General features: G+C 29.9%; 7 protein-coding genes across 9 annotated transcripts in view; 2 read left to right on the top strand and 5 right to left on the bottom strand.

The window, feature by feature from the left end:
• The window catches only part of LOC101505369 (30-kDa cleavage and polyadenylation specificity factor 30), a 9,026-nt gene extending 8,675 nt beyond the window's left edge, over positions 1–351 (bottom strand). The window contains exon 1 of the mRNA XM_027336313.2: positions 1–351. This exon is cut by the window's left edge and continues 2 nt beyond it. Within this exon, the coding sequence (XP_027192114.1) occupies positions 1–157 (157 nt within the window). The 5' untranslated portion in view covers positions 158–351.
• Positions 352–3,062: 2,711 nt separating this feature from the next.
• Positions 3,063–7,401, bottom strand: LOC101493123 (accelerated cell death 11). Its single transcript, XM_004486389.4, has 4 exons — positions 7,055–7,401; positions 6,274–6,446; positions 3,706–3,851; positions 3,063–3,358 (listed from the first exon to the last, which is right to left on the bottom strand). The coding sequence occupies exons 1-4, from the start codon at positions 7,247–7,249 to the stop codon at positions 3,252–3,254; spliced, it is 621 nt and encodes a 206-aa protein (XP_004486446.1). The 5' UTR covers positions 7,250–7,401; the 3' UTR covers positions 3,063–3,251.
• A 2,173-nt stretch (positions 7,402–9,574) lies between these two features.
• On the bottom strand, positions 9,575–11,969 carry LOC101492793 (patatin-like protein 7). Its single transcript, XM_004486388.4, has 2 exons — positions 10,899–11,969; positions 9,575–10,360 (listed from the first exon to the last, which is right to left on the bottom strand). Exons 1-2 carry the CDS (start codon positions 11,844–11,846, stop codon positions 10,001–10,003), a joined length of 1,308 nt encoding a protein of 435 aa, XP_004486445.1. The 5' UTR covers positions 11,847–11,969; the 3' UTR covers positions 9,575–10,000.
• A 23,037-nt stretch (positions 11,970–35,006) lies between these two features.
• Positions 35,007–35,570, top strand: LOC101505049 (uncharacterized). The gene has a single exon (XM_004486505.1). It carries the CDS (start codon positions 35,007–35,009, stop codon positions 35,568–35,570), a length of 564 nt encoding a protein of 187 aa, XP_004486562.1.
• Positions 35,571–38,272: 2,702 nt separating this feature from the next.
• On the top strand, positions 38,273–44,123 carry LOC101492459 (CBBY-like protein). Of its 2 annotated transcripts, none has more exons than XM_004486387.4 (12): positions 38,273–38,662; positions 38,796–38,845; positions 38,980–39,043; positions 39,484–39,532; positions 39,668–39,736; positions 40,288–40,349; positions 41,913–41,993; positions 42,428–42,582; positions 42,687–42,771; positions 43,289–43,432; positions 43,588–43,708; positions 43,787–44,123. In XM_004486387.4, the coding sequence occupies exons 1-11, from the start codon at positions 38,388–38,390 to the stop codon at positions 43,703–43,705; spliced, it is 1,152 nt and encodes a 383-aa protein (XP_004486444.1). In that variant the 5' UTR covers positions 38,273–38,387; the 3' UTR covers positions 43,706–43,708; positions 43,787–44,123. The 2 variants fall into 2 exon arrangements, with proteins under 2 accessions (XP_004486444.1, XP_012569441.1); XM_012713987.3 differs by having other exon boundaries at positions 38,275–38,662; positions 43,806–44,123.
• A 571-nt stretch (positions 44,124–44,694) lies between these two features.
• LOC101492118 (protein ROOT HAIR DEFECTIVE 3 homolog 2) lies at positions 44,695–55,782 on the bottom strand. Its single transcript, XM_004486386.4, has 22 exons — positions 55,490–55,782; positions 55,074–55,140; positions 54,831–54,933; positions 54,381–54,451; positions 53,570–53,633; positions 53,424–53,489; positions 53,287–53,334; positions 53,134–53,196; positions 52,985–53,041; positions 52,624–52,782; positions 52,446–52,514; positions 52,270–52,361; positions 51,804–51,882; positions 50,578–50,743; positions 49,428–49,552; positions 48,041–48,303; positions 47,173–47,269; positions 46,888–47,058; positions 46,704–46,808; positions 45,745–45,839; positions 45,534–45,630; positions 44,695–45,173 (listed from the first exon to the last, which is right to left on the bottom strand). The coding sequence occupies exons 1-22, from the start codon at positions 55,641–55,643 to the stop codon at positions 44,886–44,888; spliced, it is 2,499 nt and encodes an 832-aa protein (XP_004486443.1). The 5' UTR covers positions 55,644–55,782; the 3' UTR covers positions 44,695–44,885.
• A 7,635-nt stretch (positions 55,783–63,417) lies between these two features.
• The window catches only part of LOC101491602 (exocyst complex component SEC8), a 42,255-nt gene continuing 33,583 nt past the window's right edge, over positions 63,418–72,089 (bottom strand). For both annotated transcript variants that reach the window (XM_004486384.4, XM_004486385.4), the window contains exons 18-27: positions 71,964–72,071; positions 70,201–70,398; positions 69,928–70,013; positions 67,711–67,888; positions 67,533–67,610; positions 65,807–65,908; positions 65,613–65,687; positions 64,045–64,140; positions 63,912–63,961; positions 63,418–63,841 (exon numbers count right to left, since the gene is read on the bottom strand). In XM_004486384.4, the coding sequence (XP_004486441.1) occupies positions 63,754–63,841; positions 63,912–63,961; positions 64,045–64,140; positions 65,613–65,687; positions 65,807–65,908; positions 67,533–67,610; positions 67,711–67,888; positions 69,928–70,013; positions 70,201–70,398; positions 71,964–72,071 (1,059 nt within the window). In that variant the 3' untranslated portion in view covers positions 63,418–63,753. The remainder of the gene's footprint in view (positions 63,842–63,911; positions 63,962–64,044; positions 64,141–65,612; positions 65,688–65,806; positions 65,909–67,532; positions 67,611–67,710; positions 67,889–69,927; positions 70,014–70,200; positions 70,399–71,963; positions 72,072–72,089) is intronic.

The following is a 72,089-nucleotide window of genomic DNA, read 5'->3' as shown; positions in this document are numbered from 1 at the left end:
CGGCACCATTGGAAGAAATAGAAGGTGGTAAGGAGGAATCGGGGTGGACGATGGGTCCGGAAGGTGGGGCGGGAACGGAGACGGTGGCGGCGGAGGGAGGAGCAGCGTCGAGGCCGCCCTCGAAATCGAAACTGAGGACTCCCTCGGAATCCTCCATTTGGATGGAAGAAGAAACGGTAGAAGTGAATTAGGGATTTGAATTTTGAAGGGAAAATATTGAGAATTGAGAATATTGTTGTGAATGTATTCAAAGAGGAACAAAGAGAAAGAGGGTAACGGCGGGACTCGCACACAGTAACTGGGTGAGTTTGGCACAAACCAAAACAGAACCAGGAAGGAAACACTTGTGTTTTTTGTTTTTTGTTTTTTATTTTTTATGTTCTTTTTTATTTCGGAAAAAGAAATTCTTTTTCAATTGTGTTTTTCTAAGAGATTCAATTCCTTTATTTATTATTGTGTTAAATAAGTTATAATTCAGATAAAATTCCAATATTTTGTATCATAAAAAAATTTAACATTGAATTTTTAATCTCTACAAATAAAATCTCAATTTTTTAATTCTCATATATTTTATTTTTAATTTCTATAAATAAAATCTTAATTTTTTTTATTTTTAATCTCTTGTTTTAAGTCAATTTATATGTATCGTTTGAATTTTTAAATAAAATTTTTCAATTACTTTTAATAGTATAAACATTTTTCTTAAAAAAAAAATTAATTCTTTAACAAGACATAAATTAAATATTAATTTTTAAATTTTTAACACTTAAGAATTTATATTTAATTTAAATTTTATTAAAAAAAATTATAGATTTTGTGAAATATATGCTTAGAAATAAATATTCAAAATAATTAAGAGTACACATGAGTTAACTTGAAAATGAAAACCAAAAATAATTAGCGTAACTTAAAACCATGTAAATATTATAGAGATGGAGAGTGTAGAAGAATATTTGGTGTAGGTATTCTGCATATTAGATTTGGTACTCTAGACCAAACTCATATATCTAAAGAAGTAAACTTTTAAGATTTTTCTTTTGAAAATGCTTGTTGAGACCGATTTTTTGGACTTGCAATTCTCCCCCTTTATTCATACATCTCATCTATTTAAACACTTAAAAAAATTATTTCCCCATTTTTAATATATATATATATATATAAAGCTGAAAAAAAAATTCCTTCTCGCTTTTCACTAATATATTCGAAATTTTAATAAATTGTCTAGCATTTTTGAAACTTTTAAAACATAAGTAAGTTTTTTTTTCTCAAACTTTTTGATTAATTTGAATCATTTGAAATATAACTTTCAATTTAAAAAAAATATTAAAAATTTCAAATAATACAAAATTTTTGGAATAGAAAATTTTAAAAATTTAATTAATTAATATTTTCGAAATAGGAAATTTCAAAATTTTTAAAATATAAATAGAAAATTTTCAAAATATAAATTCCATAATAGAAAATTTAATTAATATTTATATTATAAATACAATATTTAAATAAAAATAATGTAACTATTTTAAACAAAATTCATATTTCAAAAATTTGAATAAAATTTCAAATTTTCGAAACTTTCATCTTCTTCAGAAGTTTCAAAATATAGAATTACGTTTCAAAATTTTAGTTTTTGAAACTTTCGAAAAATCTATGTTTCGAAATTTTAAAAATTCTTAAAATTTGCATTTTGAAACTTTTATTAAAGATGAAAGCTTCGAAAATATTTTACAAATACAATAAATTATATTTTAAAAATTTCAGATTAATTTTGACTTTCAAAAATAAACTAACTTTGTATTTTGAAAATTTTATAATCAATTAAAGTTTCAAAAATTTAAAAAAATTCTAATATTTTTTGCTAAAGTTTTGAAAATTTAAAAATTTCTAATATTTTTTATTAAAGTTTCGAATATAAGTGAAAAAGAAAAAAAAAAGAAATATAATAAAAAAGATAAAATAATTTTTTTAAAATATATTAGAAGTAGGAGGTATAGGTGAGGGGGTGGGAAATTGAAAATTCGGATCCCAAATTCAGCCTAAAATACTAGTAATCGGTCTACGTTAGAGTGCCTTGAAAATGAAAATGTTACAAAAGTAAAACATGAATTAATAACTAGAATGATATGGTGATGCTCCCCCACCAAAAACACGGAAATATATTGGAGACTTTCTTTCATAAGTATTTTCTTAAATTTTGTTTTGATCGATTACATCTGAATTAACTAATTTAATATTTTTGTCTATCTAAGAATATCGAAAGATTTTATAAGTGTGAATTAACTAATCTAATATTTGTTGTATACATGGATTCTGATCAACCCAATCGGATTATCTAAACTCAATCCAACATAATCTAATTAAACTCACACGTGTTTGTCACTTGTTATTAATTTAACTTTTTATATATGTTTTCAATGTTATAATTTGTGCTTCATATTTGTTCTATTTTGTTCTTCAGATTTATACTTTGGAATTTTATACTGTTTGGAATATTCAAGTATTAAAAGTGTTTTCATTTAATTACAATATTTTTTACAATAAAATTAAACTTTTACCTCTATACTTTGGTTTAGTTCGGCTTTATCACAAAAACTAATTGCATTGGAGGTAAAGTATGACTGAGGTTATTGAAAATTAACTCAAACTGGTCCAAATGAAAGAGTAATTATAAACGAATAAAAGAACTACATTGATTCAATAGGATTTTAATTAATTTATAGGAAGTCCTCCTATTGCAATAATTTTTCTTTTTCATTTTTTAAATTGTATTAACCATGAACACAAAAACAAAAGTTTTTTTTCGTCTTTTATCAAAATGTATTTTGTCATGACTGAAAGTACTTGCATGAAATAATTTGATTTGAACTATTCAAATCATTATGATCAAAAGATTGTACGATCTAGATTCATAACGGCATGAATACACTCAATTCATTTTCCTCATCTATTTACATGCTGCTGAATGCTGATCGTGATGCAATGTTATTTGAGGAGAGTCTTCATAGCTATCAGACTCAGGTAAATTAAACCTTCAATGGATTCAATGTAAAAAACAAAAATTGAAGTGAAGAGGAAAATGACAAACAAGTAATGCAGTCCTCCAAAGACTGCAGGAGAAGTTTATTCTTAAACATCTATTGCATTATAGACAAATTCTATAATAAATTGATTCTGATAAATACATTAATACTTTCAGACAACTCCCTAATAGAAAATCACATTGTACACAATCTGAATACAATCCAATCCAAGGTTCACCAATCTATTCCCAAGTTTCTGGAAACAAAGAGTTTATCGATGTACTGAATTACGGCTTCGGATGCTGAAACATAAATTTGCATTTGGACTTTTGCTGACGCCACTGAACCAAAAGTTGCAACAAACAAAAGGAAAAGGAAAAAATGAGCATATCATGAATGCATAATTTACCATACAAGTTTTGAACATTGTAGCCAATGCTTGTCAAATAGCAGCTCTAGTGGCATTATAGCGCTATACTATAGGCGAATTTGAACAATACACATTTAATACAAAGTGTTATCAAATAGCAGCTATAACGGCACTACAACACTGTAGCGTAATAAAAGTTTGAACAAACTGCTATTTTATGCAATACGTAATTGATAACTTTGATAGTAGCAATGACTCAAGTAAATTTTCAAGAATAAATTTGAGTAAATGTGCAAGCAAACATAATTCTACACTTACCGTCATCGTTGAGTTTATTCATAAGCTGTTCCTGTGTAGGAATAACATACATCCCAGCAGAAACAGCTTTCCTGATAGCCCAACCATGATAAGGTGCAAGCGTTTGTTCATAAGCTTTTGAAGCTGGATCTCTAAGAGAATTCCCCCTGCCATAAGATTATACATGAACTCATTAATATCAGGGTTACCATCACGTGTTTCTTATACATAAGATGAGTTCATTACTATGAAACACTAACACAGACACGACATGACATTGACATGTCGACGTCGATAATAGTTTTTGAAAATGAAATATTTAAATGAAACTATCGGTGTTTATGTCAAACCCCAGACACGCCTTTGATGTGAAGTGTTGGTCTCAGAAAACTAGCTCATGGGGTGACAATTGGTTCAAGTGCTATAAGGACTACTCTAGTCAATCCCCCTCACATCCAAGACTACGCGTCTGGAGCACAAACAAATCTAATATAAACTCTGACACCATCTTAGAATCTACGAGTATGTTTGGTTGGAGGTAGATGGAGGGGAGGGGAGTAAATATTTTAAATGAAATGTGTTTGGTTAAGTTTTTAAGAGAGGAAGGGAGATAGTCAATATAACTTAAAATCAAATTAAAATCCCTCCCCTCCCCTCTACTTTGTTGAACCAAACATATATCTACTTCCCCTCCTCTTCCTCCTCTATGTTGAACAACACATACCCTAAAACTCAATCCCAGATGCTAGTTTAAAAGGTGAGGATTGCCAAATCGTTTATAACAACTACTTTAACTGTCTCTAATCGAGGTGGGATCTCAACAAACAAAAAGGATATGGGATTGGAGATAATCACTTTTTGCAATAAGGCAAGTAAGCTTTTTGAAGAAAGTACTTCTGGACAAGCTAAGCCAAGGGTGTGTTTAGTCAGGAATTTTTTCTAAGAAGTTGTAGAAAACTTTCCAGAAAATTACTGAAAGCAAAAATTCACAACTTCATTGTTACATTACAAAAGTAACACATGTACCGAAACCACTGATTTTCCTTTTATTGTTAATGGGGAAAATCATGCTAACCTCTACGGCAGTTTAATGAAATTATACTAACCCTATTAAGACATGTATACTTTCTTGTTCCTGTCATATAAACTAATGAGTATCATGTACCGAAACCACATTTTTATACACTGCCGCAAATGCAAGTTCTTCAAAAGCACAAAATTTAAGGCAATGGTAGTCATCGTCATTGAGGAACATTTCACGAAATTATTAAGACGTGTATACTTTCTTGTTCCTGTCATAAATTAATGATGTGTTGTACCGATACCACATATTTTTATACACTGCCGCAAATGCAAGTTCTTCAAAAGCACAAAATTTAAGGCAATGGAATGTCATTAAGGAACATTTCACAAAATTATTAACTAATTTGAGTTATTTCATCTGTTTCCTGCATATTAGGCCAGCTAGTGAACATTTAACCGTTAGTGCAGACAGAACTTCAAACAACTTTCATTTTCAAATTGATATCAAACAGCACAACAGGAACCGCAAAAAGTGATAGAAAATGATGAACTGTGAATTGGTACTAATAACGAATATTTTGAGAACTAAACCTAGTTGTGATACAGAATTTGAAACATTCACTTCCTTGATATTATAATGTGCAACTTAACATGGCATGAACCTGTTCAACAAAAACACTATAATAGAAGAAAAAACAAAATATCAGACAAAAATGCCAAAAGTGAATCGTTTCGACAGATTTTTGACAATACCAATCCCATCCTGTCCATTTCATTGAAAAAATTACTTTTTTTTTCAAAAACCATAATAATCAATACACACTATAAAAAATAAAATAAACTACAAAATGTCTACTAATTTTACTAGGTCATACTGGTTTTCCAATGAAAGTGATAGGAAGATTGAATCTGAACCAATGTGGAAGGAGTGAAATCTACTTCCAACTAATTGCAAGTTAAAAATGAAACAACAAACGGAAGCTAATTGGAATAGGTCACCAACCCTAAAATATTTTTCTTGTTAATGAAATGAAAATTGAAAACATGACATAGTACAATTAACAACCTCACACAAACACAGTTCAACTAATTTTTGAATAAAAAAAGACAAAGCCAACGAACGAGCGTGTAGTTCAATTGTTACTAACCTTGGTATTATTATGATTGAAGTTTAATAATGTTAAAACTTAAAATTCTACTCACCATTTGGCTACCTATTTTCCTCCCTTATCCCAATGATAATAAAAAAATAAAAAAATAAATAAAAATGATGTGGTAAACACATCAAACATTTTTATCGCTCATGGTTTTCTTTAAGCCATAAGCGAAGGGGGAAGAAATCAATTTTCAGCCTTCTTTTTCCACTAATGGATGAAGTGGAAGCTATCTCTTCGATCCAATTTCGCACTCCCACTTGAGTTTCATTGTACTCTATTTCCCACTCTTCCATGCCTAATATAACTAGTATAGTCTTAAGATTGTTCAAAGTAAAACATACACATAGAAATTTAAAGATAGAAGAAACTAGCAAGAATCAAATTGCAAAGCAGTAACCAACGCACATACTCGGTAACTATCATTTGCTGGAAGAGTACTCTGACCATGTCAAGTCCGCGTCTTACTCTCAACAGATTTCTAGTATGGCTGCCAGCATTCCTGACAGAATTGGCTTGTACATCATGATCAATCAAAGAATTTAACGTCTGAATGGACTTTGATGCCTCGGCTAGATCATTAACCTAAAACCATTAAACAATCAATTAATATCCTTGACATGAAGTATATACACTAAGCACTAAGGAGAAAGTGTTCAAAGTATTCATATACCGATATACATATAACCACTTGATTTCTTGAGATCATTCAAGATGAAAGCAAATCATGGATAAAAATTATAGCATCAACACATCGTATTGAAGGTGTGTCCGGTCTCCAATATTGACACGACATGGATGCACATCAGATTGAAACGTGTTCAAAGTCCGATAATGACTAAACATGTTACATTCGATCACTTTTATTTTCTCAAATTATTATACTAATGTCCACATATTTGTGTATGTGATTCATAGCACAAAAGAACTACACAGCCACTAATTCATTTTTTTTCATTCCTTTCTATTCATAATAACTGCAAATTAAAAAAAAACAATAATAATATGATTTAAATCAAGGGTTCTGACTTCAAAGCCACACACAGAAAAAAGTTAAATTACTAAATTCCTCACCTAATGGCAACGTAATGAAAGGGACAAAGAAATAAATAAAAAATAAAACTTTGGATTACCCTTTTAAGCATTGCGAAAAAATTGAAAAATTAAACAATGGACCAAAGCCATAAACATACCTTGGCAACGTAATCCTTCTCGGCGAACTTGAATGCGAAACCTAAGAAACCGAAGAGAGGTGAAATGAAAGAACAGGCACGAGAGAATGGAGCAACGTCGAGTTCTGCGGAATTGGAATTGGAGAGAGTGTTAGCGAGGTCTTTAAATGCGTATGCAATTTGATGGAGTGTTTTGTCGCTCCCTGATTCAGCCATTGAAACAAAAGAAGGGGATCTTATGCAGTTGTGTTTGTGTTGAACAATGGTGTCAAATTGTTCAGTGCTGCGTATGATTTGATTTGCAATATGATGATGGTATGGTATGATTCTTCGGCAATATAACTCAATGTATGATTCGTTGCGACGCTACTTTTCAGAATAAATATCTCATCTTTTATTTATTTATTTATTATTAAAAGGTAAATTACTTTTCAATCTTGCTTTTGATTCCTAAAAAAAATAATACATTTCGATGAATATTAATGTAAACAGTTTTAGTCTTATTTTTAAATTAACTTACAGTTTTGAAGAACTTTTTTAAAAGGTTTTTAAAATATTTAAAAAAAATATAGAAAATAAATTTAAAATTTTATTTTAAAATTTAAATTTTTGTTGTTTTTATTTTAAATTTTTAAATTCATTGTAAGTTAAAATATTTAAATTTTTGTGGAGAATTTTTTTATAATTTTAAAAATTCGTCCAAAATTTTAAAATTAAAGAATAATTAAATATATTTTAATTCAGTAGAGACTAAAATTACTTACAAAAGAATGTTTTAGAGACAAAAAATTATATTTTTTTACAAGACTAAAAATAATATTTTAAAATTCAACAATAACTAAAAACTTATTTAACCTTTTATTTATTTATTTGCCTTAATTGTATCTTTTGATTCTTTATTTTATCACATTCTCAAAAATATAATCTAAATTTAAAATTGAACTTTGAAGTGTCTTAATTATTGCATTTGTTACGATTTTGGTCCCAATTCATAGTTTTTACATCAAAAATTATGATTTTAAGAAAAAAAATATGGTGATTTTTAACTCTAATTAAAGAAAGTGTTTTCTTTTCAAATTTAAAATTGGACTAACTAATGATTCGTCTAGAAAATGCAATTATTACCAGTTGTATGTATAAATATTACAATTTGGTAATTTCAACATATATTGATGAATTGTATATGATGTGGCTTTTTATATTTGATAGTAAGGTTGAGTTTGTTTATCAGATATTGAAGAGGACGGTGGAACATTGTAAAGTAGACTTGCGTAAATATTGAGAGAATATGAAAACGTGCAAAGGTTAAAAAATTTAAAAACTAAATATTGTTTCATAAAAGTGTTTATCAAGTATAACACAAATCCATTAAATATTATTTCATTAATTATTTCATAAAAGTGTTTATCAAATATAACACAATCAAAATGATATATTCTACGAGAGTTTGCATAAATTTGTATAAAGTAAAAAAAATTAATACATTATTGAAGAATACATGAGAGTTGATTAAGTTGGGACATCCAAAAGAGCACGTTGATTCTCATTAAAGACAACACATTGTTTACCTTGTGTTATTAAATCGACATATTAAAAATTGTGTGGATTTGCAGTCTCGTTGGATTCAGTTCATATATACTAAAAAAAATTAACCATGGAAGATCAAGAAGAGTTTGAGATGAATCACATTGGAACATATCATATGAGATGAAAATATTGTGGAAAGGATTTTCGGTCACTTGATGCTATTGAAAAAAAAGACATTAAAGAATAAGGTGCCTACACTTGCATTTTCAAATACAATTTTTTTTTTTTAAATTAGGAAAAATATTATTATTAATAGCAGCAACACTAATGATCATTTTAAAATCGTCTCTTATACGTGATTTAAACATTGTTACTTTAGATCATAATATCAAACTTTTATCACTAATCAGACACTCAAAAAACAATATAACTTTAATGTTACATCATATGATAAAGTTAAAACTAAAAGAGGAGTGAAGAAGAATAAATCAAAGGAAGTATGTGTTCTTAAAATTTATGAAATTCCAAAAAGTCAAATTAATTTTTTTTTTTGAAAAGTTAAAAATTGAAATTTATGGAACATTAGAAATTTTCAATCCATTAAACTTTCTCACGTGTAAAATTTGTACTAGAAATTTCAAAATCAAGTTTTTTGGTTGAAATTCTGATATATAAAATGTTTTAGAAATTTCCAGATCAAAATTTTGAAAAATGCAATTTTGAAGTTTTAGAAATTTATTTTCTGTTTTGAAAATTTACGTTAAAAAATTTGCTGGAAGAAGTGGAATTTTCGCTCCCATAATACTTTCCAAATTATTTTGATTATTTTGTGTTAATTGGCTATTGATTATATGGTTAATTTTTTCTGTTTACATATTTCAAATGTGAGAATTACTCTTGGGTTCCTTTTGCTTGCAATTTACTTAATTTCAAAAAACAAAGGCTACACAAAATCTTTTTTTCCTTCTTGTTGATATGATAACTATACAATCATCTTTGATAGTATAATACTAGTATGCATCAAATCCAGAATCAATGTTTCCACATTTAGTCACAATACCAATCAGATCAGACATTTTGAGCGAACATTACAATCTAATTCTCACAAATCAAACACAACTCTAACCTTGTACAAAATTCATCCTTTGACAATATCCATATGCACAAATCACTATCACTAAAATACAAGTAATATATACCAAAAACTAAATAAAGATAACAAAAAAATTTAGGTAGCAGTAGTGTTGAGGATTCAGCACTGCACAGCTCAGACCCAATTTTCTTAATCGATCTCAAGCGGCAGCTAGTCCAAAACCACAAGACTTTTAAGTTTTAAATTTTAAATTTTAAATAACTCACATATATGAAAATTAATTAACCCCACAATAAAATCTAATTTTTAGATTATCTTCCCTCTAATTGTTTCCTCTCTTGAATGATCTAAGAGCTTGAAGATGAAGTTGACAAAGTAGTAGCAGATGAAGTTCTAGGAGAAGGAGAAGCATTCTTCAACACCACAGTTGGCAAAATGCTTGTTTTTCTCCTCTCTTGTTCCTTTATCAATTCTCCCCCAAACAACTCTAACTTATCCAAATTTGTATTCTCCACAATCTTCCTTCCTTTAAACAATACAGATTCCACATTCTTTTGTGCCAACATTTCCTCTGAAACAGCCAACAAATCTGATCCTGTTTTTGCTTTCTTCCCTTGATTTGCCTTAGACATTACCCCATTTGATTGAATCCGTACATAATTGCTTACCCTATACTCTCCAAATGCCATTGATACAGCTTGATCAACCTACATTATCATATTCACATTCATTCAGTCACTTTATTTATTAGAAACATATCATCTATGTCACAAATAAGTGTAGCTCGGATGGTTAAAAACTAACAAGTGCAGTTCACATAGTAAAAATAAGTGACCAGACATTTTATATGTTAAAGTACCAGTTTGAACTTATAATTTATCACTTAGTGTGTGTATTCACCACTAAATTATTTATTAAAGTTATCATCTATGCCAATAATTAAACCTACTTAATGTCATATCACTTTTTTAATAAGAAATATAAATAAATAAATAAACTTTTTTATAAGAAATATATAATATATAAAAGGTGTGTTTGTTAGGTGACACATTCATTACTTTTAGCCTAACTAGTAACCACCAATCAATTCCAATTATTTTTAATTTATTTAATTAACAAATAAATCACAATTCCAACTTTTTTTTCTTGGACGTTTTCGATTTTATTTAAATAATGAAAAAATAATTGATTTTTTTTTTAATTGTTAAATAATAATAATATGTCATTTTTGTTTATTATTCTTACCATATCGGAAGCTCCTTCACCAGCGATCCTAACGAAACCTGACGGAGATTTAACAGCATTAAAGTCTGAGTCTCCATTACCGAGGGAAAGTACCAACAAGTCAGAGACGCCGTTACAAAACGGAAACTCGTTTTTGTTATTAAGCACGTGTGTGACAGCTGTAGCCGTTGGATTGTTCATAGCGACTCCTCCATCAACGGCCAAAATCTTCGTCTTCCCGTCGATGGACTTCATCTCAATGGGCCCCGCGAAAGCTGGATCAGCTGATGTGGCAGCACACACATCGCGCATCTTGAAATCGTATCCGTCGATTTCGAGCGCGTCGGCGCGGGAGAAAACAAACGGAGAGCGCGTGACAAGGTCGTAGCAGGGGATCAAAACCGGTTTCAGAGTATCCTTCAGCGTGGATTCACCGAACGTCTTTCGGAAAAGCTTCTCTGATTTTGTTTCCGGTCGGAGAACTCTCCGGAGAATCCCCGATCGATGGGAGATTTTGCGGCGGTTGTCGATCAGGAATTTCACCGCCTCATCAGCTGTAAACATAGGTAGTCCGTCCTTTCCGCGGGTGAAAAGCAGCGCGGCCAGTACGCCACCGACACCAGAGCCGGCAACGGCGTCGAAGAAACTAGAAACATGTGCATTAGGGTTTCCTGATTTGCGTTTGAGGCAGGATTCGAGATTTGCAAGTGACTTTGCGGCGAGGATACCGTCGGTGGCGCCGGCGCCGTCAATGCAGAGGATTCTGACCTTTCCTGCGGCGTGTTTAGCAGATTTAATATCTTTAGATTGAAATTGAGCTTGATTTGGAAGCGAATTCTTTGGATTTTCGGTGTCGGTATAGCCGAAGAGGAATTTGTTCTCCAAGATGGAGAATATTTCGTAGGTGAGTTTGTCAACTTGGAAGTCAGTGTCAATTGTGTTCAAGTTCATTGGTGAGAGTGCCGCCATTTCTGTAATTCGTGTGAATGTTTTTATTGTTCTTGTTAAGTGAGAGAGAAAGTTAGAGAGAGAGAGAGATGATTTGTGTGTTGTTGTTGAAAATGGTGAACTGTGATGATGAAGAATGGAGGAGGACGTGTCTTTATATAGTGAGTGAGGAATTAGAATGAGTGAATGTAACGATCCAAGAACATTCCCAATTAATTGCCATGTCATTATTTTGTATTTTTCTCTTTTCTTCTTTACTGCTTTTTAGTTTAAAATATTGGTTTTGGAAGGATGGAGGGAATTATTTCTTTTTTAATAAATGATAAATACTTCATTCGATCTTTAAAGAGGTAGAAATAGAAAGTAGTTTGATATACTGGTCATTTAATTATAAGAGAAAGATAAAGAGAAACTAAAATGGTAAATTAATGTATAAAAATTTGGGGTATCCGAATATAAAAGTTGTAATAAAAATTAATATGTTCAATCCAAATTTAAATTCAAGTTAATAGTTTTTATATCTATTTTTTTTAATATATTTAGGATTTGAATGCATACAAATATAAACTTGTTAATGAATTTGGACTATCATCGTCAAATCCCTTTATATTTATTGTAGTTATGAATATTGATAGTCTTCCGATTTTGATCGAACTGTTCAAAAAAAAAAAATTAATTTTAATTTATAGTTTAGAATATTAAATTTAAATTAGATCATCAAGTTAGATCGGACATTTACTGATATCGATTGTATGATTGTAGGGGATTATCAGCAGCAGCAAACATAAATCCCATGTTTGTGTATCTAAAGAGTTTGACTACAACATAACTGAATAGTTTATAACGATGTGATAGATCAAAGTTCAATTATCAAAATGAGATGATTTATATTTAGGCTCATTTTGATAAATAGAAATAGATAAATTTATAACTAATTAATAATTAAAAGAAGATAATCAAACATATTGAATATAAGAGAAATGTTTTTTAGTTTTTCTTTGTCCTCTTCACATCTTTTTTAATTTGAGAGGATGTTTTAAGGTCATTTTTTTACCTAAAATCACTTATTTAATCTTTTTTTTTCTCTCTTTATGTGTAAATAAGTAATTTCTACATATTTTTAAGGGTTTTTTCTCTCTTTTTGTTGTTGTTGTAATTTTGCCGTTCAAGTGCGACGTTATTTTGTTCGCCGTCTTAGTGAAGTATTTTGATTTCCCATCTCGTTGCAACATTTTACCTTGTTTCAAGTTTGTACTTTATGTGTTTGTTAAAACGCCTGAGAAAAACTCATTTAGTCGGCATTGTTTCAATAAGAGACTAATGGAGGTTATCACCAAATTCAATACTCTTGCAACTTTACATATGACTTGTCAACATGTAGTTGAATTGGTCATGTAAGAGATCACATGTAGTCTATATGAACGAACATTAATAAATATTTTTTTCGAAGATGGACAACATTAAATATTGTGGATATTGCATTATTTTTGATTGGTGTCCATATATTAAAGAAATTAGTTTGGTTGTAAGGATTAAAATTTTGGTTTGATAATTTCTCATTAGCTTATGAATTATTTGTGTATATCGTTATCATGTTCTTTATTTTCTTGGTGATCTTAAAATATGGATGAAGAATGTCTCAATCAATTTGATTATACTATTATCATTTTAACATTTTAATGAAATTTACTTTTTTGTAAAAAAAATATTGAGTATAAAATGTTTGATGAAATTAACGGTTCAACTAACTGATGAGTATAAAACGGCATACAAATTTAATATTTATATTTTCTTTACAATTATGATAGTGAATATAAAAATGAGAGAAAATATAATTTACTATGAAGTTATAATATATAAAAAAATGCTATTAGAGTGTCACATTATAAACCAGTGCAAAATAATCTATTTTGGTGATACAAACTTATAAACCATAATCTAGTGGTTTACACACTTAATGTCTTGACTTTCTTGATGCAAATAACTAAAGATTGAACCTCCAAACAAGTTTATAATGAGAATGTTAAATCTTTAGGCTTAATTGCAGTTTTAGTCTTCCTATTTTAGCTGAATTGCAAAAATAGTCATCCCATTTTATTTCTCCCTAGTTTTAGTCCCTCAAACTGAATTTTGGTTCAAAACTTGATGAAATGACATTTTTTAAAGCCACACCGCACCATTTATGATCATAAATTTCAGTTACAATTGTTGCACAATGAGATTTTTGAGGCATTGTGTGACTTAATAAAATGCCAAAAAAATGAAATTTCATTAAGTTTTGGATCAAAATTTTGTTCGATGGACCAAAACTGGAGAGAAATAAAATGGGGGGACTACTTTCGCGATTCAACTAAAATAGGGGGACCAAAACTGCAATTAAACCAAATCTTTATTAAACAATATGATCACAAACTTTTTTTTTTTTATCTTGATCATCAATGTATGATTATGTAATCAAAATTTAACTGTACCTATCATATATATTATATATATACCTACACAGAAAATGTTTTTTGAAGTTGAATCCAAGACCTTGTATATAAAACTCCTTCAACGTCTTTTTATTTATCAATCGAACACAACTTCGTGGGACTATGTAAAATTTATATGAAACCAAACAATAATGAAAATCTTATTTCTTTGTGTAACTGAGCAAACTAATCTATCAAAATGAGTAAAGGCCAAACGTACGACTTTTAATGTTGTTCAGTTTCAAACTTGAAATTCAAATTAAAGATTCAAGATTTAATTCGAAAGACATGTACTATCTTATTGTAGTACCCCCGATGCCTTGAGGGATGAATTGTTTCTTATGACCGGTATGAAGGATAAAACCAATGGTATTTTTAAAATTAAAGAGAGAAGGAAAGTAGTGTGTTGAAATTAAAGAAAAGAAAAATTAGGAGGCCACAAACAAAAGTTGCAATTCAACAAACTTTATATATGATGAATGATGATGTGAGTTGAAATTTAAATTTGTGTTGGTGGGTATGTAGTCTTTTAACATAATCTCTCTTTCCTTTTTGTGCTGCACCTTTTCTCCCGTGTTGTTACTTTATTCCGGTTACTTTTGTTTCAGCTTATATATTTTAAAACTTGGTGGGGGGAATGGGGAATGCCATGGTTTTTAATCTTATCTAATTATTCTAACAATTTATCAATATCACTGTGTCGTTTTCTTCATGGGATAACATAAAGTAATTGATTTTGCAAAATAATCCTAATTGTTTATTGGTAAGTGACTAAGTACTGCTATTTTAAAAATGAAAACAAAGTAGTTTTCGGTTATTCCATTTACTTCTTTGGCAAAATTACTCCATACACTTCTTGACCGGTGATTAATTTCAAAGCATGCGTAAGTCATTGCTAAAAATCCATGAGTTGGTAAAACGGATATCCTAACTAGCTAACATTCTCTTAACTCAAATATAAAAAAGACATATTTGATAGTTAACACTTTTTTAAATAAAGTGATAGTTATCAAATTTAATATTCTTTTCCTCTAAGTAACAAATACATTTGACAATTTCATCCAAATTAAAAAAAAATATATAATAAATAAATAAATAAAATACTAATTTTATAAATTATTATTATTATTAATTATTAATGTACTTTTTACTAATATGCAAAACAAATGAATAATAATTTGGGCTTGATCATATACATTGTATTTCATAGATGGTACAATTGTAGAAAATAAATTAAAATTGGATTGAGAACTAAATTGACACTCCTTTATACATTTTTTAAAAAAATGTGAGAAGTATTGTAGAACATAGGGAGTACTATTTGGGAGTACTATTTTTTTTCACGAAGTTCACTCAATAAATTGTAAAATAATTTTTAAAAAATTGTAATTTTTTTGGTAGGATCCATTTAAAAAAGTGTTTGATGTTAGGTTTGAAGAGTGTAGGTGTTGATTAAATAGTAGCTTTGAAGAAATTAGAGAACACCATTATCGATGATTTTATAGTATAATGTGATTTGGTGCCACGCATAATGAGGAGTGTAGGTTTTATGCGAGCCTTCACAATTTTATCTTTTGTGAAAACACACATATGTGTTTTGAAAAGTATGCATTTATAAATTATCATTATCATCGATTTTCAAGTAATATAAATATTTTAATGCATCAAAACAATAACCCCTAATCTAGGATAAATGGTCTGCGACTCTATGTATGGTAGAAACCCTTGTGAGTAGAGCTGTCAATTTGACAAGCCCCCTAATTATTGGCCCCAACCCACATTTTGAAGGGGCCAAAAAAATTAATAATTTAAAAGGCCCCCAAAAATAAGGCCCCCTAAACTAAAAGCCCCCTAAAAATTTGTGGGCATAGGAGGCCCATAGGCCCACTTTTTTAAAAAAAGAATCGATTTTCTTTTTTGAGAAATAAAGTTTTTCAATTTTTTCACCGATAATTTTTTATTTATTTTTTTCTATAAAATTTTTCGATTTTTATTCGATAAAAATTTCTGATTTTTTTCGATAAAAAATTTCTAATTTTTTTTCGATAAAAAATGTCCGATTTTTTTCGATAAAAAATGTCCGACTTTTTTTGGATAAAAAATGTTCGATTTTTTTTCGATAAAAAATTTCCCATTTTTTTTCGATAAAAAGTTTCTGATTTCTTTTTTCGATAAATTTTTTTTATTTTTTTTAATAAATTTTTTTTCAAGAGAAAAATCTTAAAATTAACAAAATATTAGGGGCCTATGGGCCCTTAGAGCCCCCTCCCTTAGGCCCCATGAAATAATGGGCCGAAATTAAGGGGCCCTTAAAAAATTATTTTGATAGGGGGCATAATAATAAAACAAAAAAAGTAAGGGGACCTTGTAGTTGGGGGTTTTTTTGATGGCTCTACTTGTGAGTTTAATCTCATAGACAATGTCAACTATGTGAGATTGACCAAAAGGGATGACTAAATTGATAGATTGTTAAGACAACACTCTACCTCCATGGTAGATGTTTAAGGATCAATTGTGTCTACTTTAATTGCACATAGTAATAACTTTTATAATGATATTAAACTTTTACTAATACAATAACATTTACATCATTAAAAGATGTTGTGTCACACTTCACTCTATATTTTAATTCATTAAAATTAGAGTCGATGAAGGAAAACATTATATAAATTATAAATTCAAAAATTAAACCTCCAAATATTATTTCTAACAAGTTAGACTGTAATCCAATTCAAAACATATATGAATTTATCTATTCTGATTAATATAAGACAATCTCTCATCCACAATACTAAATTTGTACATTCTATATATTTTCATTGAATGCCTTATAAGAAAGCAGTCGAATTGTGCAACACCCGTTTGTATAATTTAATTCTCCACTTTAAGAATCCAACGTTTAATGAAGAAAAAAAAATCATAATAGGTTTTTTGTTGGCCTTACATCTCTTTATTATCGCCCTTCAATTCAATTGTTTCCCTATGTATATATAGTCATGGCCATATCTAAGAATTTGGTTTGTGGCATTAAATTTTGCGAGCTAACACCAACAGAAAAGTAGTACTATATGTATGACCCATGTACTCTTTGTGAATTTTGATTGATATTTCGGACATTAATGTTATAGATGAGATTTGATTTGCTATCACACTCCTCATGTCATGTCTTGTTCAATGCCATTATATTGCTCTCTCTTGGTTGCTCTCACTGTGAGGGTCAGAGGGAAAATCTCCCTAGGGCCTACCACAAAGATGTGGTCTCTCTCTCCCTCTCTCTCTATATATATACATATATATATATATACAGCCTGTTATTTACTACTCGTCTAAAAAGTTCGTGCATGCATTGTACGGTAGTACCGACAATTAGCTACTGCCAAATATTTTCTTTTTCATTTTTTTTTTCTAATCTTTGCTTATACTTACTTTTCTTTTTCTTGGATCTTGTCTGATTCTTTTCACTCAATTGTTGATAAATTTTAAATTTAGTGGTTTTTTTCACGGTACTGTTTTTTTCCGTATTTTTTCATTCATGAATTCTCACCATATATTTTTCCCCCTATTAAAAAATCAACTATTATTTTTCTATTCAATGATTTAGATTCCAATCATTCTCATACACCAATGGAGATATTCATTCTAGGGGTTACAATTTTCACTTTTAATCTAACAAAAAAAAACTTTCTTCTTATTTTTGTCTTTCATATTTTAAAATTTTCTACCTTTTATATTTATGTAGCCATCAAAATTGCTATGGAGATGATTAATTGAGAGATGTACTATAAATTAGTTAGCAAGCATATACTTTGTTGAGTTGAAATTTGGATTTTCAATTTATTTTATTGATCTCTATTTTTTATTTATTCTCGGTTTCTTTTATCAATTTTTTTTTAGTATTTCTTGATCTTTTTTATCAATTTCTTTTTTCAATATTTTTCTCTTTCTTTTTAGTTGAAGGAGATTATCGATTTCACATTTATTAAATATTTATAAAATATAATTAAAAATATTCATTTGACTAAATCGACCGCAAGAAAGATGTCATATTTTTAAAAATTATAATTTTTTTCAAATACAAAAAACAAAGTAATCATACTTTAGATATTAGAAATATGTTTAAGACATTTTATATACCCAAAAAAGGTTATTCGATATGCATCACTTAAAATAAGTAATTTAGTTTAAAAAATTTATCTCTAATGGAAACTTGATTATTTGTTTTTAAATAAAATTTAAAATGAGTGGAATATACTTCAGAACTTGATTAATTCTAATTTATACATATAACTTATTAATATGATTTCACTCGTTATACACTAATTGATTAAAATGTCAAAAAAATTGTCATAAAATTATTGACAATTTCATTTTTAAGACTATTTCAACTGTATACAATCTAATTAATAATACATATATCAATCATATTTTAATTAGATATATTTCACTTTATATTTATAGTATGATAAATAATCCAATACTTAATAAATAATTTAATAAAAAAATTATTATTTTTCTTTTATTTGTATATTTTCTAATTTAAATAAAATAATTAAACAAATCGATTATTTCGAAACTGAAGTGAGTATATCTATCTACCTAATACATTACAAATATGTAAAAAAAAGAAATTAATAATTATTCATTAAATGCAAAAACTGAAAATTCTAACAGATTTACCCAATAAAAATAAAGCGATATGCCCAAATGTCACACACAGTGGATGAGTTAACATATACATTCCTTTGGATCAATCGTGATTAATTACCGTACAAGTAATTAAACTTACGTACAGCTCAATCATAAAGATTTTATTATATTCACCTTCCTTTCTTTCATGCTTCTGAATTTTCTGTTGATATATTTTTGTTTTTCCTTTTTTTGTTCGGAAAACGATATATCTACGATGAGTATTAATAGTTGACCCCTCCCATCTATAAATAAATATATTAAATAGCAGTTGTTGTGACAATGCTTCTGGCCAACCGTACCATATGAGTCCATCAACTTGTACCATAGTACTAGCTTCTAATTGTGCTGAGCTGTGGTGAACAGACTCATGCTCTAGCCATGACCCCCAATAAGTCAATAACAAAGAAAAACGCATATACCCTTAATTATAAAATCAATATTATAGTATGGAATTAAAAAATATGGACTGTAAATATAAAATTATTTAAAAATATGGAGTGTAATGAGAATCTATAACTTTGTCCCTTCACTCACTTTCTATAGTTATCTTAAAATTGTTATGCTATAACAACATTTCATTAAATTAAATGTTGCTATAAAATTATTTTATATTAAAAATGTATGTTTATTACACTTTTAAAGTATATCTAATAAAAATATTGAAAAAACATTGTAGGACTAATTAGTAGAAAGAGAAGATGAAAGTTATATGGTAAGTAGAGTCGTGTGATATAAATATAATATAAAATGGTAATTAAGAGTAGGCCGACATAATTATAACAAAAAGATTAAAATTTAATATAATAATTATAATAGTAAAAAAATATTATTTATATTTATTTAAATAGACCGACATAATAGACCTAAAAAACTTAGTATGTGACATGTAGTCTCACTTTTTTAATTAAATATATTTTTTTAGAAGTTTTGACTTTATCTGTTTAAGAAAAAAGTATAATCTAATCTGTGTCTGACGTAGGTTAAGCCATAGGTCCTGTTGATCGATCTGACATATTCTCATCCCTAATTATACTCCACATCCAATCTTAGGTGTTGTATAAAATAGGCGACATAAACAGAGAATTCAATTAACTCTCAATTAGGATTGGACATATATAAACTGTTTAATAATTATTTAAAAAATTAAATTAGCGATGGAAAAAATAAATCCTTCTTTTTAGTCACAAAATTCAATTTAACAACGATGTTTTTACATTATTAATTTAACTTTGTCTAGCAATAATATGAGTAGCCATTTTATAATTAAGGTCTAACAATGATTATTTAATCAAACTTTATCGACTATATTTAGGTCTAGGTTAGATTCTCAATCCGTATATTAATACCTACACACACAAACTCGGATCAAGAATCTCTACATACACGTTTTCTTTAATTTCTTGCATTTAGACAAAAAATTATTAAGGGAGAGAGAAGAAAATGTTTTTGTGTACAAGGTATTCATTATATGTTGTAAAGACAAAAATATCCAATACTTTTGCCTAAATGTAGGGAATGTAGGGATTTATGATTTTTAGGAAATCGAAATCCCACAAGCACTAAAAGTTGTAGAGTTATTAGACCAATGTTTGGCCACTATAGAGAATCCATGCTCAGCTCATTTAGGTCACATATCATCCATCGATACTACATTTGGGATTTTTTTTTCTCTCTAATGTCGCTATCACACATGAATTCGTTGGTACACCGAAAATTATTGTTTTAGTTGGTGACTTGGTGTGGGATAGATATTTGATTGGCATAGATGTATTGTTATAGCGTTGAAATTAAAATTATAAATGTATATGTACTTGTTTGAGAGTGAGAGATATGACAAGTAGTCACAAGTACTTATAGAGATAAAATGCAGACTCATCGAAGAAATTAAAGGTGAGATGTTATTACACTGTCGGCGGCACATGAATTTGTTCATTATTTTTTGGCAATATAAAGTTGAATTAGTACGACTAAATAAAAGTAGAATTGAATTAGTACGATTGAAATTTACAAATTCTGGAATGTTATGGATCGGAATATAGTTCAATTTGTTATTTAATCGTAAGCAACTACTTGGGCATGACCAAAGTTATTGGAATAAATAAATAGGAGTACTAAATAAAGAACATAAGTTCAAGTCACTATATAGAAATTCTCTCATGATGTGTTATATGAAAACAAAATAATATTTTTTTCCCACGTAGATGCTTTGTTTAGTTTTTTATTATAAAGAGATTAATTGTTTAGTTGTAGACAGGGGCATATAGAGCTAGCTATACATATTTAACTAACTAGACACTATACTCAACTGTCATTATTTTAACTGGCCGATTTTCAATTTGTCAAAATTAATGGGAGCTAATGACAAAAATGATGTTGTGGTTGACTTTTTAATAAGTCAAAGAGCCAAAAAAAAGTAAGAGTTGACTCTTGTTCTTAATTCATGAAAAGCTATACCTTCCATTCTATCATTCTCTCCTTAATTTTGAAGTGATTAATGTTTAAGCTCATATTTGCTAATTGCTCATGTCTAGAGTTGCTTCCAAGTTCCCCAAAAATTAACAAACTAAATAGTGCATTTTTTTTTCTTCATATTTTATTTATTTAGAAAAGGTGCATTTTTTCATGTTTTCAAGTGTAATTTGAAATTGAACAACTTATAATTAAAAAAGTTTAACATTCTGGTATACCGAAGTTTAATTTAAATTGAGTATAGTAAAGTCACATTTTAATTATATAAAAAAAAGTAAAGTCACATTATATTTTATATTTAATTATTTAAATTATATATTTATTTTGTATTTTTTTAGAATAATATTTATTTTGTATTATGAATATCAATAATACTCACATATTTTTCTTATGAATACCAACAAAAAAAATTGTCAAATAATTTGATTGTTAAACTAATACACTTTAAATGTAAAAAAATAGAGAATTGTAAATTTAAATTTAAACCCATAAATACTTAAAAATATACAACAATATTGTTCTGGTGTGTTCTTATCTAAATAAATAAAAACCAATTTCTACATTTATGGTGAAATATCCAATTTATCATCTTAATTTACTTGTAGGAATGTACACAGAGATTCCAGGGAGAGATTGAACGAACTCAATGGGTCCTCAAATGTGACAACAGAATCATAATCCAAAAATATCACTATAGTCTACATATTACAACACACTTTAAGAAACAATGAAACTACTTGAGGGTGAAATGTTTCCCCTTTTCATCCTTCCTTAGATAGCGGGTCAAATAAATCATAACATGCACTTTTTTTTAATTGTTTTACAGTGTTATTGTTTAATCAGGGCTTAATCAACACACCTTCAAATTAAAATGGGACCACACCGTCATGTTTGAAACAAAATCCGTACCTTTCCTCACTGTTTCCTCATACAACCGACGGGCCAAATGCATTGCTCTTTGAATAAATAAAACGGAGAATAACGGCGTTAACCAACAACAAAAATCTCTAAAATCTTGGACATGTATGTTGGTAGGGACACCGCCAAATTAATCGTTAGGTAACCATAGAATTTGGAATTGGAAGTCAAACTTGATTAGAAGCAAACATTGTCGCCACTAACTATGGTCGGGTCACTATACACACATAATCCAATTAATTAGTATCACGCTTCTTTTTCACCAGACAAATTGGTTATTTTTAGGCTTGTTAATCATGGGTTTAAACTTTTAATCATTGAGGTTTGTTAGATTAATTAAAAATATGTTAAGCCTGAATAAAGTGTTTGTTGTAGTGTACAAAAAAAAAAGGTGTTTGTTTGTAGTAGGAAAATTGGCTTCGCTCACACGCTTGTATTTCTATGGGGCCATTTAGCTATCCTTTTTCTTGTCCTTTGAAATTTCGAAACCTTTGACTCACTATTTGGTTAATGTAAGGCGTTATGGTAGTTAAAAACAGTTAGTTCTACAATAAATCTTATTTTTAATTAAAAACTTATATGACTATTTAATGATGTATTTTTACATTATTTTCTTACAAAATAAAATTAATACATTTGATTAATAATAAAAGGAGTAGTATTTGAAACAAAAAAGATGTAGTATAATAGTTTTCACTTTTTTTTATCTTTCATATTACACCCAATTTTTTATAGGCTATGAATCTCTTTTGGTAGTTTGCAAGGTACAACAGTTTTGATTTAGTTTTATTTAATTGACTTCTATATTATTACGTATTTTATTGTTTATTTTGGTCATATTATTGGATTTGACTCTAAGAATGTGAATTGGAACACATTTACTATGCAACTAACGAGGCATTTGCCCCAAAAAGAAAATAAAATCCTTTGGATAAAATACTACTATTTTTATTTTAAGCTTTTATAAAATTTTATAGTTTTAGGTCCATTCAAATTCACTCACACATGTTTCTTTGTTAAATAAATATTCATACGCATTAAAATTATATATATATTTTTTTTATCTTTTCACATTACCATTCTCCACCTAAATACTAATTTCTCAAACTTTACTCTTCTCTCATCTTTTTCATCGATTACTTATTCATCATCTCCCATAACACCATCATCAACCATTTTTTTTTTATCTCTTCCTCTTACTATGACTTGATGATCAACATTTAATATTTTGATTTTTTACTTCAACATCAACTAGATTTTGTCTATAGTAAAGTCCATTCTCTTCAAAATCACAACTAATATATAAAGGTTAGACGTTTTACATTAATCAATATGACTTTTGTCCTCTATTTTTTTCTTTGCGATTTTATATGAAAATTCAGTAGTATATTTACTTCTAAAGTTAGTTTTGAATTTGTCTAAGGCAACTATAATTATTGAAAGTAACTTTTTAATTTGCGAAGAATGAAATGTACAATCGTCTAGATGAATAGCTAAATGATTTGTTAGGTTTATATTATAGAGAGTGACACATTTGATAGTGTTGACAATGATAAAATCATTAAATATTTTCATAAAATAAAATTTCGCATAGGAAAATTGTAATTTGTTTAAACTCTTTTTAATTTGAATTCGTTTAGTCATTAATCATTATAGTTATGCATTTTGTAAGAATTAGCAATATTTTTCTTTAATAAAAAACTATATATACTATTTTATTACTCCCATCAAAATAAATTTATGGATCTACTATTGAAATTCCAATGCTACGTTTTCACCCTATTAGTAACCATCTCACTATTATTTTCCATTGAATGATTTATTTTTAAAAAATCTAAATGAAGTTCTATTTTAAAAAAAGACAAAAACAAGAATATGAGGGAACATAGACATTACCTAAGAAAATAAAAAGTACAAAAGCAAAAGAAAAACTACAATAAAAAGTGTTATGAGAACCCGCCATATATTGAGTATTATAAGTATGTCGGTGCTCAATTTTTATTTTTTATTTTTTGATTTTAATTTATAAACAACTTCAATAAAAACCTTGATTATAACAATGATTCTCTTGGTGATGAGTTTAAGTGTGAATGTTAATTTTCACATCAACTATGAATGAGTTAAATGTGCATATTTACCTATTGTATTAAGGTTTTTGGTGAAGATGTAATGTCAAAAGTCTCTTGTGATCTTAGCATATTTGATCCGATGTTGTTCTCGGGTAATGTTGGTCTCTCTACCTAGTGATATAAGAGCTTTGGATCGCTTTGGTGGATGATGAGAATGGATCTTAATGTATTGGATCCTTGTATTAAAAAAATTTCTATCAGTGTAGTCAGGAGGTGTGTTTCGTTGTTAACTTGTAATAGCAGTATAAGTATATGATGCAGGAAACTCTCACTTGAAGGAGAAAAAAAATGTTGAGTTTAAGTGTGAGAGGTTAAGTCTCACATCAACTATGAATGAACTAAATATTAGATATATTAAAAATATGACTCATATATATATTCATTACTTTAAAGTTTTGAATGCATATATAATTTCAAAAGTTTCTTGAAAATCTAAAGCATTTAACTCATTGTTATGTCGCATAACCCTGAAATCCCCAACAAACCTTGTCACCAACGTTGTTCAAAAAACTTTGCAAAATTTGCAAGTCAATAACAATATTTGATTTATTAATTTCCTAACAAGACTTTGCCAAGCTACAAACCTAAAAATTCATTCTAGTCACCGCATCATTTCAAACAACAAGAATACATTTATTAAATATTAAATATGTTGTTTTTCTCTTTATATTCTCTCATCTTTGTTAGCAAGATATTTAATAACAATAACTAATTTTTCGGCGTCTTAATAAATCCTAATTATTGAATGAAGTTATTTATTGTAAAAAATAGTGTAAAATGGAAAATATTTGGTGGTGAAAACACATTTTCATTTTATTATGCACTTTTTTTTCTTCGGATTAGTTTTAGAAAAACTTAATTTTTTTTCTTCTTTATTTTGTATCATAAAAAATTTAAAAATATTAAAATAATATTTCATTTTTCACTTCATTTTCTTTTATCCTTGTTCCATGCATTCCATATTTTAGTGGAGGGTTTTGAATTGACGATCAATCCTTTTCTAGAAGATCTTGTGGCATCCATATTTATCCGAATGGGACTTCCTATCCATATCATCATTGTCAAAGGTTCCTAGACTTGTTTAATGAGAGTGACATTTTAATTATCATATTTTAAAATTTTAGCTTAAAGCCACTCCTCCTGCCTAGTACAATTTAGGTACTATTTATTACCGTTATAAATTTTTTATGTCACTATCGTTGTCTTTTAAGCTCTTTTTGAAGCTTCATTTGTTTCCTTTATTTATTTTATGAAGAAAAAAAGGCTCTGCTTTTCTAATGAATTATATATCATAGACTCTGTTTGGCCATAGTGATTTTCACTTGTTAGATATTCTAAGGAAGCAAAGCGTATATCACTAGTATATATTCCACACAAGATAAGGTGAATTGTGCATTTTCCACTTTTAATATTATACAATTACATATCATTGTATACTTTCATTGGTGGATAAAGTTTGAGTCATGTTAATAAATGTTTTTGTTAATGAAAAAAGAAATTACTTAAAAAATTTACTTTTTTTTAATTTTAAAGTTTAAATTGCATAATTTTTAATTTTTGCTTTGACATTTAGATTTTTAACAAGTGTCTCAAGAACCCTTATTAACAGTTTCCACAATGTTTTAGTTTGCTAGTTCATTACAGGGTTATGAAAAAAAGAAAAGAAAAGAAAATATTTATAAGCATTAAACATTTAAAACTTTGGTAAGAAAACATCTAAAAAAATTTAAATTATTAACAGACATTGGACCTTGAAATCCTTAATATGTTAGAGCACATTACAAATTTATCCTTATTATTTAGGTCGCAATCTATTACTGACCACTTTTCTAACACTAATTAAACATGCATAATTATGAATAGAAAACCACCAAAACTGCACCTTCCTCCGAAGATATCCTCCAATTAAATTAAATCCTATATATATAGAGTACGTACGTTAGCCTTTAACTTTTAAAATTTGTTAATTATTAATTATCAGAGTGCTGTAAAAGGAAGCAAAACCAATTAATTAAAATCAAACATATTTGCTCCAATTTTTTATTTTCTTTCCGGAAGCACCAACCAACACTAATGGAGGTACAAAAGCCAACGAGAAATTTATGTAATGAAACAAATGTGTGTTAAAAAGTTGGTAAACTATATATAATATATGGCTTAAATTAAGTTTAAACTTTAAACAGTCTCACATGTCGGATGGTTCAGCTGCTTCAGCATAAGATGCAAATATGAGAATAATATACTATTCATCATAATCATACACATTGTATTATTGCATCTTATCCTATATATACTTATCTTACACTAAAGTGTGTTTATTTTTAAAAGACAATGTTCGCACACATACACGCACACGGAGTCAAAAATTGTGCTGAAAGACCAAATTTAAAAATATAATTTAATAAAAAAAAGTTTTAAAGCATAATATATATAAAAAAAATTTAAAAATTATAAAATATATTTTCAGTTAACTTTTTCTTTTGAAGTTGTGTTTTTCGTTGTCTTATAGAATTAAAATAATTAATTATTATATATATGATAGATTTTTCATTATTGTATATGAGGTAAATTAAGTTTCTAATATAAGTTTGATTTATATTTTACTTGGTTAAAAGATATTTAAGGTTCAATATATTAAGTCAAAAAAAAAATTCATTATAAAATATTATATAAAATTCAAAAAGTATAAATATAAAAAATTATAATAGTATAGTAAATTATAATTTTTTTTGAACTATAACATTTACTCGTTCATTTTTAGTTTTGTTGCTTCGTGTATATATATATACAAAAAATTATTAGAATTTAATCCAAATGAACATATGTTGTAAATTTTATGGAATGATATAAATTTAAATGTTGAATTAAAATTTCTCACTAAATAGTTTGAATATATAAAATTTTATAAAAATCTAAAATTATTTGATAATTCATCGGATGATCTTATGTTATTGTATAAATATCTTTTTGACTAAAAATAAAAGTAAATAAAAATATAAATAAATGTGTATTATTAAATAGCATGATTAAGATGTTCAACCTTTCCAAAACTTTATATGTATAAATGAACATTATCATATATACACGTGTGAAAGAAGAGAAAAGGCTAAAAAAAGGCATGATTCAAAGAAAAAACAAAATAAGGAAGGTGACAATTTTGGACAAAAGAACTTTCACAATCAGAACACGTATATATTAAAAAAATTAAAGTAAGGTCATTCTTATTTTTTTGTAAATTTTATATTGTTATAGTTGTCATTTTCTAATGTTCTGTTTTTGTTGGCCCAACAAAATAAGGCTGAAATACATGAACCACACGAATAAATAGAGTATATAAGATGCGGTTCACCTAAAAGACAAGGGTATGGTGGGAGATTTCTTACCGACAATGTTGCTTATTGCTTGTTGGTTTGAAGGGTCAAAAAGGACATTTCACTATGGATATGAATGGGGCTGGCATGGAGATGGCAGAAATTGCTACAATGTATGTGGGCTAGTGAATCTTAGTGAAGATTGCATTGCTTTGTAGGGGGAAACTTCAGAAAATCTTATAGTAAATTTTTAAAAAAGGGAAAGACTATAGGGATATGTTCTGTTGCATCTTTTGTTTTTTATTTCCTAATATTGTCTCAATAATTTTTGAGATATTGTGTCCTATGTTTTTCTAACATTATTACACGGTGGCTAGCATTTTTGCGTTAGCATTGACATTGTGAAAAGTATTTTCTAGTATATTAGTATATTGAAAATTCTCTCTTTCAACACAAAGATACAAGTAAAAATAAATATGTAAAGAGATATAAAGTTGATTTGGTGGTTATAGTGAAAGAGTTAGGGAATACTGTGATAAAGAAAGTTTAACGTTCGTTTTTCACCCTAATCATAATACAAACAATATTAACTTTGGTATTCAGGTGGATTAGTGCTTTGCAACAATCCTATTGAGAAAGGTTCGAGATTCGTGCAACAAAGAAGGTGTGGATTAAGACACAAGAATTAGAGGTGGAAAGAAGGGTTGAGGATGAGTTACACACCCAACAAATTAGGGGCTGAAAGAAGGGATCACGCGGGCATGCAACAAAGGAAGAAAACAAGGAAACGTGAAAAATAAAGATTTTATCACTAAATGTTAGAGGGTGGGGTGATATAGCTAAAAAAGGAGAAATTCAAAACTTATTTGGTTAGGTCAATTTGAATTATGTTTTTACAAGAAATAAAAGACAAAGCATTGATAATTTTGAGATTTTAAGTTTGTTGGAAAATAAAAAAGTAAAATGGGTTATAAAGTCGTCACAAGGGCTACTGAGAGGGATAATTACAATTTGGAATGTCGATTTATTTAAAGTTGAAGATAATTTAATTGAAAATATATTATTGGACCTATATATAGAGGAGGAAACTTTGGAAAGAATTACCAAAAATAAAGAATAATTATGAAGAAGGAGAGTGGTATGTTGGAGAAAACTTAAATTGTGTGTTGTCAAATTTGAAAGAAGGGAATTGGATTTTGTGGGCATTAAGTGGAAATAAAAGGGTTTACTTAGTTTGTAGAGAAAATGGAGGTCATAGATGTTTCTTTAATGGATAAAATTTCATATGGTGTCGTAGTTATGAGAGTGAAATGAGTAGAATTGATTGATTCATTTAGTCTGACAATGATTTGAAATATCTTTATCCCATATCCAAAGACCTTCAACAAACCACTCCTTAATAACTCTTGCGCCTAGAAGATTTCCACCAAAATTTCGTGTTACTTAAAATAATGACAACGTCTTTTTTGGCTTTAATTCCAAAACAAGATCACCCACACAAATTAGTTGAATATATCCCTATTTGTTCGATGAACTCTATGTATTAGATACTTGCAATGATGTAGCTAAAATATCACTAAAAGGGGGGTTGAATAGGAATATTGTTGTGTTAAAATTTTCACAAGTGTTTAAATCAATATCCTCTCTAAGAGAACGAGAATCACATGATGGAAATTTAAATATGAGCTGAATAAATAAAAGAGATAAAGTATAGAAGATGACAAGCACAACTTTATATTGGTTCACCCAATGAATGTTACGTCCAGTCATCACACACTTGTGAGTTTTTTACTAAGGATCAAAAGGATTAAACTTTCACAGAGGTTAGTAACACCTTGTGTATTCTTTAGCCTCACCAAGCTTACAACTTTGTTTCTTACAAGATTCAACTATTCGCAAGTGTAACTCACTTGGAAATTACAAAATGATATGACTATTATGATGTTTCTATTTACTTAACTTTCTAAAGGAATATTTCAAAGATATAGTGTGAGACTATAAAAAGTATAAAGAGATGATGAAAATGCTTTTGATAGCTTTAGGATTGCTCTTTTTATGCAGTGTTGTTGTGTATTTTATGATGAAGAGTTTCTTTTCTTTTATACAAATTTTGTGATGCTTTATCCATGTGCCAAAACACTTTATGACTGTTGGGGACTTAATCTAAAGTCCAAGGTCATTAATCTTAATTAAAGAAATGTCATCCAGTTTGTCCTTTGGATTGATTCAGTCCATCCTCGTATAGGAGGCTCAATCCTCCTAGAAATTTGGATATGAGCTGTCCTTTTCCTTTTTCATTCTTCAAGACATGTAAGGATGTATTTTTATCTTGTTAGCTACAACCTTTTTGTACGTTGATGTGTTGAGTCATTGATGACTCTTCATCATATGCATATTTTTCATTGATTTTAATCTTATTTATCTTCAACCATTAGTTAACTTAAGGAGTTATTTGATATATTTTGTTGATTTTAGTTCTTTGATTTAATGAAATATTTATGTTATTATTTCCTTGATTAAGTAGAGATTTTTCGGAGTTTTGCATTGTTACTTTGTTTTGTGCAGTGCTAAATTTTGGTGAGAAATCAACATGACCTATGTGGAGTATTTCAGTCATATCTGGAGTTGTAAATGTCCAATTGGAGTCAAACCAAATACAAATGAAAGCTACGATTCATAGCTACAACTTTCATGAAGAAACCGGAATCAAATTTAGACTCTAAAGAAGAGACAAAAGCAGTATAAGTCAGACAACAGATGTTGTGCGCCAGAAGCGCAACAGCCGCGCCTGAGGCGCATTTCCTGCCTTTCAGCACTGTCAGCGTGTGCCTGAAGCGCGTTTTCTGTGCCTAGGACGCGTGGACGCGACAACATACATTAAAAATGCAATTTTTCACTTTTTAGGGATCTTTTTCACTATTTGGAAGTAGGAAGACTTGTGCCTTAACATAGAAATTCAAAGACAGCCGTTTCTAACACCATTGAAGCAGTTTTATCAAGAATCATTAATGAATCTTTCTTGTAATTCTTTTCTAATCTCTATTTGAATGAGTAACTAAACCCTATTTGTTAGGGATGAGTGTAACAAGATGAATCCCTTATTTTTCTAATTTGATTTTTAGTTATATGAATGAGTTTATTGAATTATTTTTCTCATCTTTGTGCTTAATGCTTTTTATTGTTTGATTAACATTAAAATGTTCTACGATTTGTATTTTGAAACGGAAGTGAACTTTATGAATGCTTGAGATGAGAAATTCATGAATTTGTAGTCTAGGGATAGATACAGGTCATGAAACCAATTAAATTAGTTAGAAAGACAATAGTTTAATAAAAGAATTTATGTACGGTAATGCGTAATTCTAATCTTAAATCTACCAAGGAATTAAGGGTTACTTTGGAATTAAATGTTCTGTCACTAAGACATTATGGCAAGAATAATAAAGAGAATTCGGTAATAATTCAATAAAGGAATTCAATAACTAGAATCAAATTAGATACCAAGGTTGGATTCGAAGTGAAACTCATCCCTGACATTTTTCTCATTATAAATGATCAATTTTATTACTGTTGTTAATTTCAAATATTATTTCAATCAATTCGGAAACTTTTTGTTCAATTTCAGTAATTAAATATAAATCGATAGTAAAACGCAATCCTTGAGTTCGACACTCGGTACTACCGTTTTAATTATTACTTGCAACAATTCAGTACATTTGCGGAAACGTTATCAAGTTTTTGGCGTCGTTGCCGGGGATTGCCGTATCACTATTGAATTTAATTTATTTACTTGATTGAATTTTTTTGCTTTGCATTAAAATTTTTTATTTGATTTTTTATTTGAAAAAAAATTATTTTATTTTCTATTTTTATTCGTTGAGCTTGCTAATGTCATGTCTAGTGGTTTGTCTCTTTTTTGTTTGAGATAACTATTCGCTGTAGAGCATGAAAGATTATAATGATGATATTCTACTACAATTATATGAAGAGTGTGATACTTGTCTTATATGGGGTATATGTCGCATGATTGAGGGGCAAATATTGAGAGATACATTTTTAAAATATCACCCTCAGATCCCTCTGATACAACCTCTTAGGTGTGGTTTTTGCGGAGAAGTACATAAGAATGGACATTGTTCTGATGACCTTGCCGAACTAGTAGAATATGAAGATTTTTTTGTCGAAAATGCAGAAAACGACGAGGGTTACATTAAAAAAGATCAATTGGGAACAAATTCTACCTCCTAAAATTCTATCATAAGAATCAGATGACAAAAACTTTCACATTACGGACGTTCTGGTTGAATTCATGAAGAATAACATGGTTTCAATTGAAAGATTTGGAGACTGACCTTTAAAAATACTATTTTCCATATTTTTTATTATTATTTAGTGTCGGAAACATTCTAGTAAATGGATAGTGAATTAGATGCGAGTAAAAACTTTAAGTGATGCTAAAACTCTTATGGTTTAATTATGGTTTTAGTATTTGCAATTATATCATTTTTTGATTTTAATCTCTAGAAATTTTTTGTTTGGATTCAATTTCTGCAAATTTAAAAAGTGTTGTTTTTAATCCTTCACGTCATACGTGGCTCAATAAAACCATGTTAGAGACTAAAAACAACAATATTTAAATTTATAGGGACTGAATCAAAACAAAAACTTACATGAACTAAAATTAAAAAAACATATAGTTGCAAGGACTAAAATCATATTTAAGCTAACTTTTATTGTCAAAGAACTTAAAGCCTGCAATTGAAAGTACCACACCTAAGTCTTGTGAAACTCTTTTTATATAGACAGATTCAAATATATATATAAATATTTTGTGCATATATTTTTTTAAAAAAATGACATAAACGTTCATTCAGCAACAAATAGATAGGAGAGGGTTGAAACTTTGCAACATGTATCTTTGACAAAGTTGACTTTTGTACTCCCCAATTAACTTTATACCTTCCAAATTATTAAAAATCCAAAATTATCTTTAAAAATTTCATTGACTGAAATTTCGGTAGTACAATTATGTTAAGGAAATTTCGCCACCAAATTTCCGGTAAAATATTTATAATACTGGAAATTTGTGTCATGAAATTTCCAGTAGTTACATTTTCAAATTTCCTTACCGGAAAATTTCCTTACTTTAAAAACAAATTTCCAGTAGTTACATTTTTTTTACTAGAAAATTCAAATTTTGAAAATATCCGGTAGTTACATTTACCTTATCGAAAAATTCAATTTTTTGAAATATCCGGTAGTTATTCTACTTAATTGGACGGTATGTTATTTATTTATTTATTTATTTATTTATTTATTTTTATATTTTTTGTTTTTTGAAATAGGGATAAAAAAAACACAACGAGTATGCATAAATTTGAGTGAAACATTCACAACTGATCAAATTTTTGAGTCACGAGAAGTTGTCATATCATGGGCAAGAGAGGTCGGCCGACAAAATCGAGTAGCAGTTATCATTACTCGATCTGACGTAAAAATATAGAATGGAAAAAATATATGAATCAATAAAAAAATTGTTCCGGAAATTTCAGTGACGAATGAAATTTCCGGTAGTTATGAATCAATACCAGAAGTTTCATTTTTGAAATTTCTGAGAGTATCATCTGGAAATTTGAAATTTCCAGTATTGAAAACAAATACCGGATATTTCAAATTTCTGGGTGGAACTCCCATAAATTTCAAAAACTAAATTACCGATATTGAATTTGACTACCAAAAATTTGATTCCTCCTGAAATCTTCGGTAAATCAATTTTTAGAACAAAACTCACTTTTTCGGAAAAGAAAAATTGTGGGGATGTGAAGCATCTTTTTCATTTTTACAGTTTCGTTAAAATTATTTGGACATTTCAAACATAAATTTTTTAAATGGGAGTATAGGGTTAATTGGAGCACCAAAACCAACTTTCTATCTGACCAACTAGTAGAGCCCAAACATAAACCAAAATTATCATTAGCTGATATAAGCCCAAACTATAAGCAATGGGCCTAAATACTAAACTTAAGTCAGTAATTGTTTTTATGTTCGGTTGGGTTATCTTATGGTGAGAAGTGATGGATATTTTTTATTACTTTTTTCATTTTTAAATATATGCACAGACTATAAGTTATGGATTTATAAAAAATATTAGAGGTTGTAGTATTCATACTATAAAATTGTAAAATATAAAAAAGTTCACTCAATTTATTTTTTGATTGCTTGATAAGGATTCTTATGACACTTATTAGCATGACCCATTTAATTATTATACTTTTTAAATAATATTAAATTATTATTATTGAATAAGAATTCATTTAATCATTAATTTAAAGACTAATTATATTGCTACATGTTGATTTTTGATTTTGTACATGTATATATAAATAAATAAATTATACGGTATATGTATCAATTTAATGTATATCAATATATTTGATTTTTAAATTAATGTAGGTAAATAAATTTTTTTATAAATATTTTCTATCATGTAAAAGATTATAATAACGAAATATTATTTATAAAAAATATCAACAAAAAATATTTTTTATTTTATTTTATTACTCATAACAGTAGATATTAGATATTTTTTACAAATAAAATATAAAAAACAATATAATACATATAAATAATAAAATAATATTTTTTTTATGAAATAATATTTTTTAAATACAAAAATTGATAAATAAATTTTTTATTTATAAAAATAATTGTTAATTTATTTATTTAAAAACTAAATATACCAAAATATTTTAATTTATTACCACAGGATTCTTTGTAGTATATATAGTTTGCATGGATTAGCGTGGTTACCATTTCTTTTACACGTGGCATGTGTTAATTTGGAATTTTCAAGTAGTGCAAGTGCAACCTCAATTTTCGGAGTTTTTTTTCTTATGGCTAAATATATATATAGTCAAATTCCAATAAAAGGAAACCAAGTAAGAAAATGAACCTAAACAAAATACACATCGTATTAGTTGTCAAAGTCAAAATAACATCCTCAACACAACCACAAAATAATTCTAAAATTAAGACCAAAATCCTATTCTTAGGTATAAACATCTAAAAATCCGCACATTTGAAAGTTCAAATACCCCTTCACATGTCTCCATTTCCAACCCCACCCCACCTCTCTCCTTTTCCTTCTCTTTTCCCAATCGAGAAGAATTAGGAGAGACAAAAAAAAGAACAACAATGGATTTCACCAAAACCCATGCTGTTCTCCTAATTGTAACAGTCTCTTTGCTATTTGCACCCACCAGTTACGCTGCTCGCACCACCGAAGCACGTATTTGGAACATGTGCAAACCAACAACAAACCCAGTAGTATGTTACAAAACAATATTACCCGAAGCAACTAAAACTCAAAAATTCAACATGTACAAAGCTCTTGAGGTTGAGATCCAAGCAGCACAAACACAAGTCATTCAAACCGCCACTAACATTGCAACTTTAATCTTTCAATCCAGTAACAACAAAGACGTTTCCGATGCACTCAATACTTGTAAGGATCAATTTAGCAACATTGTCGATGCCATAACCGAATCGGTTGATTTGGTATCCAAACGCAATGTTGGGGAAGCAAGGTTCAAATTTAGCGCGGTTATTTCTTACTATTCCGCTTGTAAAGATGCTTTTACCGAAAGTAACATTACTTTTCCTATTGCCGCCGATGCTCAAGCAGTTTATGATCTTGGTGGAAATTGTTTGGATTTAATGAAAGCCATTGAAGATAAAGAGAGAGCCCGTAGAACATAAAGTTAATTAATGCAAGGTTGTTATTCGAATTCAATTGACTAAATTTATTATTAATATTACAATGTAATTTGCCTAAATTATTCTTCTTTGAATATTATCTTATTTCATTGTAATTTTTCTGGTGGCGGTGGGAGTTCATTATATATAATGTCCTAATTGCTATTAATATTTACCATTATTGAGAATTCTATTCATTTTTTATCTTCTTTTATTTATTCCCATGTCTGCTGCTGCACAAAATTTAAATCCTTATTATCACTGGACTAAATTGGTGTCGTGTGAATATAGTTTGATGGATTAAGAAAATCTAAATAATTACAAACGTTTGTTCATATATATATAAAAAAAAAAACTAGACTAAATCGGTATATTACATTCTTTTAGTAAAATATAATATGGGAAATCTTTACATTTCTTAATCACTAATTTTTAATTTGGATTAGAAAGTGGTGTTTCAAAAGATGAGATCCCACCCATGTTAATTGTATTTTGGAAGAATGTAATTTTTTTTCAGACTACTCTTATTGTGTGTTATGTGATTGCCACGTTAAAACTGTTTTGCAACTGTTATGTATTTTGCATTTTAGATGTATATTGATATTGTGCCTCCCACAAGATTTGTGTGAGCACAATATTCAATTTTGTTCTATCAAGAGGGTTGATCAAAGAAGAAAATGTTACAAGTTTTATATGAGATACGATCAAAAAATATATATGTATATAAGTGAAAACAATTTTTATCTTATAGGTCAGTTTTGTAAGAGTTGAATTACATTTAACTCAAATTCTAAAATAAGATATATAAGCTACAAATTACTATGTTTTCGTAAGTGGAGACAAGAAGCAACTTATTACTACTTAAATTGTGTTCTTGGTAACATGTATCTTGGTTCGTGAATCATATCAACATCAAGGGTCTATGTTAGGTTTGTTCTTTATTAGGTTCCTATATTATAAAGACTCTATGTTAAGACTTTATGTTAACATACATGTGAGAATTAGACGATTTTTATTAATATTATGGTTCTTTATTGATGATTTATGTTTGTTCTTTAACATAAAATATAATCGTATTAAAGACTCTATATTAGAAACATGATTTTAAAAACGGATTTTTCAGGAACCATAATTCAAATGATAATTTTTAATATAATTTTTTATAGAAAGAACTAAATGATACAATTAGAAATTGATGTAGTTGAAGAGAATCCACTTTGTGCACTCAACAAATCTTCTAATAAAAATTTGCTATTATTAAACTCTGATGTATGTTTTGTATGTATGATTGAGGATATAAAAATGTATATAACGAGATAATAAAGTATTATCAATGTAACAGAGGTGGGAATATGTCATACGTCCTTACCTTTGTCATACCAAGTTGTATTAGATTTTTGGTATATTAGATTTTTGAAATAAACAAGATTAAGATTTTTTTGGAAGTCTATTTAGCTATAAAAAAACAAGAGTAACAAAATAGTCTAACAGACCAACTGACTTGATTTATTTAAAAAAAATATAAATTATATTTTTATTATATATAAAATTTTGAAATTTATATTAAATTATAAGTTTGTTGACCTTTCACTAATTTAATCATATTAATTTTTAACATATTTAAATGTATTATTATAATATAAAATTGAAATATGATATCATATAAAGTTAAATTCTTTAAAATGTTATCTTAAATTTAAAAAGATATACTTAATTTTATTGATTTATTAGATCGTTAGTATATTATTTTGACTTTAATCATTAGTCTATTGAGAAATATGTTTCATTACTTATTTGAAGATATTAATGAGTCTATGATATTGACTTTTAGTAGGCTAGGTCATATCAGACTTGCATAAAAGTTAAACTTAGATAAAAAAAAGTTTACCGTAGATCACATATCAAAATTAGTCCTTTAATTTTTTGACAAATTAAACTCAGACATTGTAAAGTTTATCTCGGTTTAACCTATTATCATCTCTATTAATAATGCTTGAATGAGACAATTCAAATATCTTTAGATTTAATTAAAAGTGTTGGATTCAAATTGTGTCTTGAAAATGAAGCAGTGTTAAAATTAAAAAAAAAAAAATTTGAGTCATCTACTAAAATTACACAATTATAACATATTTATTTTTGCCGAGGTGATACAAATGGAAATTTTTTTTCATTATATTTTAAAATATCTAATAAATTTAAAAAAGTGTTTAATTTTTCCAACAATATTATACTTTTACTTATATAGCAACAAAATTGATTAAATAAGATGATTTGAATTTTTTCGAGTTAACAAAAAAAAGTCTGAGGTTCATATTCAAATTTAAGAATATAACAATCTTAAAAAAAATCGTGGTCTATTGTAGTTGTACCTAAATCGAACAATTAATCTCTAAAGTTAAATGGATAGCATATAAAAATTTATAAAAATAAAATAAAAATTAAAAAATAACCACCAATACAGTTGACTACTTGTCTTTTTGACTGCATACGGTAGTAAACAGAAAGGAGAAGTGCCAATAACGGTCCTTCAATTAACTCCAACAACAGAATTTTAATTACACATTTACACTCCTGATTGCTCAACGCGTTTTTTATATCAAGTTAAACTGAAGGTAACTGCTAGAATAAAATATATGGAAGCTACTTTAATTTTATGACAATTTTTTTTGGATTGTTTGTGTAAAAATGAATGAATACTAAAATATGTCAAAATGAGTGAATACTCACGAGTCTATAATATGACATTGAAAAATACCAGACTTAGTAGAGAATTATAGCTAGTAGCTAGCTAAGTTGCTTTGTAGCGGTTACTGGGTTACCATGGCAACAACAACAACAACTCATTCAGTGGCAGGTTCATGTTCAATTCTTTCTCCACGTATATATCTACAACGTATTCGCATTCCTCGCACATTCAGCTATAAAAACACGTGCTACTTTCCCATCGCAACAAACGTAACCGTTTCCAATCAACTTTCCCCTTTCGATTTTCCCGGCAAATCTCCGCGCCACACCACCGCCGTTTTCTCCGCTTCATCCACCGACGACTTCCACAGCCCTTCTGAAGACTTCGCCGTTCTTCTCGAAGTCGACGGGTGAATTTTTTTCCACTTATCTTCTTCATTCGATCAATCTCGTTTCACTATGCTCCACAGTAATCGCAATCGCATCTTGTTTCGTTTGAATTTTGCGTTTATTAATAATTGTTTGTATTTGTTGATTATCTAGGGTTCTTGTTGATGCTTACCGTGTAGGAAATCGCCTAGCCTTCAATAAAGGTATGAACGATTATACTGTGCTCACTGCTCAATGCTCATTCATAATTCCATATTCTATGAACCTGTGTGTGTGTTATTCTGTGTTCATGGTGTGTAATGCTATGTCGTTTTCGATTTTGATGTTGTGTTCGCAGCATTTGAGAAACTTGGACTTGATTGTGCGAACTGGAACGAACCTATCTATACAGATCTTTTAAGGTGTTTTTTAATTTTGGTTATTTGTTACATTGTTCTCTTGTTTATGCATGTGTTTTAATAGAGAAGGTGATGACACACTTAGATTTCACGAGTTAATGTAAATCAATGCATTGAATTTCATTGATGCCTTGTTTGGTAAGGATTTGGATTTTATGCAATCACCTAGTCTCGGATCTCATTAAGATGAAGATTAGACAACTCATTATAGTTTTACCAAATCAGCTTTAAAATATCTCAAAATACAAGTTGTCTGATCTTCAACTAACAGTTGAAATCTCTTGTCTTCTTGCTTTTCCTGACTGCAAAGAATCTAGAATCTCGATAAGGTAATTGAATATTGAAACATCTTCAATTTTGAATCAATGATTGCTGGAAATTTATATAAATGAATACATGCGTTGCTTCACTTGCTAGTAAACCATTTTCTAATAAATTTTCAGAAGAAGCGCTGGGGATGAGGAAAAGATGGTATTCTTGTATTTTAATCGAGTAAGTTGTTCATCTTTTGTCTGTAGTATAGGGGAGAAAGCAGGTTTATTGGTTTTTTTTCTTTTCTTTTGGCTGTTTTCTTCTTTGCAAACATGACTTACGCCATGTTCTGCTGTCATTGACTCTAACTTACAGATTGGGTGGCCTTCGTCATTACCTACAAATGAGAAGGGACTCTTCACAAAAAGTGTTTTACAGAAAAAGGTTAACGCACTTACACTTGATCTGGATGAATTGTATACTTCGAATTATTAATGTGATTTTACCTTGGTGTCTGAGGTCTGGGAAGAATATTACATGTACTTAATTAATGTGCTTTGACTAAGACTGAACTTCTCTTTACAACGAAAGATCCGTTATGGTTCTCTAGTTTAATACTCAACTTTAAGAAGACCATAACATATCCCCTAGTAAGAGTAGAGATCCTCTTCATTTATTTTAAGAAATGGATATCTCCATTATTATAGTTTAATACTCTTCTTTAGGTTGTTAATTCCCTGGATAAGATTGCCTTTTCTACTCTCTTTGAATTTTACACCGACTCTTCATTAACTAAAATGATATCATGAGTTATTGAAGTGGTTAATTACGACTTGATATTGAAGCCTTGAGGAATTAGATTTGATATCCCAATAACCTATAACCCTTCACCAAATGGTTAATTGGTTTTTATGTGTTGAAGATACGATAGCTTGAGAATAAGATGACAATAACTTGTAAAGCATCCTATTTAGCTCTTCGTCACATATTGGCAGGAAAAGGCTTTGGAAGAGTTTGTGACATCAAAAAGTCTACCTTTACGGCCTGGTGTTGAACAGTGAGTTATTTACCTATCTGTCATTCATTGAATATGATTGTGTATGAGATGTTTTTTATTTGTTTTGTGTCATTTAATATGAATCTACAACTCAAACCCATTACCTCCTAGTTGTTGAACTCGTGATCTCCTAGTTGTGTTGAGATATTGATATTGATTATATTAAGATTTGTTAGTATCTTTTAGGATTATGATAGGATCACATTCCTATTTAGTTTACAGCTCACATGTATATAAATATTTGTCCAGCCCTTATCATTCTTAATGAGAAATATTCATATTCAAATGTTACCTTGTAAGGTGACTAGAGGTCACAGGATTGAGTTGCAGAATAAGTGTCTTGCAAATACAAGGTAAACTACATATAATATATCAACAATAAATCTGGCCCTTCCAGGGACCCTGCCATAGTAGGAACTTTACAGCACCAAGTTGTCCTTTATTTATGGGGATCCATCTTTTAAAGGAGCTATATTTTTTAGCCAAAGTGAGGGGAGCAAATAGCAATATGCACATTATGGCACCGCTGATTGTAATTGATATTTCCACACTGTTTCCTCCTTTCCTTTTTTTCTTTGATATGGTAGTTTCCACAGTTAGAGTGGATATCAGTGTTATAATTTTTAATCCCTAAATTTTAAGGGTTCTTCAATTATGTATGTTGTGTATCTATATGTCTCTACTCTTTCCTTTTATTCTATACATCAAGGGTTCTTCTATGAGTCCCAAGGATCAACTAGTAGGCATTTTTTCAAAATCCTAGTGTAGTCCTAGGATTGCATACTTATAGCAAGAGAGTGCAGATGGTGTATATGCTCCACCTAGGGGAATGTTGATTACATATCCATGACTCTTTCCTACTTCCCTTTTATTCTTTGATATGGCAGTTTCCATAGTTAGAATAGATATTACGGTTATATCCTTTTCAACTCTAAATTGCAAGGACTCTTTAAATTCACACTGTATATATGCATGTATGTACTGTTACCTCACATTAATCAGTGAATAATATCAGATTTTTCTAGTATTTCAACTCATACAAACATATTCTTTGCATGTGGTTATTTTCTGAGTCAATTAGTCATTTTGCTGGAGTTTATTTCACAATTTATATGTAGTGACAGTTCATTTGTTAGTTGAGAGATTTTTTCTTGGCTCAGGCGTAAGGATAGTTTTGTATAGATTTTTTTCGTAGGATTTTATTTGGTGCTTTTTGGTTTGCTACAGAATCGATGATCAGCCTCAGCAAAGTAAAGCTACATGTGCAAAACCATGAATGTGTAATTCTATATTTATTTTCCCTGTTTCTTCTTGATGAGATTTAGAATTGTTAGTTGGTCTTCTATTCATTTTCAGAAGGGTTTCCGGTTATGGAAATCCCATTTTACAATGCTTCCTTGTCTTCATTTCTTCTTAATATTGAACTATGCTCCAATTGCTTGTATTAAATCTCGTAAATAAATCCGTATGTTTCTCGGATACATACAAATTTTGAAACTTGGATGATTGTGGAACTTTTATCTGTTCTAATTCCTCAACATAGAGTAACATCTCCATTAACAGGTTTATTGATGATGCATACAATGAAGGAATTCCGGTGGTAATATTAACAGCCTACAGTAAAAGTGGTGATAATATTGCGAGGTACTTCTATTTAGTTTTGAAACTTTATAATATACTAAGTACGAACTAGGACAATATTATGGTGAAGGGGATGGGGGTGCTTGGGTATCTTTTATTTAGCAAAAACTTAGAACACATCATATGTACACTCTAGCTTGTAAGAGGATTGTTTGGTCTTCAGGTGGTCTAACCACTGAGCTTACACCCCATGGACACATAAATAGTAAACCTTTCCATGCCTTGTTTACCTCATGGTCACCTTATTTGATGACCGCACTAGGTTAAGTGAACTTGCATGGTTTATGAGTTCAAATTCCATATAACAGATATTCTTTTAGGGGATCTGAGGTTCACAATCCACTATTTTGATTTTTGTTCTGTCCTTGTTTAACATCCACGTTTGTGAGCACACTGATATTTCCTTCATTTTGCCTTGTGTTTACCAAAACTTTTAGGAGTGTAATGGAAAAGCTTGGCAATGATCGAATAAAAAAGGTGAGTATTGTGGGGATTAAGGAGGCTGATCAAAGTTTATATGGCCAACTCATCTCAGGAAAGGTGATTGCTTCTGGTTTGGATGAAGAGCTTGCCAAGGAAGCCACAAGAGCAGGTATATACTTCTTTAGTTTTTCAATGTCTGTGTACTTCATGCATGCATATAATTTACGTTGTTGTTTGCTGTGGTGCTTTATATTTCTACCATTTTTTTTCTAGCTTCTGCTGAGAGACAAAGATTAGCAAAGGAGGTAGCATCCATGTTAAAGTTGAGTGTTGAGATTGATACCAGCTTATCCGAAAGGTTCGTTCATTTCTCTTGACTTATTTTTCACAAAAATAAGATTTCATGGTCCTCTTTTTCATTATTGTTTTTTGTGTGTACTGTTAGTTAAGGTAATAATTCATTCCTTTAAGTTTGCTGAATTATGGCTCACTGCGTTGTACAAAGTGATAATGCCCAAAATTATTGGTGACAGCTTCAGCTGATCTTGGACTAGGCGACTAGCCAAACCAAATAAATAAGACCGAGGAACCGAAAATCTTTAAGAATTTTTTAGAGGCATTGGATAGGAAGTGTTCCTTCAGATTTATGTAACCATTGGGCTCTATCAGCTTTTATAAATTTTCCATGTTTCACTTCTCTTACATAATTGATTTTAAATTTAATTAAGAATTTTGAATCAGTTAAAAAGTGTTTTTCCTTAAAACTGATTTATTTGCATAGGCATATTAATTAGCTTTCTCTATCAACTCATGGCTATTCTAAAATACCAGTGTTATAGTCAAATATCGTTTAATTTGTTAAATCATCTGTCCAGTCTAGATAAGATTGTGGCTGCACTACATGCGGGAGCCGAATGTGCAGGGATACCTATCAGCAACTGTGTCCTTGTTGCAGGAAGCCAATCTGGAGTAGCTGGAGCTGAACGGGCTGGCATGCCATGTGTTGTTCTACGGAGCAGGTGATTGCTTGTTCATAGAAGTTCAATTAATAAACATGTATGGATATCTGTTGCAGATATCATTGGAAGTTCCTTAATAATAATATCAATAGAATTCTGATTGTTTTGTTTTTTAAATGGTTTAACTGTTTCTTATTTTTAATTGTTTCATGCAGTTTGACATCTAGAGCTGAGTTTCCATTAGCAATGGCCACAATGGATGGGTTTGGAGGTGCAGATCTGACCATTGCAAAATTACGCAATCTATGCAAGAAGAAACAACCAGAGGATTGAATGGTAATTTTCTTAAGCTGCAATTCCAATTGTTTAACATGCTCGTTTGTATGAATCAAACTTTGTGATGTTGCTGAATAGTATCCCTTACTTGTGCTAGAGTTTTGTATCAATAGCCTTGCCCAAAAATTTGCAATAAGTGCAAAATATCCACTTTGCTCTGGATTTGAAGCTTTATGCTGCCAAACAAAAGGAATGGGCCTCTAGAGAGGGAGTTTAACTAGGTGTCTTCAGAGCAATGTTTGCTGGTACGATTTTTCTACCATTTCGTGTTGATTCTTGAGGCACAATAGTAACGCATGTGATATCTGTAGTCTTTCAACAGCATAAGAAAAGACCATTCATGCTAGTCATTTTGTCTGCGAAGAAGCTATAACAGCAGTTGCTGGGTAAATATAATTTTAATTTTATTGTCTGATGTGATGATGCTGTCTGAACAAAACTGAAATAGATGATGATTATGTTTCTCTCAATTTAACACTTGAACGAGGCGCCTTCAGTGGAGCATGATGTGTTATTAATAGTTTGACAAAATAATGAAATAATTTTATAAAATTAATTTTAATTAAAAAATAAGTTAAATATAAAATGATTTATTATATATAATTTTTCTTGAAAAATCAATTCGAACTAAAAAAAATTTCTTATCGATCTTTTTTTTTTTAAAATAGTAGACCTATAGATCCCCACTTAAACTCACAATTTTAAAGACTTTTTAGTTTTGAATTTTTTTTTTTAGAAGTCTTTTAAACTATGAAATTTTTAAATTTTTTACCTCTCCAAAATGTGAATTAAATCAATAATTAATGAACTTGTGAAATTGACAACTCTAACTACCCTTCACTTGTGATTTTCAATTGGTTGCTTCTCAATATTAATAATTTTTTAGTGAAATAAATCTTTGGTAAGGAATCGGTCAAGTGATTGAGATCGGTGAAGAAATATTTTAATCCGTGCTATGATGAAAATAAATTCAGGGGAGGCGATCATTCAGTTTCATGTATAACAGTGAAGATATGATGATCAGAACAGAACCCAAATTGGGGTTCATCATAGTATCAGATAATTTACACGTTACAGTAATAAGATAAGTAAAACAAAGCTGTAAAATACAAAACTGATCTCTCAAAGCATCGAACAGGTGCACGTTATATTCCGATGCCGACCTTGAACTAAATTATCATGACAATTCAGCTTCAGGAACGTTTGTTCTTCGTCTCTGAGAAGAGTTTGTGGTTGAGTATTCATTGTCACCCTCAGATGAGCCAACACTAGATAGAGCCGAATTGGAGATCGAGCTTGATACTGAGTCAGGTTTTTGTACCTCATTTCTGAATATCTGAGAATCTGAACGATGTGGTTCTCTTCCTTCAGGTGTTGGATTCCCCTGAGCTTCTTCAGCTAACCGTTTAAGAAGGTTCATAACGGCAGGGAAAACCTTCGACGAAACAGACAGTATCCCAGGCAGCTATAAACAAAATACGCAGAAATAGAAAGGGAAAAAAAAGTCAGATAATGCTGGTCATGTTGGTAGCTGACATTATTGAAACATCCCTTACTTAACAATTAACTACCAACAAAGCAGATAAGAATCTTTGAACTAGTAAATCCTGCTTACCATACTTTTATTTAGTTAATAGCATAATTTTTTGCATTTGATTTTTTAGAATAAACCACACGACAATTATGTGCCTCTAACAGTGAGTATGTGTGTAAAGTGTGAACGTGCATGATAACAAGTCAATAAACTTGGACAGAAAAACCATCAAAAGGAATTTTGAGCATCCAAGTGCAGTAAAAGTGAAGAAAAAAAGTCCACTCGACTCACAGTGCCATGTCGAAACTCTCCAGCTATGTCTAATTGTATCCAAATGGCTTTCCCGATTAGATAGGCAACAAATATACCCAATATGAGGAGAGGGTTTCTGTTTCAGAGTCAACAGATGAAGTTATAAAACTGATGGAAAAAAGGGTCCGATAAAAAACACAAACGAAAATAACTAAATTCAACGTTCAAGATTTTAGAAAGTAATATTTACTTTAGGAGCATCATAAATTCATTAAAGCCAAATATGGCCATTGCCATTATTGTCCATGCAGGAGGTAACCAATTGTTGTTCCGCTTGTAGGCCTCCTGAATCCAGAACAAAAAAGTAAATAGCACCTTTGTTAGTATGCATAGAACCAAATTAGTTCCAAGGCAAAGAGAAAGGACAAACATGCATTTTCATAAAATGTTTAGCTAACTAAAACAGAAAGCAAAAGAAAAGGCTAATGAGCAGCAAAAGAAGCCAGAATCTAGTAGCATACACAATTCTCATATTACTACCAGCAAGAAATGCTCCAACAAAACTGGTTTTATCATGAAAATGGACTAGGTGATGCGCAACCAAACCAGGAAATAACAGCAAAGGATGCAGAAGAATCAAAGCCTTAAGACCAATGTTTTAAATACCAAACCAGATTGGCCATTTTAACTAGTTATAGTTAGACTATGCATCTACTACGTATCTGGTTCAAAAACACAATCCAATCACAGTTCAACCTCAAATTTAGATATTCGACTAGTTAAACCATTCAAATAAAAAACTCTAAAATTTGCAAGTTCGACAGAAGATATTTGTTAATCTAGTATGCAAGATTGCATGGGTTATTAGGCTTACATGTGCATTCACATTGAACGTTACATGTATTGAATTTCTGTTTCTTATAGATGCAAATTCGTATTCATTTGGGCTTTAGAAAACTACAAGGTTTTCTGGATTCTGAAAGCATTGGATAACTTTCTAATCATAATGAAACAATATAACATCAAATTATAGATGGAACTCCAATAACCAATATCACTGGGATATGGTTATGCCGTTAAGCTAAAGCATATATATGGCTTTATATCTCTACCTGCAGATAAATTGGCTAAAACTGCAGATAGATTCAATTGTTAAAGGGAAAGTGGAAAAAGTAGACCAGACGTAAGAACGCAGTCAAATGATTTTACCTGAGCTGCAATTGCCTGTGTAATTGTATACTCAGTTTCACCTTGGAATTGTCTCCACAAAGACTTGCATTGCACTGGAGAGATAAGTATATCTCCCGGAGAAACCTGCATTTTATATAGATTCTCACTTTTCTTTTGGACAGAAACATCAGCACAAGCACAAATATCACACACAATATTGTACCTCCTCCCACGTGCTTGAAGCCAGTGGATCCACAGAAACTTCTCTATCTGTATACTGAGAAGATGTTGCAGCACTTGTTTTGTCTATGAGAGACAATTGAAGTATTCTTTCAACACGATCTGGCTTCTCATCCAACCGTATAGCAGCCATATCCGATAGAAGCTTTAGGGACTGTTTACACGGCAAAAGATATTTTACATGGTGATTAAAAAAGTGTTGCTTCCAATATAATTTCTTCAAGTATGAGCAAGTTGAAAGATTATCATTGAACTAAGTATCAATTACCGCAGAGCGAGCATCCCTTGTAATAGCTCTGATATCTTCATTGCCAGTCCAAACCCTAGGGAGTGAATCACTGTCATGATTAAACACCGTAGAGAACCTGCAAATTATTACGGAAACGGGTAAGTCACAACTAAATCAGAAATGAGTAACATCCATCCACCTGGAATAGTTCAATTTCTTTCATCATAACAGACAAGGTACAAATACAATAAAGGACACCCTCCAAAACAAACAAATGGAACTAAATAACAACAATAACAACAAATGGAGTGAATAACTACATTTATCTCTTTCAGATACCAAATTCTTAGTAAAACCATTATTTCGTTTAAAGCAAGGTCTTTTTAATGTTTCCACAAACGTTTTCTTGTGTGTTTTTCTACTGCTTTTAACAAGTTTAAAAGCAAAATTCCTGTCTCTGTGCAAGCCTAACAAAGAAATGCTTTGCTGAACATATTAATAGACCAAAACAACTTTGTCCCATGATAAAAACCTATAGAAACTTGTGCTTCCAGCAATCTATCCTAACAAAAGACATCGGTCGATATAAAGATAGTGGACCATCATTAGAACTCCTGATATCCAAAACTTTATAAATCAATCAAAGTTTATAATACAAGTAAGGCACATTTGGGATTTTAATTAGAGAGGGCCAGGGTCTCTTGAATATACCCTTAGATGTAGTGCCCATTATAGCACGACCAAGGCACCGACCTTTGGATCATATTAGAATTGTTGAGTAATAGATATGTTTACGCTGTTGTAATCATAATCTGTTACATATTCTGATCTTTCCTCTGTTAATTGTTCGATTCTACCACATTTTGACCAAATAAATGACTATACTTATCTTTTCCAACATCATTACCTATCTTTCATGCGAATCAGGACCTTTGCAGCTTCTTCTCTTGCTTTACTTTCCACCAACGTTCTAGCATAGTCTCTTAAACTTTGTTGCATTTTTTCAACAGTTTCTTCTTCCAGCTCAAAACCAGCAACACAAGCTGCAAAGTCTGCTATGGCAGTTTCAGTTTCACGTTTAAGAAGTTTTCTTATTGAAAGCCAGGTGTCCTTTCCTCCTGCTTCAAAGAGAGACTCCACAGGCTCGGCCAATGCCTTGGCCAGATGTTTCTGCAGAAGATACTAATAATTTAGTGGTTGACAAAGATATTGCAGGTACTAATAACACATTACTCTGCTCAACCTATTAATCTGGCATAGTGCCAACAATATAGTATTAGGAAAACAATTATTAGAAAGTTGGAATAGCTCCCACTGTAGAAAATATGCTAGTCTTGTTTTAGGTGATTTAGACATGTAGAAAAAACTCATAGAAGCATATGTAAGGAAGGTTGCTAAATAGAGAGTACTCCAATTGTTAGAGGTAGAGGAGATCAAGAAATACAAAAGGTCAAACCACTAAGACTCTGTTTAATAATGTCAAGAACTAGCTTATAAGCTTGTTTGATTGTTTAATAATGTCAAGAACTAGCTTATAAGCTTGTTTGATCAAAATAAATGTGTTTGGTAAAAAAGCTTATTTCACTGCCTATAGCTGTTTTTGAGGTGCTCGTTGAAGAAGCGCGTAAGTTTATAGCCTTTCCTTTCTATCTTTTTCTTATTTTTACCCTCATTATTTTGTTCTTTATCCTTTCTAAATGAAATCAAATTTTTAAAATAACGATAAACTCCTACACATTCTCATTCCTCCTTCGGTTAGTCTGTTATGAAAGATAAAAGAATGATAGCTCATGTTTAGCATCTTTTGTTTATTTTTATTTTTATGAAAAGCTTCTCTTATTTTTCATTTATAAAATAAAATTGATAGTAATATTTATAATGATAAAAATTCATAGCAGAAATTAAAAATGTGTCATTCTTGTTTCATTTAATAAATATAAATATATTTAAAAATGAGAGTGAATTAAAAAAGTAACAGACGTATACATCATACACATACGTGATACAAATAGAATTATGTAAAAAGTTAAATATACGAGTCCTTTCATAGTCATTTTATATTTTTCAGTTAGTTCAATATTTTATTTTACCAAAAACTTTAATTTCAATCAACAGGCTTTTCAGAGCTAGCATATACCTTATTTTTACCAAACAGAACCTAAGATAAATTTAAAGCTAAATGGTCAATCTGTGAACTTAATTCATAACAAGTCATCATGTCATTGTTTGATTCATGTACCCGACCCACCTAGTGAAAAAATGCTTTGATGCTGATTGTAGTGAAACAATATTACCTCAAAATTAGTTGTTATCTCCGATAATTTCGCACTGCACACAGATAAAGCATGTGACTCAATATCACGACGAAGCTTATCTCGCACTTTTGAAGAACCCCAATTAGCCTGCCTTACACCAGCATCTGGAATATGCAAATAATGAGCATTTATGTAATACAACAATTTACATGATAACTGAGACAAATTAGCAACTTCATTTCAAGTAACTCAGTGCAAGAGACAATATGGTCCTTTAAAGCAAGCTTACAGAAACATAATCAGAAAGAACAACTTATAAGATGCATTTTGAGATGAAGGCAGACTGATCTAAAGATGCGGAAGTAATGTTCTTTCTTTTCTTTTATTTATATGACCATGAAAGAAATATATATGAGAGCACCTACAAAAGCAAATCAAGAGCCAGACTTTCTACATCTATGAAATTGAAGATATATAAATTCTTAAAGATTCTGCTTCAAGATTAAATAATGAATTTTATAGCGCATTATACAGAATCTTTGTCAAATGTCAAATATGCACTTGAATCTTTTTGGGGATCAATAGTCTAGTGAGCATATTTGACATCAATACAGAATCTGTAAAAATGCTCAGTCTCACTTAAATAATTGATAATTCAATAGTATCATAGAGTTGTGCATTTTCAGAAGCAATCTTTATTATTCCATTGATCTTTTCCATATAATTAACCTTTAAATTCCTAGAATCGACAGAAAGTCTCATGTACTATATCCAATAAACTCTGTATTTTTCTTCCAGACACAGCATAACTTGGAAGTTTTGAACATGTAATCATTTGCAATACTGGATCTAATCCTACAAAAGAGTAGTGATTGATACCAATGTTCTTCACTTTAATACCCACTTCCCATATAAGGCTAACTTTGGAATCACGTGGGTTTGCCACGTGATTTTGGCAAACCCACTGTGATACCAAAGTTGATACCAAAGTCTGAAGTGGAAAATATGTAAAATAAAATAAAATGATAAAGTCAGTCAGGAATGACCAAATAACACCAAATGTAAATTTAAAAAGCAAATGGAGAATCAAGCAAGCATGGGCGCCCTAATTGTTTATTAATTATGAGATATGCAGTTATGTGTGACAATGAATATGTTATTATGAAGAAGAATCTTATCTGATTATTACCATCAAATCCTTTATCAAACTCAAGCATAATAGACTGACTCCACATGCGAACAGATGAAGCAAACCCTTCTCCGTTGTTTAGTGATTGATCCAGCTTAGTCTTGAAATCGTCAAAAGCTTTAGAGCGTAGATGCCCTAGCATTGTTGTATAAGTAGGGTATACTAGCTGAAAAGATGAAGACAAAAAACAAGGAATCATATGAACATAGGGCTACTTTGTTTATGCTCAAAAAAAGGAAATCTAGGATACACTTTCTAGGGCATTTCTTAGGTCATTATTTTTAGTCCGAGAAAAAAAAAACCTTTTTAAAAAAGCATTTTTCCTTTAAAACAAAAAGAGGATCAGGCCCTTCATGTACACACTCTCCCTTCAAAATTCCTTGCCAATATTTCAATGCAGTCCTAGGTGGTCTTTTGTTATATTTTCGGGATCAATAATCAAACAAACCAAGTGCATGTTGAGCAGAATATTGCTGCATTGTGGATGATATATATTTGTACTCATTTACTATAAACGTTTGATGTATTATCAATAATATATATTTGTGCTCATTCACTCTAAACTTAAGCTTATTGGAAAGTTGGGTTACAAAATCAGTGTAAGGTAGCATGAATTTAGACATATGGGTTGTGATGCTGATAGAAATTGATGTTTACTATAATTGAGAGAGTTGTTCCGATGGTATACCCTAAGCACCCCATAATCTTTTATCTCCAGGTCTGGTGGAGGAGCTGAAGATACGAACAGAAGCAACAAGAGGTTGTTTTCAGGATTTTCTTATTCAAATTGGTGGTGCCGGTGCATTTTATTCCTAGACTATAAGACCCAACTATCAAGTGGATGCACTTGCCCCCAAAATTTGGAGACAGTGTTGTGTTCATAGCCTTTGTTTGGTACTCTGCTAATCATTGTTTCCAAGAAGTCCCATTTCTGATCAGTAGAGATTGGAAGTGTAGTTGCAATTTTAAGCCTCTTTTGCTCTATCTTCCATTGTGTTTTTAAAATATGCCTTATTCTCCACCCAGCTGTAATTCTGCACTTCTCTACCACCCAAAATAATTTTTAATAGGAAGGTACTTGTTTGACTTAGTGAGATTTTATAAAAAGTCTTGAGTTTATTATAACAGTCCAGTCCATGGATGCTTTATCAAAATTCAGCACAAATGGATCATAAGCCAAAACTATAATTAGAAACAAAGCCTTAAAAGGTAACAGGCAGCCTTACATCCAATGCATTTGATTCCAACTGCTTCCGTTTTGCATTTCTCACAGCTTCATCAAAGAAGATTGTCTCCTCGTCATATCTGTTGAAAGCATGTATTATCACTAGATGAAAAAAAAAATTGAAAGAACAAATACAGATTAAAGTAACTCATTCAACCAATATGTTTTTCTCACCTTTTATTGGGAGTGTGTTACTAATTGAACATATATCTTTTGAACAGATGCAAAACTTACAAAAACTCCAAACGCGGTAAAGAAATTTTTCAAAGTGAAAATATACTATATAATCAAAAAAGGAAAAAAAATCCCAATAATTATTACACTTCAATGACTCAAACATACACAGGAGTTATAAGGAGTACGGAAATTTTGATTTAACTCAGAAATTAAACAATGGATCAAATAGTTATTGAACACAGGTTTATTTTGAGATTGAATACATAAGTCTACAAGCATCTGGATCTTACAGAGAAAGGTAGGTATCAATTATGGAGCTACACTTTTCCCCAAAGCCTTGTACTGGACCTAATTCAACAGCTTCCTCCAACTCCAGCCAACCCTAAGCCAATTTCATTCATACGGTGACGAATTTTGAAAATAATGAAACTTGGATGGTTAAAGAAGAGGGGATATGGGTTAGCACCTTGTCAGAACGTAGTTCACTAAGCTTTTCATAAGCAATCTCTTCACAACGCACAGTTGCAACCATTACCTGTTATAAAATGCAAATCCATAAGAAAATCACACCACTGTTGCATCTGAAAATGAGATTATTGGGAAGCTAAACCACTGTTTCATCTAAAAATGAGAATATTGGAAACCTTGTGAGCTGGGAGATCAAGATCCTTGTTCTCTCGTATGACTTTCCATATGTGTTGTGCACTAATAGAAAAAGCAGATGCGGGCACAACACCACGCCGATCACCAGCAAGACCTCCAGGTGCTATAGAATGGAAAAAACGTTGTCGTAATTGAGCAACCTGTATGAAAAGTACAATAATGTAATCTACAATGTAGCCCAAATAAGATAGAATCTAGGAATGAAAAAGTTTCAATGCAAAATAATCAAACAATCATTTGCAAAGAAATTTACAGCAGAAAAATTGTCAATCAGGAGAACCATGTCTGGAAGCAATAGGAATTAGAAATCATTCTAGAGTTTTTTTAATCGGTAAAGGGTACCTCCTCTTTGAATTTGTATTCTTTGTCCTCATAGCTTGACAAAGCAGTAACCTCCACCTTCAAATGAAGAACCATTAGTCATATGCCATAATACATACATAAAGAGTTAAACAGGCATGTGAAAAGAGGAGATAAATAGATCTTCTTACATTGAAAAATTCACTAAGAGGAGTGTGTACAAGCGCTTGAGGTTTTGGAACTGCATCCCAAATCTGAGGAATTCATATCATGATTAAAAATGATGACAAATAAAAAAAAATCAAATAAATGAAAAAACTAAGAAATTAAATGAAAAAAAAAACCTTTTGAATATCTTCTCTTAGAATAGGCTCCAGATTTTCCAGCGGAGTCTGTAGAGAGCAACAAACATGATAAACCATTCATTGAATACAAGCATAGAACAGAAGGATGCATTCACAAGAAAGGATAAAGTGTAAACCTTTGTTTTATCACGTATAACAAAAAGCAATGTTGTCTTCCGAGGACTAAATAAACGCATCATGACCTAAAAATAAAAGAAAGGTCAGAGTGTAAAAATTCAAACTTAGAATACCTGACAGAGGTGACTTCATGGCTGCAAACTACCTGAAAAACAGTTTTTAAAAGAGGTTTATTGGCTGCTTGTTCACGACCAATATCATGACACCACCTGTCCATAAAATAAGAGGACAAAACTTAGTTGCAGTTTCTTGTGTGCTGTTTTTACTTTTCTCCGATCACAATTAAGTGCATGGATTATGTATCTAATAGCATAAATAGAACAATTTAGAATTAAAGTCAAGTAAACAATTTAATCCACATGGTACATCATAATTAGCATAAACAGCACCTGTAGAAAAATCTATATGTTATATCCTAAAATGAAGTTTCAATGGCTGTCCAAAATGGAATGAAGTTTGTCTGTATAAATCCATCCAAAGCTTGCATAACCCATGAATCAAAGCTTCTTTATAGTTTCTAGTTTCTTATTAATCCTGATTACTAATTTGACTCCAAATAAAGGAAGTGAGTAAAGGATTGAAAAGGACAATGCTATAGAAAAACAGGGAAAATGTCATTATGTATATCATCTACTTTCACACCTCACATTATGAAATATATTACATTATATTTCATCCTACAATCACTTGTATACAATGTAAATGATCCCAAGTGTCAAGTAGGTAAGTTATAAGCAAGAATATAAAGGACCTAAAATATACCAAGTTAGAGAGAGATCTTTGATTCCACCTATACTTATGTCAAGCTAGTTTGTAAGGACTGTAAAAATTGTTTGAACTTGGAAGTAAAGTTGCTTCAAACTTAATAACTTACCATGATGCCTGAATTTAAGGATCACACCGGAATTTCATTCAATCTATCAATTATAAAGCAACAATCTAGACAAAAAACTTACATATTTATGAGAACGATATCCGATACTGCCAAAGCAAAAAGAGCACTCTGCTTCTCAAAAGCGGTATCATCCTGAGAGACATATTTAAAAAAAAAAAAAAAAAAACAAGAATAGAGTGAGCTTTAATGTACATGAAACAAATACATAGAACAGCTCAATAACATCAAATATGTACCCCGTGCACATAACTGCCTAACAGACAAATACAGTAAAGTGAAGCTAGAACATACATATATAAGTTAACAAAATATGGCAACACTATCACGTGTCAATACGAAACATATGGCGAGAAATTATAGTATTTTCTTATACTATCAAGTCAATCATATCATATCTCCCAAAGGCAACCTAAAATAACTGATAAACTACTACACCAAACTTCTTGATATTCGTACATAAAACAATATCTGTAACAGGGTATGAAGAAACATCGAGTATAGAATTGATTACCTCACCCCTCTCCCTTCCATCAGTACCCTCTAAATCCATAGCAATTGTGCACGGCTCAATTCCAGTACACTTAGCTATCCAAATTCCCTTGGTGGTTTGAGATCTGCAACAACATGATATCCAATTAATCATTTATCATAAAATAAAACATAAAAGTAGCACATGATTGAGAAGAAAAAAACAACATTCAGTTTCCATCTCGTCTCTACAAACAATAGTAGCTCAATCATTTAAAAACCTAACCTTCCCCTAAATGCATCCATCTCCCTGAAACTAGTGCGGAAAAGGTGATTCATCAAAGTGCTCTTCCCTGCTCAAGCAACAAAATCAAACCACACAATTAGATCACACAACACATAACCATTACAAAAAGCAACTCCGCTTGCTTAACAATCAACTAAACCTACATAATCAATAAACTTCGCTTTCATCACAAGTCACTTCAATTAAATAAAAAACCTAACTACAATTCTCTAATCAATTAAATCACCAACTTAAACCCTATTCAAACACAAACACCAACACTGAAACTAAAACTAAACTAATCGATCCAAGCTCAACACGTTCATAATTAAGCAAGAAGTAAAAAATTAAGTTGAAGAAAGCTCAATCCGAAGTTGAAACTAAATTGAATAAAAGTAAGAAGAAAAAAAACTAACCGCTACTTTGAGGTCCCATGATAGCAACGACGGCGTAAGAAAGACCACAAGAGGCGAGATTTGAAGTGTTGATGAAATTATCGAGACCGGTGACGTTGAAAACTCCGTCACCGTCAATGAGTTGCGTGGCGGAGCAATGATCGATTGTATCCATGATGATGAATATTGATCAGGGAAGTTTGGATCTCGGATTTGATTTGATTTTGATTTTGATATTGGGGGAACTAACTATAGATACTTTGATTGTTGTGTGACTCTTATAATACTTGATACTGCCGCAACACGCACAAGAATACAAATAGCACGAGTCTCCCTTGTTGGCTTCTATTTGACTGGTTTATAATGACACGTGCCACTTACATTCAATCAATCCAACTCCTACTTTTTTTTTTCACTTTAATTTCAATTTCAACTATTATTATTATTTCTTTTGATTACAAAAATTTAAGCTAAAGATAGTCTCTATACAACATGAGAAGACTTTAAGTTTAGTGACCAGTTACAAAAAAAAATTATATTTATCTATCTTTAATGACAACGAGTATTATTATTATTGTCAAAAAATTATTATTATTATTCATTTTAATAGACAAAAGATAACTGTTAATAACAAATAATATTATTGAAACATAAAATAAAACGTATAATTACAGTATTTTGATATTTTAAAAAAAATAAAATAATTTTTATTATTATGATATTTTATTTATATTTCATTTTGTGTCAAATTTTATATTTTAATAATATTATTTTTAATATATATATTAGAGGACGAAGAAATATACCATTAATCAAAATTTATTTAATTAATTTTTATTCAACAAAATTTGATAAATATCTTTACTAGTAATAAAATAAGAAAAAAATAAGAATATTGAACTCAATTATATTTTATTCAACTTAGTCATGCCACGTCATAAAAAAATAGAGAGGAATAATACAAATTATAAAATAAATATCAAAAATTTAATTTTAAAAATAAAAGACAAAAATTTGATTTTGCATAAGATAAAGAATTAAAACGTACATTTATGCTAATAAATTATTTTAAAAAATATATAAAAAATTAACATAATACTCATACATAAAGAAAAATAATGCTTTCTTTTTATGATCGCATGTTTCTAAAAGTCAAAGACTTAACAAATAATTAGTTGATTATGATGGTTATCCCTTCACAACATTAATGAATTAATTTAGTGATGTTTGTTACATAATGACATTAAATGTAGATAAATTAAATGTAGATAAATTAGTTAATATTTGATTATCTAACAAGAAAAAATAATTTTTTTTTACTTATAATTGAGTCTAGAGTAGTATATAAGGCTTAAATGTTCTTTTTTTTTTTTTATGTATCTTAAATGCAATTTTTTGTCCCTATGTTTTCACTTAAAATTGAAAGATGAGTTTTCTATTTTTCATTCTTAGTAGAGCTAAAGATACTATTTTACCATTGTTACTATTTATAAAAAATTGAGTTTTTTTTTTCTTTTTTACTTGTCTATTCGAAACTTTAGCAAAAATTATTAGAAAAATTTCAAAATTTTGATTTGATTATAAAATTTTTGAAATACAAAGTGAGTTTATTTTCGAAAGTTTGAATCAATTTGAAATAAAATTTATTGTATTTGTAAAATATTTTCTAAGCTTTCATCTTTAATAAAATTTTTGAAATATAAAGTTTTAAAACATTGATTTTTTTAAAGTTTCAAAAATTAAATTTTTGAAATGTAATTTTATATTTTGAAACTTTAGAAGAAGATTAAAATTTTAAAAATTTGAAATTTTACTCAAACTTTTGTAATGTACATTTTGTTTCAATATAATTATATTATTTTTAAAAAATATTGTATTTAAATTATAAATATTAATTAAATTTATGAAATTTCTTATTTCGAAAATTTTCTATTTTGAAATTTCCTATTTTTATTTCAAAATTTTCCTATTTCTATTTCGAAATTTCTGGAATTTTTTATTTTAAAAATTTTCTATTATGAAATTTTATATTTTAAAAATATTAATTAAATTTTCTATTTTGAAAGTTTTGTATTGTTCAAAAATTTAAAAAAAAAATTGAAAAACTGAAAAGTTATGTTTCAAATATTTCAAACTAATCAAAAACTTTAAAAAAAACACAAGTTTCGGAAGTTTCAAAAATATTTAAAAGTTTGCTAAAGTTTCTAATGTGTAGGTGAAAAGGGAAAGAAAAAAAATTTATATATAATAAAAAAATAAAATAATATTTTTAAGTGTATTAGAAAGATGAGAAATACAAGTGGGAAGATAGAAAATAGAAAACTCTTAAAAATAACTACGTGATACTATGTGACATAAGGTTTGAAAGTGTTGGGCCAAAATAAATGTTAGCATGTACATGCCAAAAAGTACCAATTTAGTGGAAGTGTCGTGTATTGTCTATATAATGTATATATGAGGTTGGAATAATATTTGGCCGGAGAGTGACTCTAGTTTGGTTGTGGCAAGAATATAAATATTGTTTTTTTAGAAGCGTAAAAATAGATAACAGAATTGTGTTAACTTTAAATTTAGTACGAGTTTATATTGCTCTCGTATTTATATAGAAAATAATATTTGTGTTGATACCCTAGTAAATTTAAGTATTTTACCTAAATTTTCATTTGATGGAATTCAATTCATTCATTCATTTAAGAGAAGTGTTTTAGAAATAGACATTAATTTCTAAATTTTAAAATTTTGTGATGTATCCATCTTTTTTAGGTTTATTTGTTTTTTATTTTGCTAATACTCAAATGGATCTAGTTAATGCTTCCTTGCGGTGCACTTTTATTTTATTTTTCTTTGAGTTTTTCCGGTAGATGTTTAATGATGCATTTGTTGTTTCCGCAAACTGTTATTTCTTTGATATTAGTCTAATCTCTCTAAATTTTTTTTTCTTTGATGCTGCAAATGGTAAATTTTTTATTTGAAGTGCCAATATAATATTGGAATGTCAAATTTACTATTTAATATTTTTGCATTCTTTCTCTTGACTCTTACTGGATTTTACACTGATAAAACCATAAGTTAATTATTTTCAAAGTGTTTAATTAAATTTAAATTAAATATAATTCATCACGATTTCTAAGTCTTCAATTAAATACAAATTTAAATACTTGAAATATGTAGTTAATCACATTCAAATTCATAGTTAATTATTTTCATTGAATGATTAATGAATTTTGACGCCTGTTATATCCATCTTTAGATTCAAGACCATAAAGATATTTGTAGTATTTCTCGATAATTTTTTCAAATGCACACGATATTTGATCCTCTTTCAACACCATTTGTCCCTGTTAAATTAAACGACACATATTAGAGAATATTGGTCCAACAGCTTTACAAAAAAGCACCAAGGAAGGCAAAAGACAAGATGGCCTGGTCATGCGTCAAAATAATATCAAGCAATGAATTTTAGCGACTCGTGATAAATCGACCAATGTGTGCTAACAAACTTCAAATAATAATAAGGATAATTTAGAAATCTTTTAGAGATTCAAAATTTGGTATGCTAACAACTCAAATGAGACTCTCAAAGTATAACAACTCAAATAATTTATGTATACTTCTAAGTATGATGCTAGCAAGATCAAATCAAATTTTCAAAGTTGAAGTTAGACCTGCAAAATGTTTATGATAGATAAGACATTAGACTTTAAATTTTTCTCATAAAAAATTCAAAGATTTCAGAAGTCTTAAAATAAATTATTACTTTTTAATAAAAGATATCTGTGTCATTATTATCCTATTAGAATAGGAATATCTTTTTAGAAATAAAACTATTTACAATTGTAACATAATAATATATTTACATTATTTTTCTTTTTTTTTTTTGTTATCTCTTATAAAATTATATTTGTCCAACTAATACACACATTATGTGTGAAGTTTTTATAACACACATTGATGTATTATATCATGTATATGATGCTTAGGATTTTAAATATAAACATTTTTTTTACCAAAATATAATTGTAACATTTTATATTGTGCTATATTCAAAATATGATAATAGAAATTTGCTAAGTCAAGAACACACATATAAACAACTGAATTAATTATCATAAACATGACTAATTATTTGATTGGATATTGAACTTAAGAAAATGCTTGCTTACACACAAATATACGTGGATACACGCGATAAATGATATATGAATTTTAAGACTTACACGGGATATGGAAATTTAGGTTAAAATTGTCTACACTTATATATCATTTTTATAGACTATTTTATGTTATAACATTTCAAAAATAAAATTTCAAATGAAAAATTAGTTTAAATAATTTATCTAAAAATATAATTTTAAATATTTCATCTATTTTCTACAATTTTTTTTAATAATGAAATTTCAAAATATTATTAAAATAAAAAGCTATTTTGAGAAGCTTTTCATAAAAATTATTTTTGAAAGATACATTTTTTTAAAAAAAATGTGATTTTTATCATATTAAAATATTTAATAATGAATATATAAGTTATTAAATATCAAAATTACTTTTTTTTAATTAATAACAAATAAATCTACTATTTTTAAATTTTTATAAAAATTATTTTTAAAAATATAAAATAAAAATCACTTTTTTAAAATTTTGAACGGACCATATGTCATATGTAAAGTCTTGAAGATTAATGACATATTTAAGTGTGCTAGAAGCGATATCCTATTTTACAAACCTTTGTTCTCCTAGCTTCTCTTTGCAACGTTTCTTGATGAACCTTAATCCTCATTTTGATTTCATCTCACTAAATAATCATTTCTAATTCAACAAATAATATCTTTTTTTAATTAATTGATTAAAAGAACTAATCAAATGTAATTAATATTTTAATAAAAAATTGCACATTAAGCATCATTAATACAACCAACAAATGTCATGTCAACAAAAATTGATCCAATCAACGTTTTTTAATTAAAAATTAAAAAACTCATTAACGACTTTTTATATTTTTTTTTGGTGAAATCGCAGAGATACTATTATATTTTTTTATTGAGACTAAAAAAAATACTTATATCTGTAAAAACTAAAAACATACTTAAATTTTAAATTATTATTATTTATACGGAAACATTCTTATATTACTTTTATGATAAATAAAACACTATGTTATGCTATCCTTATTTCTTTTTCAAATTATCATATTTCAATTCAAAGGGTATAAATACTCCATTAAAAATAATTGTCAAAATAAGTCATCTTAATTATATACATACATATAAGAATATACCTTAAAAATAAATAACTTTGACTATATATTGATTTTCTAAATTAAGTCTTCTTTTTTAAATACAAATAAAATATAAAACTATCATCTTTAATATGTTTGATGAAGTAACATAATTTTATTGGACACTTTTTGTTAAAATGTGAATTTTATTAACTCTTACACAACCCTTTTCTTAATGTACTCTCGTCTTGAATCTTGATTATGAAGGCCAGCCTCTTCAATTTAAGTATTGCGGGCGATTAGTTATGGGCCTTTAGATAGGAAGCTGACAATAATATTTACTTTTTTGACATAGAAGCCGACTGAAAACTTCAATTTAATAGTATAAATTTATATAAAATATGTTTGAAACGGTGGTATAAAGTAAAAGAGTTAAAATGTGATTGTAGAATTGTTATTCTATGACATTCAATGTGAACATGCTATTTTATTAGATCACTCTATTTTTTATTATTATTGTAAAACTAATCGTGTGATATAAAAATATGAATTTTTTTTAATCATATTTCAGTATAAGAATATAAAATTATGTTGGGTCATTGCACACAAAATGAAATAGAGTAAAATAATATATCTTTAAATTTGAACAACTAATTAGGCAACTAACTAGTTTATTATTCCATCGTATACAACCAACCTAAACATATAGTGAAAAAGTTTAATAAGTTAAGAAGAATTTCTTCTCAACATCCAAATAAGACCTTCCAAGTTATATAATTTTATTTTAGAGGGCAGAACAATATAAATGTTCTATTATGTTCTATCAACACATTATACAGATTCTATGATATATCTGTTCTGAAAGTAGGTTAACATTTCAGAATGTTAACATTTCTATTGGCAAGAGGAGATATTCAAGTGCATGCTAAATACTTATAGAGAAATGTATCATGCACCTCCTTACTTTAACTTTTCACCCTTCAATTTCAAATGAAAATACCATTTTGTCCATTAAAAAAAATTAACCACTCCATTATTCACTCCATTTTTTGAAACTTTCAAAATTTTTAAACTTTCGAAATATAAAAAGTGAACTTTTTTGACATTTTCAAAACTTTTGATAAACACGAAAGTTTCGAAACGTAATTTTTCAGAAATATTTTGATATTTTCGAAACTTTTGATTAATTTGAAGGTTTCGAAACTTCTGAAATAAAGAAAATTTCAGAATTTTCGAAACTTTCGAACAATTCAAAACTTTCGAAATAGGAAAATTTCAAAAATTTTCAAATTTGAAAACTTTCGAAATTTTTCAGATTTGAAAATATTCGAAACTTTCAAAATTTTCGAAATGTAATCATTATTTTGAAAATTTGAAACTTCCGAAAAAGATAAAAAAATTTAGAGTTTTCTATTTCAGAAGTTTTAAATATTTTGAAAGTTTCGAAAATTCTGAAAACTATCATTTCGAATTTTTCAAAACTCGAATATTTTAAAATTTTGTCTAATTAAAAAGATAAAATTGTATTTCGATAAAAATGGAGAAGTGAGAAGTTAAAGTGAGGGGATGCATGGTGCATTTCCCTTACTTATATTACCTCTTGAAAGTACTTGAAAGTAGAAAGTATAACTTACTCAATAGGAAATATGGGTACATACAACCAGCATTTATTATATTGGCAATATCTAATGCTCACAAATTATTTAAATGGTGCACCATGCAAGACCACATTAGAACCATTCGATCAAATAAGTGCACAGATGGTATAATACATTTACCATATCAAATCAATATCTCTCTATGTCATCACTTTCCCTTCCTTCGTTGACAACACCACCCTCCACAATAGCATCATCTTCCCATCTTCATCGACTCCACAGTCTAAACTTATCCTTTTTCGAGTACCAAACGCTCACCTCTCAACAAACATCGTTTTTGTTGCCAAATACCTTTTCATTGGGCCTCTTTTCCTTTATCAATCGAACATTTTACCCGGCATCTTGCATCTCATTGTACATAAATCAAATTCACTTCTCAAACAATGCAAAATTCCAAACTTTCAAGGCATCTTGCATCTCATTTTACAAGTTTGATCCTAGTTTTTTTGTCATCCTGTAGCAATTGTTCAATGGGTTTTTTTTTTTCTTTTCAGATCAATACATTGAAAACATTATAAGCTTCAATGATTAGTTTATGGGGTTGCTTGATGGATGGTTGTACTCAGTTTAAATTTTATCCTTTTTGTTTTTAGCTCAGAAGCAAGAATAATAAGCTCAATCAATGCACTTATTTTCCAATATGATTTCGGATGGGTGTTTATGCATCCTACAAATTACACTTATTTCTGTTTTTCACTTTCTCCCTTCCTTTGCAATAACTAATTCTAACTTTGGTCAATAACCTATGTACAATTTATTAATGGTGAAGGGTGAGACAGTAAGGAAATGGAGAGGGTGGAGAAAGGGGAAGACAGAGTAAAATTGGTATTGAGGGGGCACAATTACATCCAGTGGAACTTATAATCTAAGCGCAAAAAACTGTCTGGCACGGTACACCACTCAGGTTACTTGTGCACGCTAGAAGTGGCCTATTATATTACAAATGAATTTACAAATTAGGAATAAAATTAGCATATCAGAGAATTCTAAATAAGATCAGAATATATGATAAGGCTGTACAATCCTTTGATTTAAGAAGATTATAGAGATATGGAGATAAAATTTCAACACCGTAATTTTCAAATTTTCCATGATATATACTTGAATTAATTTTTTTCATCACACCAGTGCTCAAAACTCGGGAGGGAGAGAGCCCAAAAGGAAAGCAGCATTAACTAATAATTGACATCACATTATAATTACACTCAAATGGGGTGGGGGGCATGAATGTTATTGCCATCATCAAGGGCAGAATCAAACCGTCTTTTAACTAGTGCTCTATTCAGTTGATAGTAAAATCAACATCTGCATCGGCTTGTTGCATCATTTTTCAGAAACAAGAATCAGAAATATAATGATGGGAGCATCCCAACTGTCTGAAACAAAACTCTGGCATAAAAACAATGAACACACTACACGGATAATATTTCAGACACCCGCTCATGCGCATCGGGAGGAACCTCCCTCCCGGGGACCTGAACATTTAGAAGGTTGGCATACCTGTGTAAATATAATGTCAGAATCATTCCATAAAAGGGTACTAAGGACTACAATTGGTGTATTAACTCACTCTGCAGCAGTAAACAAGTGTACATGTTCTGTAATGAAGGCAAGCAAGGCCTGTGACAGGAATAAGAATACCAAGATAAGATTACTTGAGAAAATTTATATCAAATACGAAGCAGTTCGGTCAGTTGACTTGCCTCAAATGGCATGTTTAAGAGTTCATAGTAGGTGCGGACTCGATCTAATCTTTGTTGCACTGCTTCGCTGTTTATGGATGGAATAGCAGCCAATGCCTGTAACACCATCCAAAATTGTTATGGCATTTAAATTTCAAAAATCACTTTTTTCCTAGTCTCTCTGAATGAACAGTTAATGATGAAAAGTGTCAGATTATAAACAAATATATTCGACGGGTAAAAACACACACACAGGAAATGTATCTAGTAAGCTTAGCCTTTGATTGAGAGATTAAGGAAAGCAAATACTAACCATACAACCATGTGCATATGGTCCAGAATTAAAATTTATTTTTCATGACTATTTTAATCTTAACCAATCTTGGTTAGATCTATGGTTAAAATTAAATCCTCATAAGTTGTGTTGGGGTTTGGAGGGGAGGGAAACCCTCAACTTGTTTGGATGTCTTGGAAATGGATGACGAGAGGGAGCTCAAATAGGCGAATAGGGAGGAGCTCTAACCAATGGGCTAAAGTGAGAGACCACGAAAATAGGCTAATCATTTCCTGACCCAAAACTTTTAAGGTTTCGGGTACATGGGTCTCCACACTTATATTATCTTCACTTAACCAATTGTCAACCTATGGGGAAGTTTCACATCTCCTCATTGCATTTTACAACAATCTCTCTTCAAATGTGGGTTTCCACATTGCTATGCTCCTTATCAAGCGGAAACCTTGCCTAGTTATGGGGTTACTTACGAACGGATGGAGCAAGTCCGAACATTAACCATTGTTCACTAACATGTGGTCCAACAAAACCATTGACTGAATAGAGATGATACAACCTGGTCATGCACAATAGAGATGAAGGATCAAGAAGAAAGGACATATTTGCTAAAAAACTTATACAAGAACCACAAAATGAGCAGCTACTACAAATATCTTAGATGCTAAATTCTCAAAGAGTAATATGTATTAGACTACATGTAAACCCCTAACCCAAAAACATAATAGGCCCATACAACACTTTAGAAGACATTTTAAACTTAAGTGTACACCCACCTAATAACGAGCATTCTAGGAGTGTTGGCAGAACAGTTCTCCTTCATAGGCGTGTGCACACCATATCAAAAAAATATAGGATGAGACCTCTAACTACTAATGGGTCATGCCAAATGGTTTTTAGATTGAACCAATAGTTTGGGTCACAACCACCCATTATCACACTTCCGGAAATAGACACAGCTATCGTAATTGCATCTCTTAAACCAAGCCTAGGTTTTTTCGAAGCTTATTTGTTAGAGTTGGTGATCCGAATTTTGAGTTTGACCTGAAAACTATTTGGTATGACCCACTGATAGTTGGATGTCTCATCCTTTATTTTCTAATAAGGTATGCCCACACCCTAGAAGGAGACCTCTTCTGCCAGCACTCTAAGAATGCTTGTTATTAGACATGCCCATGTCTAACGAGAAGGAGGGTATACCACCTGATTTGGGGAACTAAAGAAAAGTAATGGAAGAGGGTTTTGGGGGGTATTTTTTAAAATCCCAGACCCTTTCTCTCTTACACACAATATTTGTTACCTGTTCCATTGCGATAGAGTTTCGACATATTTGCTGAACACCAAAAAGATTAATAGACTTCATATCCGCCAAAGCCTGCAAGTAAAAGGGCCTCCTCTCATTAACAGTGAAGAAACTGAAAATACACCTTAAAACATAAAAATTAGAAGTCTTTTTGTAAAAACAAAACTGTAAAGAAGTGTATACATCCACACCTTAATAGATGCATTTGCTGCAACCCCACAAATTCCACCAAATATGTAATTCCGCTTTACATTTGAAATAAAAGGGGCCATTTCTTCATCTCTTCGGGTTATCTGGATATTTCATTAAAATAGTAAACATAAACAGTTTGACTTACATAAGCATATCATACATCTTTGAGTCACTAGGCAGGACGATCAAACTTTTTTAAATTCATCATTACATTGTGGCTATTGACCATTTACTTTCAATATTGGGGTCGATTATAACATTCCATTGTTTTGATCAAACCAGATAATTTAGAATATTTGGATTGCTAGGTTTATTAAGATGCCATTACAAGTTAATTTAGTTTGACTCTAACATTCTGGCTAGAGTTTTATGTTCTCAAGGTTTATTTGGTCTTATCTTGATGAATGTACATTACTTTTTGGTTTATTAATAGAAGACTAATCCTTTAGGATTTCATGATGAATATCTTACATGACAATTTGGCAAAGACTTCATATATTTAATTTTTTTTTAATATAGTGATCACATTTATAAATTCATTCACCAAGAATGCAATCTTTTCTGCCACATGTACAATCAAAACCTAAGAATGATTCTTTGGCTAATTTTGTTACCATAATCCAAAGTTTCTAAGGGAGCACTCAAATAAATAGTATAATTAAAAGCTTGTCAGCTAAATATTTATGAATAAGCTATTTCTGTGATAAAAAAAGAAATGATGGGAACTCTACATAAGCTATTCTCATGAGATTATAAAAAAACCTAAAAATAACTTATAAGCATATCTAAGCTCCTCCTGTTAGAATATAAAATAATATCTTGATATTATCTTATAATATCTTGATTTATATTCAGGATTAGTTTTCAATCTTAACATATCATATCTTATAAATAGGGATAGAATATTTGTAATTATTTTATTGCTTTTAAGTCTATATAAAGAGTATCCATTGTGTAGTTAAAACAAATGGTTTCACCGTATTTCCTCTCATTCAACACTACCAAACACATAAACAAATGTTTATTTCATAAGATAAGCTGATCTTACAAATGCCGTCTAAATAGTAATGACTTTTAATTAATAGCATGGTCAGACCACAATCTAATTCCAAAGATTGATTTGCAAAAGCTATTTCAACAATCACATCAATATATTGAGAAAGCTACTTTAACAAAAAAAAAATATAATTCTCTTTTAGTCATCATACACTGATATAAGTTAATAAATTATCTAAATAGATTTAGCTTGTTCTCAATCAGAAAGTAACATATCTTTAGTCGATGTTGGACTCTCAAGATACCCCCTTACGCTCAAGACAGACATCTAAAGTGAAAGTTGTGTGGGTCGAATAACAGAGATCCATTGTTAGATTGCCGACATCATCCACCTAGTTCTTATAAGTCACTTTTCAGACAAGCTAATCAAGTAAAATTGCAAATTGTCAACCCTTAATCTATGAATTGGACGTGGATAGGTGCTGAAACTGAAAGCACCAGTATAGGTACTAGGTTGGATCGTGGAAGGTGTTGCAGCAAAATTAGGTGATCTATGCCTCTAATCAAAGTTCATATTCTAAGCGTCCACCCATCATATAAATCGTCCCCAGATCTCTAATAGAGAAAGGGATATAACAAGTTATGAGTATGTGCAGATTATGATATTTATGAAGGACCCAATCCAACTAAGAATTTTTACGAAGACAACATGCAAAGATAGAAAGACACCTGTGCAGTGAGAGAAATGATGAAGTCATCTGGTTCTTCAGCATCTTGGTCATCCAAGTATTCTGTATTTGTCATTTCCTGCTCAAAATTTTGTTGCTCAGTTAAGTTTGACAACAATTAAATTATCGATTCTTATTCCTTCAACAACCAAAGAAAAATAACATCACATCAGACAAACCTGCATATGAAATAGTGTCTCTAATTGCATTTCTACACGTAAAACCTTAAGGCAGTCAATTGCTAATTTCCTATAATCTTGAGCAAATGATACTAGACTCCTTGTAGGTGCACTGTTTGAACGACTATGATACTCTCCTCCAACGTGATTTGATGTTCTTTGAGCAGTCTGTCCAAGCCTGCCAATTTCACAAGAATTTTTTATGCTTGGAATTCTTTCATTATGAAACCAAAAAACAAACAAAACATCATAATGCTCGCCAACATCATTGGGATATCAGTACCAGTAATGTTAGGACACTTCCTCTGATTTTACTTGACTTAAACCATTTATACAATTTCTAGTTCATCTCTTTGTTGATGATATGCTATTTGTATTATCATCCGACATATCATTCACGTAAATATCAATATAAATTTTTTTGAGCATTTGTTTTCCTCACAGTATACCTTAAACACTAAACCTATAACTAGATGACCTTCGGTGCAAAAAAATTCAGAAGCTTTTGATGATTTTATGATATACAATTTTCTCATTTATAGGGTATTGATCTATGAAGCACAAATACTGACACAATCACCGTCATTGATACGTCGACACCGGTAATAATTTAATAAAATTGATTAGTTGAATGTAGTTGTTAGAATTCAAAGTATGATTTTATTATTCCTTGACTGTACAACTTCCTAGGTTCATTGGTCGAATTCATAGTCAAACTTAATAGATATCGACGACTTGTTAGCAAACTTAATAGAATTCCTAGGAGGAGCCATTGCAAGACCTTGGTAAATATCGACGAGTTGTTAGCAAACTTAATTATCTTACAGTAACTAGATCTGATATTACATTTGTTGTAAGTGTAGCAAGTCAATTTTTGAATGCTCCATGTGATAGTCACTGGAATGCTGTGATTCATATTCTTAAGTATATCAAGAATGCACTAGACAGAGGATTACTTTATGAAGACAAGGGTAACACCAAAGTTGTTGGGTACTCTGATGCTCATTGGACATGGTTAGCATCAGATAGAAGATCCACTTATGGATATTGTGTCCTTTTTGGAAGTAATTTAATATCGCGGCGGAGCAAAAAGCAACACATAGTCGCAAGATCGAGTGCGCAAGCAGAATATTGTGCTATTGTTGCAAGGGCTTGTGAAATTATATGGCTAAAATAATTACTCAAGCAACTCAAGTTAGGAGATGTGGACGTAAGGAAACTAATTTGTGATAACCAAGCCACACTTCATATTGCTTCCAATCTGGTCTTCCATGAGAGAATAAAGTACATAGAGATCGACTGTCATTTTGTAAGAGACAAAGTTCTTTCCAGAGAAATCACAACTAATTTTGTTGGTTCAAATGATCAATTGACTCACATATTCACTAAGTCACTTAGGAGTCCTCAAGTTGAATCTATATGTAACAAGCTTGGTGCATATGATATGTATACTCTAGCTTGAGTAGGAGTGTTAGAATTCAAAGTATGATTTTATTATCCTTTAATTGTACAACTTCCTAGGCTCATTGATAGAACTCCTAGTCAAATACAAGTTCCTAGTATTTGAATGTAATTATTGTAACCACAATATAAATAGAAGATGTGTGATCTTATTTGAGACACACAAGAAACACATAAAAACATATTTTTACAATAATCAAGGTGTCAGTGACAGTGTCGGACACGGACACGTATTAGACACCACAATATGAAACTTAAAGAGTTGTGAACTTTACGATCTGGTAAGAATCAAATATGTATTTATTGTATAAATAATTTATTTGCTATAAGTTAGCACTAATTAGGATTTGATGTGTATTAGCTTTTATTGTAAATCCTGTACATGGTGGCAGTGTATTAGATAATATAGTTGAATATAGTTAGATATGTGTTAGAATTAGATCAAAGTAGTTATAAGTTAGTTATGATTAGATCGAAGTTAGTTATGTTAGTTACCTTAGGGACACTATATAAAGGTGTATCCTACACAAAATGTATCATAATTCTTCTCACTAACATTTCAAGTTTTATATTTGTCTTTAATTATTTCTCTTTTTCTTGAGCTCAACAATGATTAACACAATGTGATCTCATTAGACACTCATAATTACAAATAAATAAATCTGAATTGTAATTCTGGCAGTCTGACGTTTATAATTGCTTTACAAACAGTATACAATTAAACATTGCAAGATGCACAGCATAGAGAAAACACACCTTTCAATAGAGTCTGCAACATACTCCAATGAGTCACTAAGAGATGCCAACAAAATAAGTTTATTGTCATCGTGGATTAGGTTTTCCTGAGGAAAAACTACAATTAAGCCGCGAGAAGCATAATACATAGGGGAGAAGGGGGATTTTTAACAAGGATGCATAAACCCAAAAATTTAATTACTATAGGTCGGTAAAACTGAACACTCAAAATTAAGAAAATTATATTAATAATGAAGCATAGTAAGTCATAAGCATAAACAAATAAATAAAAACCTGCTTAATAGGGCGCAAGTTTAGCAGTAATTCACTTAGTTCTTGTTCAGCCTCAATTGTTTCAGCGTCAGAGGAATTGATTTCCAAGTTAAAAGGACCTTGCAGATTTGGTAAATATGCACTTGAGGGGTCAAGCCTCATCAATTTCTCAATATCATGCCTCCCAATAAGCATGTAACTCTGCTTTTCAAGAACAGCCTGAAATATAATAGACAAAAATGTCAGAAAATGATAACACTTGAAAGATACTATTCAAGGCAACTATTTATCGGAATGTCAACCACCAACTCATCTAAATGCCCCAATGAGTAATCAACAGGTCCATATATACTTTGTTCTGAAACTTGATTGAATTTACAAATAATAAGACTGAAGAAGCAGCAAGTATTCAATTATTGTGTGTTCTTTGCTTCTTTATGGTCTATGATGCACATACACAAAAAGCGAATGATATGGCTGCGACACAGTTGCGATATGCATACGCTTCTTTGCAAATTTACATATTCCCCATTGAGATACATGTATGGCTCAACCTATCTTCTTAATTAGGAGTTTTGGTAATCACCATAACAGTTATGGCATAACCCATTCATCTCAGGTACATGTATCCTTCTCACTCTCTCTCATTAATTGATTTATTCACACTTTCCCCTAGGTTATCAATATAGGCAATTAGCGCCGCAATCATGCCAGTGCGGCATGGAATAGAGGCTTGGGTGTTGCACCGGAGTTTGCAGCAGCGTGGTGCAGTTATTTTCATGTCTGGAGTGGCACAACAGACCCACTGCAGCGTATGGTTTCGCAAAAAACGTAACTTTCACTTTCCTTGTCTATTATGTGCAAACCAAAGCTTCTCTTTCCTTCAAAACTTGCATTCTTGCGAGTAGAACAAGAACAACGACCTAGCTGCCTCCGTTGCAGGCGCCATCGACCCCACCGTCGCATCTATCCTCTCCGAGCAGCTCTCTTTCTGTGCGACCTTGTATGTATTTCTGCCTGGTTTTTAAATTTTCCTCTGTTTTGTGAGAGTAAAACAGAAGAGCCACACTAAAGCCTCATTTTTTTTGTACTTTTCCCCGTCCAGCCATGTTAGCTTCATCTCATGGTCCACAAAGTAACAGCACATCGAACAATGCATATTAGAGACTTAAATTTCTTTGTTTTTTCAACTTTTGTTGGTATTTATATGTATGTGTTGCTTCAGAGTTGTCTTTTTATTGCTAATTATGAATATTTCATGATTTTTGAGTTATTTGTTTAACTTTACATCAACTATATGTTTATAAAATTAACCGCGTAATTTGTCCAAAAAATTTCAAATGGCGGCGGGTCCCGCCACACTCTATCCCAATGTTACGGTCAGCCACTCCATGCGGCTGTCAGGGATTTACAGCTATGGTCTTACCCACTCACCTATTCCCCTAATAATTTCTCGCCCATTAAATTGAACCCTGTGAGGTGCATCATATCCTTCACCCTACCCTCTGCCTTTATCAATTTTTAATTTGGATTATTTGAATTACAATAACATATTTATTATATTTTTTATTTTTATTTGTTTTATACATATCTCAAACGTATCGTATTATATTTTTTCAAAAAATCCCATATCGCCATATTGGATACTCGTCTTGCGTCTGTGCATCGTAGTTTGTGGTGCTTAGACAGCAGTTGTTTCAAATAAATGAGTACCTTGAGGATTTTGCAAACTATGTTCCCGTTTTTTTTAGAATACTGGAAGTTATTAATCGGAAAAATGGTACCTCCATGTATGAAGTTCGGCATCTTTCATAAGTCCTTTCCAGAAAAGTTTGCACATACTTCACAAGATCATTAGCAAATTTAGGCATTGCTTGTGCCCAGCCAAGCACCTGCAGTAAATTAGTAGC

This window comes from Cicer arietinum, chromosome 1 (genome assembly GCF_000331145.2).
Source record: "Cicer arietinum cultivar CDC Frontier isolate Library 1 chromosome 1, Cicar.CDCFrontier_v2.0, whole genome shotgun sequence".
Lineage (NCBI taxonomy): Eukaryota > Viridiplantae > Streptophyta > Magnoliopsida > Fabales > Fabaceae > Cicer > Cicer arietinum.
The sequence above is the reverse complement of the archived record's forward strand: the minus strand, read 5'-3'. Positions and strand labels throughout refer to the sequence as shown.

Excerpts from the sequence above, each read along its gene's own strand:
- LOC101493123 (XM_004486389.4), bottom strand. The coding sequence starts at position 7,249 with ATGGCTGAATCAGGGAGCGACAAAACACTCCATCAAATTGCATACGCA. Across the intron at positions 3,852-6,273 it reads CAGCAAATGATAGTTACCGA|GGGGAATTCTCTTAGAGATC; the intron begins GTATGTGCGTTG and ends ATCTTATGGCAG. Across the intron at positions 3,359-3,705 it reads GAATAAACTCAACGATGACG|TGGCGTCAGCAAAAGTCCAA; the intron begins GTAAGTGTAGAA and ends CTTTTGGTTCAG.
- LOC101492793 (XM_004486388.4), bottom strand. The coding sequence starts at position 11,846 with ATGGCGGCACTCTCACCAATGAACTTGAACACAATTGACACTGACTTC. Across the intron at positions 10,361-10,898 it reads GTGAAGGAGCTTCCGATATG|GTTGATCAAGCTGTATCAAT; the intron begins GTAAGAATAATA and ends ATGATAATGTAG.
- LOC101505049 (XM_004486505.1), top strand. The coding sequence starts at position 35,007 with ATGGATTTCACCAAAACCCATGCTGTTCTCCTAATTGTAACAGTCTCT.
- LOC101492459 (XM_004486387.4), top strand. The coding sequence starts at position 38,388 with ATGGCAACAACAACAACAACTCATTCAGTGGCAGGTTCATGTTCAATT. Across the intron at positions 38,846-38,979 it reads TCGCCTAGCCTTCAATAAAG|CATTTGAGAAACTTGGACTT; the intron begins GTATGAACGATT and ends TTGTGTTCGCAG. Across the intron at positions 39,737-40,287 it reads AAAGTGTTTTACAGAAAAAG|GAAAAGGCTTTGGAAGAGTT; the intron begins GTTAACGCACTT and ends ACATATTGGCAG.
- LOC101492118 (XM_004486386.4), bottom strand. The coding sequence starts at position 55,643 with ATGGATACAATCGATCATTGCTCCGCCACGCAACTCATTGACGGTGAC. Across the intron at positions 49,553-50,577 it reads GTTTGATAAAGGATTTGATG|ATGCTGGTGTAAGGCAGGCT; the intron begins GTAATAATCAGA and ends TGCATATTCCAG. Across the intron at positions 47,059-47,172 it reads CAAGGGATGCTCGCTCTGCG|TCCCTAAAGCTTCTATCGGA; the intron begins GTAATTGATACT and ends CCGTGTAAACAG.